The 72089-nt window shown below is 27.8% G+C and overlaps 5 protein-coding genes and 1 long non-coding RNA gene across 8 annotated transcripts in view; 4 read left to right on the forward strand and 2 right to left on the reverse strand.

Moving 5' to 3' along the window:
- LOC101509103 (methyltransferase FGSG_00040) overlaps positions 1–551 on the forward strand; it is a 1983-nt gene extending 1432 nt beyond the window's left edge. The window contains exon 1 of the mRNA XM_004505353.4: positions 1–551. This exon is cut by the window's left edge and continues 1432 nt beyond it. Coding sequence (XP_004505410.1) covers positions 1–387 — 387 coding nt within the window. The 3' untranslated portion in view covers positions 388–551.
- A 2866-nt stretch (positions 552–3417) lies between these two features.
- Positions 3418–5107, forward strand: NAC52 (NAC domain-containing protein). Its single transcript, XM_012717156.3, has 3 exons — positions 3418–3766; positions 4025–4305; positions 4556–5107. The coding sequence occupies exons 1-3, from the start codon at positions 3601–3603 to the stop codon at positions 4877–4879; spliced, it is 771 nt and encodes a 256-aa protein (XP_012572610.1). The 5' UTR covers positions 3418–3600; the 3' UTR covers positions 4880–5107.
- Positions 5108–30661: 25554 nt separating this feature from the next.
- Positions 30662–31238, forward strand: LOC140920865 (uncharacterized). The gene is made up of 2 exons (XR_012163434.1): positions 30662–30778; positions 30870–31238. It is a non-coding gene; the product is annotated as an uncharacterized lncRNA (long non-coding RNA).
- A 10876-nt stretch (positions 31239–42114) lies between these two features.
- Positions 42115–43922, forward strand: CA-EXPA4 (alpha-expansin 4). 2 transcript variants are annotated; one of them, XM_073369400.1, is made up of 4 exons: positions 42115–42261; positions 42392–42521; positions 42648–42960; positions 43068–43922. In XM_073369400.1, the coding sequence occupies exons 1-4, from the start codon at positions 42130–42132 to the stop codon at positions 43372–43374; spliced, it is 882 nt and encodes a 293-aa protein (XP_073225501.1). In that variant the 5' UTR covers positions 42115–42129; the 3' UTR covers positions 43375–43922. The 2 variants fall into 2 exon arrangements, with proteins under 2 accessions (XP_073225501.1, NP_001266033.1); NM_001279104.1 differs by having other exon boundaries at positions 42224–42261; positions 42385–42521; positions 43068–43829.
- A 538-nt stretch (positions 43923–44460) lies between these two features.
- LOC101510075 (agamous-like MADS-box protein AGL30) lies at positions 44461–49456 on the reverse strand. 2 transcript variants are annotated; one of them, XM_004505356.4, is made up of 12 exons: positions 49271–49456; positions 48693–48877; positions 47524–47583; positions 47420–47438; positions 47256–47320; positions 47137–47152; positions 46987–47048; positions 46791–46887; positions 46448–46495; positions 46226–46350; positions 45353–45716; positions 44461–45008 (listed from the first exon to the last, which is right to left on the reverse strand). In XM_004505356.4, exons 1-12 carry the CDS (start codon positions 49307–49309, stop codon positions 44997–44999), a joined length of 1092 nt encoding a protein of 363 aa, XP_004505413.1. In that variant the 5' UTR covers positions 49310–49456; the 3' UTR covers positions 44461–44996. The 2 variants fall into 2 exon arrangements, with proteins under 2 accessions (XP_004505413.1, XP_073226532.1); XM_073370431.1 differs by having other exon boundaries at positions 49260–49427.
- Positions 49457–50539: 1083 nt separating this feature from the next.
- LOC101510402 (transcription factor bHLH95-like) lies at positions 50540–56091 on the reverse strand. Its single transcript, XM_004505357.4, has 3 exons — positions 55815–56091; positions 51534–51962; positions 50540–50832 (listed from the first exon to the last, which is right to left on the reverse strand). The coding sequence occupies exons 1-3, from the start codon at positions 56049–56051 to the stop codon at positions 50737–50739; spliced, it is 762 nt and encodes a 253-aa protein (XP_004505414.1). The 5' UTR covers positions 56052–56091; the 3' UTR covers positions 50540–50736.
- Between the last annotated feature and the right edge of the window lie 15998 nt (positions 56092–72089).

The following is a 72089-nucleotide window of genomic DNA, read 5'->3' on the forward strand; positions in this document are numbered from 1 at the left end:
ATTGAAAGAGGGACGGATGTAGGTGGATTGGTGTATAAACTTGAGGAAATGATGAAGAGATGGAAGATTAGGGGGAAAGAGAAGGGATACTTGAGGGCTTCGTTTTGGTCAGTATATTCAGAGGCTTACGGTTCGGAGAGGTGTATGAAAAGATGGGGAAGGCGAATTCCGGCATTAGATGCAGTGGCTGATAGTATCACAGATGTAGTTGGAGGTGATCTTAGGGTACTTAAGATCTTAATGGAAGAATTGAAGAGAAAAGGTGGTGGCAATAGTAGTGGACTCGTTGAGATGGAGAAAGTTTTCACGTTAGCAAGAGAGGTTTATGGGAAGGTAGTGAAAAAACAAGCAATGAGGACATTGCTTGAGCTTTGCATTGCTGATTGATTGTTTGATTTTCTTTTATTTCCCTTCATTTGATGTCATGTTTACTGACTGTAAGCAAGAGTTTGATGCCATGATCAACTCAAATTATCATGGTAACCAACAATGCAGTGAAATTCAATTGTATCAATAGATATTCTCAATTAAAATAAATTGTATTCAGCTTCTCTTTATGAGTTAATTTCATATATTCTCTTTTTTTTTTTAGCCAGAAATTTGTTCTTGACTGATATATTTTAAAATTTTGAATTAATGAATATTGTTTAATTTTTCTAAAAAGTTAATAGGTTATGCAGCCAAAAATAATGTTATAGGCTAACCTTTTGGGAGTGGACACACGTCATGCATAACTGTGGATGCAGTGATGATAACTATCACTAACGGATTGATAGGAATTCAATACGACGTTGCATTGAAGTGGTCAATTCAGTCCATGACATGGAAACCAAGAGCAGCCACAGTTAAGTTTATCCATTCACTATAAAATAAAATAAAAACCTCCTTCCTACCTCTTGTGTGATTAATAAGGAAGATAAAGAAAAGAAAATGAATGAAGATATCATTAGTTAGATTAATCAGTTCAAGACTTCAAGGGACTCTTGAGCATGAAAGGAAAAGAACCAATGAGGTAGAAAGACATTTTTTCAAATTGACAGATTTCACAATAGTTAAATAAAATGAACACTAGGTAAAACCTCTTTACATTGCAAGTTTGCAACTCTCTAATAAGATTTTGTTACCAAGATGTCCAACTCCTTCACAAAATTCAACAAAGATGCTCAAGAGATTTTTAGTAATTAATGTATGACACATAAAACATCATGTAGATTGAGTGACTATTATTTTGTGGAATTATTAACAACAATTTTTAACTTGTCATTCTCATATTACAAAGTTCTTGCTTACTATTATGGTCAACCAAATCTTGGAACTTGTGTTACATTGGGTGATGTGATTATTGCTTGCATCTTTATCAAAATACCAATCATAATTTTCTACTTCCAGTGAGTGGCCCATGTGGAACTTATCATAAGGGCACTACTGCTACAGACTTGTCAATTTAGCAGTGGAGGCTATGTTTAATGGATCATTTGCTTTCAAGGATTATTACAAGCTTTCATACCAATTTGAAAATGTGTGGAATCAATCTTCCATTCATAAGAATATATTGATTAAATATATAATAACTACAAGGCTTTGTAACAACCTCGAAATAGATTCATAGAGCTATGGATAGTATCCGATATACACATGGAAACTCTATGAGAAACTTTAACCTTATCACAACTACATTCATAACTCTATTCTAACAATTGTGGGTATATCTACGTGAGTAAGAGTCATATTGGATTTTAGATGAAAAAAAAATATATTAAAACTAAACTCATATAGTCAATATCTTATAAGATTTTGGGTGCTTAAAAATTTTTAAGTAAAAATGTGTAAGTGCGAGAACTTATATAAATAATATTTTAATTTTTACACACGATAATTTGTCAATACTTTTAATTTTAGACGCGTCTAATATTTTAACACTCGTTCAATTACTTTTTATTTTCTCTTTTCTTATCACATCATTAATATATCACATGTATTAGTCACTTTCTATTTTAATTTTTTTCTCTTTTAAAGTGTGGGATGAAAGTATAGGTGTTAGTATATATTTTTCTTACATTTAAGAGCATCTTCAACAAAAATTATTTATAAGGTTTTAAAACTTTAGAACTTTTCTTATAAAATATTATTGTAGCAAGTTTAGTTGACACCCACATATATTACCTGTTCTTATATTATGAATAATTGATTCTTAACATTCAAATGTATATTTCTCTACAAAAAGTTTGACCAAAAATAAAAATCAATAACAGAAATATATAAAGATGGGTTGAAGTTAATATGAACATGGTACGTAAGACCTTATAACAAAATATTTATATTCGACATGTGCACTTTTTTTCTTTCTATTCTCATACGAGTTTAATGGATGTATGTATATTGTCATTATAAATTAGTTTATTTTAACGGTGGGTAATCTATTTTCTTTTTCAACTATATTATATAAAAAGAAATATATTGTTATTATAAATTAATTTTACATCCACAGTAGATAGTAACGGTTGATTTTATTGTCTCGCTGTACAGTTATAATTTTTATCATATAATAACTATTTAATTAATGATTTGTATTTATTATCGATGTAAAAAGATTATGTATGGTGATTAGCCTCAGTTATATATGGTTTTAAAAAAGCTTCACGAGGGGACCTCTTTTTTGGAGCTGCCAAACTAGTCTTAAGAACTTGGGGTGAACGTGTAACCTGTTCTAACTTCTCCATCATTGTTTTGAAACTGAATATAGATCATTACATCATTGCTGAACTCATCTATTTAATCACCCCAGATACAACCTATATTATACTACTTTTTAGCATCCAAGTTATGGGGATGATTAGAATGAGTACAACTTTTAACAACAAAATTGTCATTTCAAGTCTTAATGTAAACCAAAAATAATTTCATAGTGCAAAAAGTGACATTTATTAAAATATTAGGCACTTCAAATCACACGTCTCCACCCAAAATAAGAAAGAGAAAGAAAAAAAAACAGTTCTTTACTCTTTCTTCTTTGAAGATTTATTATTCCATATATATATGGACCAAAAAATGTGTATTAGTTTGGTCAAAACATTCTAATAACAAGTAAAAGGGTCCAACCTTTTAGAAATTGGCTTCTGACTAAACCCATACTCGTGTGTGAAACTAATTAGATCTTCCAATATGCCAATAATATTCCCATGAAATTGAATGTTACCCAACCAAATCTGGATATAGACACCCAAGTATTGATTCAAAGAATCATGTACAAAAGTCAGTATAACAGATATATATGTGAAAAATTAAATATATATATATATATATGAAATGAAATAATAGTGGTCCCAATTGGAGCATGGTAATTGTATGACGCATGTATACTACTAGGAATAAGAAAATTATTACTTATTTATTATTATCCTATCAATATCATCCAATGAAGACATTGCAACTACACAATAAACGACAAGAATCTTCAACAATAAAAGAGGCACTTATCTCCTTTCAAACATTTCAAACACCTTGATTTCTCTAGAACCCTCTACAATTTCCTATCCCTTCTCATGTGTTGTCACATTATCACAAAAATCATCTGTCTATACTTGTAATATTTTTTATTCAATGGAGAGCAATACAAGCTCTGAACTCCCTCCTGGCTTTAGATTTCATCCAACAGATGAAGAATTAATTGTTTATTACCTTGGTAATCAAGCTACATCAAAGCCATGCCCTGCATCTATCATTCCAGAAGTTGATATCTATAAATTTGATCCTTGGGAATTGCCTGGTATGTTTATATTGTAACATCATTTCACACACTTTTATTATGCTTAAATTTGTATGACTAGTATTGAAAACTCACAGGGAGAAAATTGTCAAAAAAATATATGTTAGTTACAATTTATAATTTGTTGTGTTCAGATAATTGAGCATAACATATCATATTAGACATACATCACTGTTACATGTGTAATTTATAAAGTTAAACATAACATCAAAACACATGATGCAACTTTATTAGGTAGTAACCAATTATACAATGCAGATAAATCTGAATTTGAAGAGAATGAATGGTATTTCTTTAGTCCAAGAGAAAGAAAGTACCCAAATGGAGTGAGGCCTAATAGAGCAACTTTGTCTGGATATTGGAAGGCTACTGGCACAGACAAACCAATCAATAGTGGATCAAAGCATATTGGGGTGAAGAAATCTTTGGTCTTTTACAAGGGTAGACCACCAAAGGGTATCAAAACTAATTGGATTATGCACGAGTACAGATTGGTTGGATCACAAAAACAAACTAGCAAGCATATTGGATCCATGAGGGTAAAGCCCTTTTAACATTGGCCTAATTGTTATTTGTTTGTCAGCTCAACTTTTTTCACCCCCAAAGTCACTTTTAAAGTAAATATTTAGAAAAAGTAAACTTAGTCTTTATGTGGACTTATTTAATCCTGTGTGGTTTTTTAGAAGCATGGTGTGGAAAAAGTTGAGCCCTTGTTTGTTTTGCTATGTTTAATTTATTGATTTGTGGCTTTATGATTAAACTTTCCTTTGTGCTTGGATGTGTCATCAGCTAGATGACTGGGTTTTGTGTAGAATCTATAAGAAGAAGCACATGGGAAAAACATTGCAGCAAAATGAGGACTATCCAACACTTCAATTTACTGATTCTACAATAGTATCAAATAATGATGGGGAACAAGAAACCATGAACCTTCCAAGGACTTGTTCACTTACTTATCTTTTGGATATGAATTACTTTGGTCCAATCTTATCTGATGGCTCAACCTTTGATTTTCAAATCAACAATTCAAATATTGGAATAGACCCTTTTGTAAAACCTCAACCGGTGGAAATGACTAACCATTTTTATGAAGCAGATTCAAGGAAGTACTAAGTGAAACAGAGTAGCATCACCAATCATAAGAATTTAGATTGTCTAGATATGTCGATAAGGGTCATGCATTAAATAATCTTGAAGATTATTTATGGAACTATGTCAAAAAATTATGTTATACCATAAAATGGATTTTTGTTTTCGATGCCTTGTTGACAATTTTTATACAAATTGTACAAAAGAACAAATTTATTAGGTCTAAATAAAATTTCACACATATGGAATCACCTAGTTCAATGTTCAAAGCATATGCTAGAGATTATGCTTTGGAAGCATTTGAAGTTAGATTGGACCACTTATTGTACATATTACAATGATAATTAATTTTAACCAAGGATATATTTGGCAAAGTTCTAAGTCAATAATTTTATCCAAAGAGGTTTTCAAAGTTAATATGTTACTTTATTTGTACCTAGCCTTATCTAAATGATGACGGCAGTGTTGAATCAAAGTTAACTTTGGCATTCTTAGCAATGTTAGGTTTATGACACGAAGCAGATGAGATTAAGCACTTTGTTTAGACTAATAAATTGATAAGAACCTAATGATTGTGATGTGAGAAATAAAATATATATTATAGATCAGATTAACATCAGCAGCCTCGTGTTGCATAACTAATATAATAAACTGATTAATGAAGCATTTATTCTCTTAGAAATTTGATTACTTTATTCAACCTTACATGTAAAACACAAACTCTAGATAACTCTCCATTTTTTGCAACATTTTAATGTAAAAGTAAAATGAATAATAACAATTAAGTTGATACATTAATTTCTGATTGACACTTGTTCGGCAGTGGTAGTGGTCTACCTGCAACTGTGTGAAACTCAGTCTAGACATAAAATAGTTAATGAGTAGAAAAATAAGAGATATCTTGATAAGGGCATGCTGTGCTCTTTAGTTTATATAGGAATTCAGAGGCTCCTTCACGGATCTTATGTCTTTGGGTCACATATTCATTCGGTCCTAACATAACATTCTCTCACCAAGACCCCATTATCATGTACGTGTATGCTTTTGGTCATACCAGTTACATAAAACAAATGTAATTTAATGTATTCATATTCACAACCGTGATAAATGTTCCATATATAAAAGTACTAATTTGTTTATTTATATAAAAGTACTGATTTGTTTATTTAATGTTTTATGATTTTTGAATGATATGTAATGTCAAAGTATTTTATAGATCTTAAGCATTTTCCGTTGTTACTCTTCTTTATATTCACTCCATTATATCTAATTAGTATGAACTCTTCAATATTAAATCATGCATGTTTAAAATGTTCTAAAAAAAAAGAATGTTTTTCACAAAAATTTATAATTATTTAACAAATAATGAATTAAATATATTTTTTAAAGTTTTTAACGCTTAAAAATTCATACTTAATTCATCTTTTGTTAAAAAGTTCTAAATTTTTGTAAGAGCGATTATTATAATGGTCTAAACATGCTTGTAAAAAATTATTCAAAAACTCAAATAATACACATGAGTTGACTTAAAACATCCATCAAAATTATAAATAGAAAACACTCGAGAGACTATTATGTAAAAAAAATTATGAGACTAAAATTGAAATTTGGTAAATTTATTAGGAACAAAAACTTATTTAACCATTAGAAAAATACGGGTTGATCAATATGAACAGAGGTAAATTTAGCAAAATAATAATTTTGGGGCTTCTGAGAATAAATAAGGTGGTATGTATTTGAAAAGGCTGTTGGCCCATATATCGAACAATGCATAATCAGGTTTGAGTTCCCAACCATAGGGCCTTAAGTTGTCTTTTTTTTATCATTTGGGCCTTAAAGTGTCTTCTTTTTTTGTATCAAATTTGGCGTTAAATGGTCTTACATTAAATAGATAGAGGCTACTCAGCTTACCTCATTGAGGTGGGTTTGCATACAGAACCTATATTTGGGTTACAGTATTTTTTATCCCCCCTATTTTTATTCACATGGTATTAAATATATTAACAACACATCACACATTTAAGAATTAAATGAAATATGAATACAAAGTACGGATGTTGATCTGATGTGGTACTGATCCAGAGGCAGTTACAACACATAGACTTCTCTCACTCACACTCCAGTACAACCACACTCTTACAAAGCAAATATTAAAACTAAGTCAGATACAAGTTTAAAGTGCTATTGCTGACTGGTGCATTTGAAAACAAATGACCAAAACCCAATATATAGCTTTGGCTTTCTCCTTATTCTCACACACTAAAGGATGTGGGACTTGCAATCAACCCCAACAGATATCAACAAAAATATCATTAAAAAAATTAATTTTTATTAAATTTATCCATTCAATATAACTAACAATTTAAAAAACTTATGATATTATTTTCACTCATTATATATTGAAGCTCACTTATGTCATGTTCTATAGAGTTATTAACTTATTATTTAATGGAGTGCATGCAAGTGAGATACATGCGATGTCTCAATGCAATAATTGCGTAGACGTCAATAACGAAAGCCACTTTAGCTTAAACACGTTCGCGGTTAAATGTTGTGATTGTTCAACAATGCAATAATTAAGCTGTCTCTATGGCAAGCAACGAAATTTTTCTTATAATTATGGCTAGGATCGTGATGCCTCAAAAGTTTAGACTTAACAAATGAAAAAATAGTGAGGTTCAGCTTTTAGTAGTACTGATCTACTATGTTGTGTCTTTCATTCCCTCTTGGGTCCTTATTAATATTTATTGGCACATTGGTTGTTGTTTTGCCTTGTTAGTGTCTCATACTGTTGTGTTGTATCCAGTTAATTATGAAAAAGGGTGTCTTCCTGTCTCAATTGGCATGTCGCATGCCTTATCTATCTTTTGTCTCACTCTCTTTCTCTTTGTGTTAGTGTCGTAGCACTTGCTCATGTTGACGTATGATTCCATTCCTTATATGGTCAAGCTACGATTTGACTTTTTCATGAAATATCGTTTCTTTATATTTGTGTGACATCAAATATTAATATTAATGCTATACGTAACAAACATTTCGATGTAGCTAAAATTTCACTTATCATCCATAATTAATAATAAAAATTTGAAAACTTAGTTGCAAAATCATTGTATACCATCATTAAAACGTCATTATGTTAAAATAAACTAAAGTGTACTATATATATAAAAGAGGTATAATTTGTTCATAAAGATACATAAATAAATATATTCATAAAAGAGGATGTAAAGATACATATATTGAAAAAGAAATCCGTATTATAATAAGAGTGCAATAAGTAAAAAAAGTTACATACATGTCGCTTTTTCTCTTTATAATAATAACGGTATTAGTATATAGTAATAAATATGCAAGGAACATATGGGCCTACAAGTGGTTGGCATAGTTGTACTAGTACAACGGAACATGGGATTCAATATCACCCACGACCCGGTGAAAAAGACAAAATTATGCAAAAGGTTGAATTCTTGGGCTTTGTCTCATGTATTGTTAGATGGACATGGACTTTGTAAACGGGGAGGAATAGATGCAGGGTTGATGATGCTAACTTTTAACATTCATATATCATATCGACCTTGATATTACCTAAATATGTAGATCTATATTTTACTCGATGTGTCTTTTGTTTTGACAAACTAGCTATAGTAATATAAAAAATATTTTACTCCTAAATTTATCCATTAAAAATCAACAAGACAATTGTAATAGTATTTCAGTAAGAGGATATACCCAAACAAAATTCACAGTATGAATTACACGTAAATTGGATCGCATCCTATACCTAAATGTTTAGAGTGGTATTTTATAAATTAATATAAGAAAGTGGTGTGATATAAATTATAATTAAATGTATGTATAAAAAAATTATGTGGACCATTAGAGCTGTTAATTTCTGTCTAGTCTAATTGAATTCAATTTTTGTATAATCGGATTGAGTGCGTATTTTTAATATGTTGCGCTTTTTAACTATATGTCTCTAAAATAATTTTCTATTTTAGCTCAAGCTAAATTGGACCCATATTGTATGCAATCCAATAAGAAGAAAATTTCCGACTCAACTTAAGAAACATTAGACACTTTATTTGATTAAAAAAAAATGAGACTAAACTATACTACACATACATAACCTAATTTGACAATACTTACTAATAATTTATCTGTTTTTACCGTCTATGTATTCCATCAAATCATATCCGCCTACACTATACTTCAATGGAATGATGACATTAAAAATAGACAATTCTTCATTAATAATATTCACACAGCCACTGTCTGTCCATTGCACTTTATTATGAACCAAAAAATTTAGTATTAGAGGAAATAATTTCCCACTAAATACTGTCTAGTGAATCTTGCTTCGTGATCGGTTTTCCTAATTACAAATAAAGTATTAAAAAGACGAGTTTTTGATGGAGTAAGTGAGATTTGTAAGCCATTTTGATTGATCCGATATATTGATGTTAAACCATTAATCAATATATTAAAAAAAGTAAAGTGCTAAATTTGCGCGACTTCTCCGAATCATTTTTTGGATTTGAAATTGGAAAGATCCATAAGTAAAGGAAACCAGAGGTACGATGGATACTTGAGAAGTGTCGGCAATAACACATAGCTTCTTGATTACTTTTATGTTTGAGTATTTGAAATTTTGAAGAGTGTTTAATAATTAACCACAAAATAGTCATAATCATGGGTGAACAATAATTAATTACGATTCCATATCATACTTTACTCTTTCCAGATTGTGGAATTAATGAGTCACTTGTGTGCAACTCAACGTTATGCTTTCGTAATTTTTCAACACTAGGTACCAAACCTAGCTATTTAAAGTTTTCGTCATAATTACTTGCTCTAAGCCTCTTACACAGACCAAACCAACTCAAAAAGACTTATCCGTGAGCAATATAAATGTATGAATCTATGATGCAAATACCAAGTAATTGTTGTAAAAAAATCAGAGATAATTAGCGATAATTATTGCAGAATATTTTTCTTTCGTCTGTGCAGATAAATAGCCAAACAGAAAATACAATTTCAAATAAAAAATAATTGGCAGAAAATTAAACAAACGCAATAGAAAACTTCCCTCAATAACAACCTTATAATAACCTTCCACTACTAAAGTGGGTATGCCAAAGTTACTCTCAGAGAAGATAAAACTACTCAAACTGATACCGGAACCAAACCCTTATTTTTCTTCTCTGACCGTCGTTGTCTTTCGTTCTTCTAATTCTTAGGATTTCTAAATCCCTTTTATTTCCTTCACGTGGGCCTAGCCCAATAATACATTTTTTTTTCTTTCTTTTATTTCAATAATAATAATACTAATACTAATACTAATAAAACTAATGGGTTCCACTTGGGGAGTGAACTCACCCAACAAATCCCCCCCTCACGACTCAAGTGGGAAGGTACTGCCCAACCATGTCAGCTTTCTTTCTACAGCATATCATCTTCGACACAGGCAAAGTCTTTGTCATCATAAATGAACCATTCTCATCAGTATGAATCTTCTCAATTAAAAATGACTTCATTTCCAGTGCATCTCGTATCCAATGATACCGCACTTCAATATGCTTCGACTTAGCATGAATAGTCGAATTCTTGCTGAGATGGATCGCACTCTGACTGTCACGAAATAACACAAACTTATCTTGCTTGAGGCCTAACTCATGTAGGAATTTCTTCATCCACAAGAGTTCTTTGGAAGCTTCAGTTACTGCAATGTACTCAGTTTCAGTTGCTGAATGAGATGATTTATTATATCATGTAACTACGTCTCAAAATCGAATTCAATAATAAGAATACAACAATATTAATATTTAACAAACTGGAAGAATTAGTTTATGCACTCCATCGCAGTAGATAACATATGTAAATAAGATATCAAATAAGATGATGTATTGCAATGAGACATGAGATAAATAAATTTTAATCGTTAGTAAAATCATGAAAGAATAAATTAATATAAAAAATTATGTGACATTTACTGGCCAGCTAAAAATTACGATTAAAAATTTTAGTCTTTTTTATTCACTTCTAGTATATTTTTATTTTATATGAAATTTTTTTATGAACTAAAAATATCATTTTAAAATAAAAATCAAAATCAACAGTAAATAAAAAATTCAAATTCTTTTTATAAAAACTAAATTTTTTATTTTTTTTAATTATTAAAATAGTACAGTCTTTTTAGTAGGACCTTAAATTTTTAAATTAGAATAAAACTTGTAAAATATTTAAGACAAATTAGATATTTAAATTAATTTCAATAACGATCGTCCATATTTGATTGTAGTTCGGATTTAGTTATATCATCATTTGTTATCAGGTTTTATTATCATTAAAACCTTTACCTAAATACCAGTACCTAATTACATTCATAATCAAAAAGTTTTCCACCAAATATTGTAGCTCGGGTGCTACGGTACTATAATTAATTTTTAATAAATTGATTTCACAAAATTCAATTTAGTTAGAGGATGGTTATTTTTTACGAATAATTTGACAAATAAAACACAAAAATATGGAAGTGTTATTCTCCAATAGTAGTATTCATAATTTTCTTCTATCTGTAAATTTGTAATATATAAAAGCATTAGTATTACCAAAAAAATACTAGTAGTATTTTTTTTATTAAATATATTTGTAGTCTCTACAAACAAAATTATGATCTTTTAATTTTAATTTTAAAAAATATTATTCTTTTTTAGTTTTTATTTTTATTTCATAGGAATTAAAAGTATCAAATTTTATATAAAATAAAATAGAGGCTAAAATCGATTAAGAACTAAAATGTTGAGAATTTTTCATTGAAATTAAAAATATTTTTATTTTATTTTATTTTATTTTATTTTATAGAAACTAAAAACTTATTTAATATTTTTTAATAAAAAAGTCAACAATTAGACATGTGAATTTAAAGGTAGTGCACTCATAATATAAAATAGCTTTAAATGGTGTACAATTATAATTATTTAATCTGTTACAATTTTTAGATCAAACGTATCTAATATTTTGTTGATGTAACGAATTATCATTAGCTGTAGCGAGTGTAACATAATTATATCAACTAACGAAAGTTTGTTCCGTTGTTAAGGTGTTGGTTCATATCTACAAAGCCGTTAGTTCAATTCTAACAATTGATGTGAGAATCTCTTTAATGAGTGATCTTTAAGTATCTTTGTCAATGTTCTTTCAACCTTGACATATGCTCTAACTCTGATGGTCCACGAACTAAACTCATCTAAACTATTTTTTATAAAACATATAAAATAAAATAAAAATTTATTAGTCGAACAACTTAAATCCTTAACACAATACAAGAGCAGTAGTGTTGGGTGAAAGAGCCTCTTACAAATTTTTGTTGATTTCATTTAATTATATTTTCTAAAAATCAATTTTTTTTCTTTTAATTAAGATTAAGTGTAACATAAATAATTTATGTTTAAATATATTTGAAAATAAATTGAATAAAAAAATAATAATATAAAAACTATATTTAAATTTAAAAATTTCAAATGATAACTTGAAGCTAGAATCTATTCCACAAACAAAATTAACTTTGATTTCTTCAAAGTGAAACCAAACATGTTGGTAGTAGTATGGTAGTTGGAGTATGGGACAATGCGTTGCTGCATCATGACTTATCATTTTTTTAAAGCACGTTACTAACTAGAAAAGCAACAATAAAAATTAGAGAATTAGTTAGGTACAGTTGAGTTGTAGGAGTAATTAGTTAGGTTAGGTTAGTAAGTGAAAAACAGTTAGTAACAGAGAATCTACGAACTATGCCAATTCCTGTTTTGACCGTATATTATGGCCACATATTCACGTATTATACTCTGTTTCAATTCCTAGTTTCTACAAAAGAGAATCATATAACTCCCAGTTGTACAAGTTTGTGTTTTGGCTATGTTGCATGTGAGTGCCTTTTTGTGACTTGCGTGGAGGGGTAATTTGGTAAAGCTATTCTTTCATAAATAATTGTTTCAAAATTTTGTCCCTTTATGTGAACCTGAAAATTCCGGTCAGAGACTTGTGTTTGTGGAGTGTACCCACTCAGTGGGATGTTGCGTGGTGTGGTTATTATTCTTTAATTTGAATTTGAATGTTTAAAGCACGGGGTCAAGGTTGGGAAAAACAAATTTTGAAACCTTTTGGTCGTTTTAGTGTTCTAGAATCGTCACAAGATATGATTATGTGATTATCACTTTAAGCGACATCCCACATGGGATCGGAAAAACCGGGTTTTCTTGGGATTGAAATATATTTAGTTAAAACTTTTATTTACACGTTTCATTTTATATATCTTATTTGTTTTATTTATGGTATATTAATTCGTTAAATTTATCTATTAAATATAATTAATAATATATTTGAGTAAATAAAATTTATTTTATCATTAAAATCAATAAAATTAATCAAATATAGATTACGGTTCACTAATAACTTATATTTAAAACTTTAACTATGGCATGTGTTATTTTTTTAATTGTAGACGTTAATTATTATTTTCATTTTTATGAGTAAGATATTGACTTAAATAATATCGATTCAATAAAATAAAAGATAATAAACGTGTATTTCGTATTAAATTGACATCATTTAAGTCATTATTTTATCCATCAAAACAAAAAAAATTACGAACTATTTCTTCTGAAAAAATATATATTCATTAAAATTTTCGTTCATTTTTAAGTATTTATCTTTAAGAGATAACTTATTAAGGTGGATCACATAATAACTCATTTATACAATACTTACAGTACGATGCAAGTGATATTGGAATGTGAGATTGATCAAATCAACATGGAACCAAACATTAACATATTAATTCATTTGTCTCACAATGAGTGGTGTGTAAGATTTTTGCATATGTATTATGAAATATAATAATTAAAAGAAAAAGAGAATAAATTTTATCAAACTATTTATTTTAATTATGGGTAAGTTTTTCACTATTATCAATATAAAGTACAATAACACTTTATAAGTTGTGTATATAATAATTATTTTAATTATGGGTAAGTTTTTCACTATTATCAATATAAAGTACAATAACACTTTATAAGTTGTGTATATAATAATTATTTTAATTATGGGTAAGTTTTTCACTATTATCAATATAAAGTACAATAACACTTTATAAGTTGTGTTTATAAAAATAATAATTCAGGCTGTATTAAAAATTGAGAATGAAAATCAATTTAAGACAACTTTTTTTTTTGCTAAACTCGCAATTGTTGTGAGACTCATAGTGGTCAATTATACACATATACACCTAATTTTTCTACACTTATTCAATATCTTATTTTATCTATATATCTCTTTCTATCATATTATTAATTTATTTCTATATATATATATATATTTCTAGAAATTTAGTTTCAATTTCTAAAATTTACGTTGTTAAATGCCTCATTTAGATTCCTTTCTACGTGAATTTTGTTTTACTATTTTGGAAAAAAAAACTAAAATCACTTTGAATCTTGAAATTTTAATTTTTCAATCTAATTTTCAATTCTTAATTTAATTTTTAGTTTATTTAAATATAAATTTCTCTATCCTATCTCGTTTTAAATTCACTAAATATTTTAAAAAAATTAACTCACAAAAAATAGTTAAATATTAAAATAATACTAAGTTTTAATTATTTTAAAACAATTTAAATATTATAATATTATAGTTTGTTTATATTTTAATTTTTTTGTCTTAGAGAATATAAATATCATTATAATTATTTCATACAACCGTGAATATGTGATGTTTAAGATTCGAATTCAAAATAAAACGTTCAACTTAACAATATTAATATTTGTCAAATGAACTATAATTAAAATCAAACTATAGTTTATTTAATGATAAAAACTTAGTAACAAGTAAAATATAACTATAGTGACTAGAATATATGATAATTCACATGTCATATATTAATAAAATCAAAATTATCATAAAAATAAAATAATAAAAAATACAGATAATTACAAAAAAAAAATGGCAATGGAAATACTTTATATAGAAATCGTTAATAACTTTAACAATTCACACAATTTATTTTCATTGAACTATTGTATTGTGATTTAAGAACTAACAAGTATTAATTTGATATGAATTAATTTGTTTTGCGTGTTTGTTTATTTAAAGAACAAAATGTCTCAAATTTTATTCAAAAGGGTTGGATGGAAGAGTACGGAATCTGCGTTCAGATTAGGTGTGTTTATGGAAAATTGGTGAGAAACAGCAAATGAGACAACAAAGAAAAGCTGTCGTATAGCAGGAAGTTATGGTCGTTAGTATTCACTCATTTTCTCGTTAACCTCGCTGGTCAACAACCTATCACTAAGGCACTACCTATTACCGAGAGACTAGTTTTTTTATTATTTAATTTAACTTATATATAAGTAATGTAAAAAAAATTATACAATCAATTATAACAATTAATAATATTTAATTTTTAATATAATTATATATTAAATTATTTTATAATAAATCAAAAAATCGACTGTAAACTTTTTTGATTAACTATAAATGAAAATTGAATTCCTTCTTATTTATTGCAACTATTAACCACTTCAATAATTCTACGCATGTTAAAAAAATTTAACAGCATATTAATTTTTGCTAATTTGTTTGAGTCAATCTTTTGTAATTTTACATATTTAATTTATATACTAGTCTATTTATTTGTATTCTAAGAAGATAATTAATTGAATTATTTTTTCGTAAAAAATAATTGATGACGTTAGTAATTTGTAAACGCACTTACAAATAAAAATATGTTTATTTTTCAAATGAAACCTATATGTTTTATACTATTGACAAATTAGGGAATCAACTGTTTGGTGTGGCTTATTTTATGATTATTTTGATCTTTAAATTTTTTTTTAAAATTATTTAATTATGTGTTTTATTTTTATAACTTTCACAAAGTTTATAAACACAGTTTATAGCAATAAAACAAACAATTATAGGGACACATAAATGCTCATTTAAACATTAATTTAAAAAGAAAGATAATACTCCATAAACCCAATGATACATTTTTCTTGATTCAAAAACAAGTGTCAATTTACGTGTTAGATATACAATATCAATTTAACATAAATGTTTCTTTTCTTATTCCACTATTTACAAAGGACAAATTCATATTTTATTTATTTATTTAAAATATAAGCAAAAATTCACATTTAAATATATGCAATCAAATGAGAAACCAAGGTTTTAAAAACTAAAAAATCAAGCTAGTAATGCCTCTATGTCATCATTCAATTAGTTTAACTACAATTGAATTGAATCGGATGAAAAATTAAAATTATTTAAAAAACTGAATTATTTGAATTAAACATTGAATTATAAATTAAATTTTTTAATTTATCATCCTTAATATTTTAGGCATTTTGTGCAAATTATAAATTCAATGTTCTATATTTTTTACCAGACATATACTGCATATGTTGAATATCCTTTATTTTGAATTTATGATAGTAATAAAGAGATCAATAGTTGATAAAATAATTTCTGAAAATTATTATTATTTTTAATTTTAGTTATAGTCATTCTTAACATGAATGTGAAATGATCCAAAATAATATTATTAATCTAAATCATACTTACTTTTTTGCTTAAGCTAAAATTTAAATAATTATTAACTATATCATATTTATATTTTGGTGGAACTCTTGAAAATGAGTAGGTTAAAATAATTTATCATAAATGTGTTTTCTTTTAAAAGTTACTATAAAATATGTGTTTCGTTGAATAATCGATATTTTAAAATATAACTTTGTATGGTTGAAATACTTACTTGAAATTGTCAATTATGAACTCTTGTTTATATTATTATTAGGATAAATTACATTTGTGGTCCTTTAATTTAATTTCAGGTAACGTTTTAGTCATTTATCTTTTTTTTTTCTTTCTGATTTAGTCCTTTATTCCTAAAAATATCAAATAAAGTATGAAAATATGAGTTTATTTGAAGATTTGCGTTACGAATTTGATGAAATTTGTTTTATATTGAAAAATATAATTAATTTTATGAGTTTTGATTGATTTTTTTTTTTGAATTTTTGTATAAAAAAGGATATCATTGTTGAAATTTTAAAACATAAAATATCAAATTGTCACTTAAAATTAAAATAAAGGACCAAGTCGGAAAAAAAAAAGATAAACGACTAAAACGTTACATGAAATTAAGTTAAAGGACCACAAATGTAATTTAGCCTTATTATTATTATTATTATTATTATTATTAAGATTAACATAAAATTAAGATTACGGAGTTTTTGCTGAAAAGGTTAAAGGAATGAGAGAAGAAAGTTACCTATCACAAAGATATAACAAGTCGCTTGTGATTTGATTTCCCTTTAATCTGCCTGAAACAGAATATCTGATTTGGTTTTTGAATTTCCCTCAATTCGTCTGTTTATGTGATTTTCCTCTGGACATTGCGGTGTCCCCTTAATGGTTTAATCAGTCTGCCCCCACAAGAAAATAATCTCAAAATGGAAAATCATATTGCAATTTCAAAATTATTCAACTAGCTAAGAAAAAACCAAACCAGTTGCACTGCATCTGTTACCTTGGCGCCGTAAAACGATTCATAAAACACTTTCAACAAGAAAAAAAAGAGACTATGTTTTGTTACAACTACTACACATGTCATTTGTTTTTTTGGTACATACACGTCATATATTTTTTGTTTGATTATGTCTACTATGACAAAATTATTATTTTTTTGTAATTTTTAAAATTGATTTTTTACCATAAGTATGTTGAAGATAAATGGAGTATAATTATATTTATTTAAAAATAAATTGAAAGATAAATCTATGACTAAAATTTATTTAAAAAATATATATATAAATTATAAATTATAATTTTAAATTAGAATAAATTTTAGAAATAGAATCAATTTATCTTGATAACAGCAAAATAGATCAAAATAAATTCTAAATCTTAAAGTCAATAATTTTACTTACTTCAAAAATAAAACTAATGATACCATTATTCCGTCTTAGAATGAGCAATCTATTTGAATGTTTTATATAGTATTACAAATTGTTGATATCAGAAAGATAATATTTTAAAGAACAACTCTTTTTAAATATACTCATAGATTAACTATAACTATGGGTACAAAGTGAAAGATATTAATTTAAAAGTGATATAGTATGAGTATAATTCAAAGAAAAATAATTACATTGCAATTAAATTTGAGAAGATAATATTTATTTTTGAAAAAAACTTTTTTTTACTGATAATCATTGTAGGATGGATATACTACTTAATGGTAATAATATTTTTGTTTTATAATGAATTCACTTTAACAAAAATAAGTTATCATAAAATAATATCATTTATAATTCTCAATGCAATTTTAATTTTTTTCTTCGTATAATACACCTCAATTATTACAATATACACAATTTATAAGATATTATTATATTTTGTATTGATAATAATAAAAAATCAATTAATAATTAAAATAAATAATTTAATAAAATAAAATTCTCTCTTTTTATTATTATATTTCTTAATAAATGATAAAAAAAAAATGTAAATTACACTATTGTGAAATGGAGGAAGTAAATCACTTACATGGGTTTCATAAAATAAATAAAAAATAAAAAAACCACTCCATGGGTTTGAATGTTTATCACAGACATAGACATTAAATTTTCTCTCCGTTGACCATTCTTTTAATGACAATATTGTTTGTCTATTGTGTTTTTATATTTTAAATCAATAAATTGTGTACTTCCCCATTTAAAAATATAAACAAAAATAAATTCAAGAAAATTAATTAATGTAACTTAAATATTAAACAAAATATATTTTATTTTTTAATTAATTTTCATTTATATTTTAAGACACAGGAAGTAACTAATAACGAATATGTGCAAATTTGAGAAAGAAAAATATAGAATAAATAATATTAACTTGTGTACTAAGTACCTTATAATATGTACGAATTTCTATCATATTTCCTCTCACAATAGTATAATTATTTAAAATATATATTTGTTCTAAAATATTTCACACTTAAATTTTTTTAAGTTGATATTAATTATTAATTATCATTTTTACTCTTTAACAAATACCACATGCACCACTTACAATTGAATATACATGTGATAATAGTAAATATATCAATACTTAATAATAATAATAATAATAATAATAATAATAATAATAATAATAATAATAATAATAATAATACTTATTAACCCTATTGTAACAAAAAGTAAAATAACAAATTATATAACTCTCAGTTCGAGCACATACTAATATCAGTCTTCCTTGATTTCAGTTAGATAACTTCCAGAGTAAATTGACTTGGAGTTGTCAAAGTACTATGTGCGATATAATATCTGAACATAAATAAGTTATAATCAAATATGTAGGTAGTTTATATATGAAAATTAAATTTAATGAAAATAACATACCATTTATGGAATTAATACTTTGATTCATAACAATAATCTCCTTCATGAACCGCAAAATATAGTACCCGAAGTTTATGTTGTTATCTTTGTGATGGAACTATAATATAAAATATGTACGTCAGTATATAGTTATGCATTGATTGTAAATGAAATTTTAAAGACATGTAATTAAGTTCTATAACAAAAACTTAAAAAGTATATAAGTAAAACATATTTATTATTTCAAACATTTATTAGAATCCATGTGATGTTGTTTGACTTATGTTTCGACATTGTAGCACCCATTTGAGCGTGAAAAATTTGTAAAACACTATCAAATAAATATGATTATTTTGCAATGATCAAACACATTATTTATATATAAAAAAATAAATAAATATTACTTACGTATCTAAGATATTCTTTATTTTTTTAGTAATTATTATAATGACTATGCGGTGGATCCAGATAATATATAATTTATGAGGTGACATTTATGACAAACGACACCTAATGTTGCCTACAACAACAAAAATTTGGTTGACAAAATTGTCTACAACTGATAAAGTATCATAAATTAAATAAGATATAGATAAGGAATATCTAAGTACACTTAATTATATGACGCAAGAAACAACTTATCATTTTCTTTATTTTTCAACGATAGATCAAAAATATATTTTTCTACTCTAATTGGATCAAGTAGAAATATGGATAATTTATGGGGAGATAAGAACAAAAATTTATCTATCAATTGGCACATATGCACCAACTTTTCATACAAATACCTTCAATGAAAATATAAAAGTTAGATTAATTACTAATAAATGTGGCAGTGAAATTTTTATCTTAAATTAATAAAGTATTTTACATTATATATGTTGATGACAGTAGTACCCAACTCATCATGATTCAGAAGTTCATATATGTACTATTTATTAAGTAATTCTTCATAATAAAATCCGAAAATACATTTTTCCATTTTTATGATACGTGTAATTCTGCTTTTCATGTACGTTTTTGCTATTACGTCAAGACATTAACCAAATCGAGAAATGTTTGGATGACTAATTTCAAGAGAAGCAACTGATTTTCCACAGACCAATTTTTGTAGGGCAAATTTATTTTTAGGCTCAACTTTCTTAACTTTTTCTATAGCTTTTGCTTGAATCTAAAAAAATGTAGTTCAATTTGTTAAAATTTGTAGGAATCTAAAACATTTGAAACTAAATAAATTAGTGATTGAAAAATATTTTACCACGGAACTGCATTTGCGATGCGATAAATTTATTTTTTGACTCAACTTTCTTAACATTTTGTAGCTTTTTAACCTGATCCTAATTGATATATTAATGATAAATAAATAAAAACATATTTATTAGACGAATTGCGTTTCTTATTTTTTTATTTGATGATAGGCATTAAAAGTATTAAAGGGAACATTTTTTTAGGGAAGATATTATAAAATAATCAAAATATAGTTCTTGAAAATTTGGTGTAGTGTAAATTTATTTTATTTTATTTTTACTTAAAAGGAATGATATGTTAGATATGATCAATAAACATTCATGAATGAGATTTACAGTGGAATTTTATGATATATAGCCTTAAAACGTCTAAACATATTATTTTAAAGATCCTGACACTACGACAACTTGTTTTAAGGAATGATATGTTATTTGTAAATATTTTGACCCTATGACAATGTTTTTTATTTTTTTGTTTTTTTTTATTTTTTATTAATAAAAGTGTTGTCATAAGCCTTATTATTATATATAACTATGGGTACATTTGACAACACTTTTCAAAAAAAACGTTTTTTTAACCTCAGTATATTTTTAATATATATTACAACAACGTTTTTAGTTAAAAAAAAATACTATTAAATATGCGTTATAATATCTATATTTTGGTGTATTGACTACTTTAAAGTATTAATTTATTTTGTATTTATAATTGCGAAGTACATATATACCAACAATTAAGAAAAATAATTTGGTAAAATATATTTTTTTAATTCATGAAAAAAAATGCAACTCATTATAAAACTAGTGGAGTATAAGATACATAAACCATCAAATCAATCATTCTATTTAACTATTTACTATCAATTTGATTCTTAATAAAGGCAAGAGTCACCAATAAAGTTTTGTTACATTAGTTATTTAATTAATCAATTGATTAAGCCATCAACACTCATTCTTTTTGGATTCTATTTCACTTGTTTTCATGGATCTAAAGGAATGCATATCTTGATGCATTTTTATTATCACTACGCCAGAAATGACATTTTACAGCGCCCATTTTACAGCGCTTTCTAAACACAAGCGCTGTTGTAATTATATTTTAAAAATAACGGAACCTATTACAGCGCTTTTTATGTAAAGCGCTGTAAAACAAGCGCTGTAGTAGGTCATATAACGTTTGCGCATCACGTTATAAGGATTTTACAGCGCTTGTCAAAAAAGCGCTGTAAACGGAAGCGCTCTCGCGAATCAGTTACAGCGCTTTTTTCACAAGCGCTGTAAAACACATGCGCTTTCATTGAATTTAACTACCTATTACAGCGCTTTTTTCACAAGCGCTGTAAAATACATGCGCTTTCATTGAATTTAACTACCTATTACAGCGCTTTTTTCACAAGCGCTGTAAAACACATGCGCTTTCATTGAATTTAACTACCTATTATAGCGCTTTTTTCACAAGCGCTGTAAAACACATGCGCTTTCATTGAATTTAACTACCTATTACAGCGCTTTTTTCACAAGCGCTGTAAAACACATGCGCTTTCATTGAATTTAACTACCTATTACAGCGCTTTTTTCACAAGCGCTGTAAAACACATGCGCTTTCATTGAATTTAACTACCTATTACAGCGCGTTTTTCACAAGCGCTGTAAAATACATCTTTAAAATAATTATATACGTTGGAAACCCTCATATCCTCTACATCTTTCAAATAATTATATACGTTGCGAACCCTAATATCCTCTACGTACTGTGCGGCCATCTACGTTGTCTAAGGTATTTTTTACACATGATCTGTTATGTTTTGAAATTGTCAAAAATTGTCAAAAACTCATACCACATGATCTGTTCTGTTTTGAAATTGTTAGTTGATATTGGTTTCTTTTTGAAACTTGTTGATATGTTTTGAAAGCTTATTATTTTTGTTACTGCATTTATATAGGTGGTATAATATGGATAGGAAATGGATTTCAGCCAATCGATTGTCAAAAGAGTATGAAATTGGAGTGAAGGAGTTTGTTGAGTTTGCAGTGAAGAATGCAAAAGATCCAAATAGAGTAGTTTGTCCTTGTTTAAAATGTTGTTTTGGAAAACGTGTTAGAGAAGATGAATTAGAAGGACATCTAGTATGTAATGGAATTGATCAAAGCTACACATGTTGGATAAGACATGGTGAGAAAAAAAAAGGAAACATTAATTTTGAGAATAGTTCTACATATGCTTCAACTGATTTCGATACAGATACATATGAGCCGGACCGAGTTGATGAGATTGCAAAAGCAGTTGAAGAAGATCTTCGAGATTGTCCTAAAATGTTTGAAAGTTTGTTGAGTGATGCAGAGAAAGAATTATATAATGGTTGTACTAAATTCACAAGACTGTCAGCGATATTAAAGTTGTACAACTTAAAAGCGAGTAATGGATGGTCTGATAAAAGCTTTACGGAATTATTAACACTCATAAAAGATATGTTGCCAGATGATAATGAACTTCCCAGTCGAACCTACGAGGCTAAACGGATTTTGTGTTCTATTGGAATGAGTTACGAAAGGATTCATGCGTGTCCTAACGATTGCATTTTATTTCGAAACGAATATGAACTACTTAAGGCGTGTCCGAAATGCAATGTCTCTCGATATAAGAAGAAAGAATCTACTCCAGCAAAAGTCGTGTGGTATTTTCCTATAATACCAAGATTTAGGCGCATGTATCGCAGTGAAGAAGATTCAAAACACTTGACATGGCATGCAGATGAAAGAATTAGAGATGGAATGTTTCGACACCCTGCAGATTCCCCACAATGGGCAAAAATTGATCACGAGTATCCTGAATTCGGGATAGAGTCAAGAAATCTAAGACTTGCACTTTCTACTGATGGAATGAATCCACATGGTCTTCAAAGCATCTCACATAGCACGTGGCCTGTGATTTTGGTAATATATAACCTACCTCCATGGTTATGTATGAAGCGTAAGTTTATGATGTTGTCTCTGTTAATTTCTGGACCCAAACAACCGGGGAATGATATCGACGTATACTTGACTCCTCTAATCGAAAATTTAAAAAGTATGTGGGAGACAGGTGTGGAAGTTTATGATGGGTATAAGAAAGAATGTTTCAATTTAAGGGTTATGTTGTTCGGCATAATTAATGATTTTCCAGCATATGGTAATTTATCAGGATATAGCATTAAAGGTCAGTGTGCATGTCCTATATGTGAAGAGAGTACAAATTGGATGCGGTTGAAACATTGTAAGAAGAATGTGTTTCTTGGACATCGTAGATTTTTACCTTATAGTCATCAGTATCGTGGGTGGAGAAATGCATTCAATGGAAAATCAGAGGAAGGTAAAGCTCCTTTAGCACCGACTGGATATCAAATACTTGAAAAAGTACAAGGTTTGACCAATAAATTTGGCAAACCTTTTGCGGGAGAGCTGGTGAAAACTGGGTGGAAGAAAAAGTCAATTTTCTTTGAATTGCCATATTGGAAGTCATTGTATGTAAGACATTTCCTCGATGTGATGCATATTGAAAAAAATGTATTTGAAAGTGTTATTGGTACGTTACTCAATGTTCCAGGAAAGTCTAAAGATGGCGTCAATGCAAGATTGGACTTGGTCGATATGGGAATAAGAAATGAACTGGCTCCAGTAAAGAAAGGAAATCGCACATATCTACCTCCAGCCGCTCATACTCTATCTAGAAAGGAAAAAATTGTTTTATGTAAATTTCTACACGAAGTTAAAGTTCCAGAAGGATACTCTTCGAACATTAAAAATTTGGTTTGTATGAAAGACCTCAAGTTAAAAGGTTTGAAGACCCATGATTGTCATATTATAATGGAGCATTTGCTACCAATAGGTATACGTTCCATTTTACCTGAAAAAGTTCGACTAGCCTTAACTAGATTATGTTTCTTCTTCAGGGAAATTTGTAGTAAAGTGATCGACCCTCAGAAATTACCGACATTGCAGAGGGAAATTGTTGTTACTTTGTGTGAGCTTGAAATGTATTTCCCACCATCGTTTTTTGATATAATGGTTCACCTTACTGTTCATCTGGTTAAGGAGACACAACTTTGTGGGCCAGCTTATATGAGATGGATGTATCCGATAGAACGATATATGAAAATATTAAAAGGGTACGTAAAAAGTAGAAGTCGACCAGAAGGTTGTATTGCTGAACGATACATTGTTGAAGAGGCTGCTGAATTTTGTACTGAATATCTGTCCAATGTTGAATCCATAGGGCTTCCCATGTCTCGTCATTCGGGAAGACTATCAGGAGAAGGGATAACTGGAAGGAGACTACTGACTATATCAAGGACAGAATGGGAGCAGGCACAATTGTATGTTCTGCACAATGATGATGAGGTTCAACCGTATGTTACAATACACATTGATCAGTTATCTCGTTTGAACATGAATAGGAATCAAAATTGGATAACTCGAGAGCACAATCGAAGTTTTGTAACATGGTTAAAAAATCACATAATGTCAAAATTTGATATAGACCCCGGATCAATTTCAAATAGATTGAGGTGGCTAGCAAATGGTCCGAGCTTACATGTCTTTTCTTACACTGGTTATGTTATTAACGGCTACACATTTTATACCAAAGAACAAGATGATCAGACCACTATGCAAAATAGTGGAGTCACTCTCGTAGCTGAAGCGATGCATGTCTCAAGTGCAAAAGACAAAAACCCAATATATGCAAATCTATCATATTTTGGGGTTATCGAGCGCATATGGGAGTTAGACTACACAATGTTTCGTGTTCCCATATTTGGTTGCAAGTGGGTCGATAATAATAATGGCGTTCGGATTGATGAGTCAGGATTCTTGCTTGTCGATTTTAATAGGGTGGGATACAAAGACGAGCCTTTTATTTTAGCGTCGCAAGCTCAACAAGTGTTTTATGTCACTGATCCTTCTAATGATAAATGGTCTGTTGTCCTATCGACCAATAAAATAAGTGATGATAACAATAATGATGAAGATGTTGGTAATGATCTTTTATTTGCAACATCACAACAACCACATGAAATTGATTCAACTGATGATGGTTTATATCTTAGAGATGATCATGATGAGGGAATTTGGATTAATCCATCGTTTCGTATTGTAAATGGACAAACAAATGTGAATGTCACCAGGAAAAGAAGAAGGGCATCTTAATGTATATATATGTTTAATTGTTTTATATAAGCTATGCATGTAATCTGAACTGTGTTATTGTAAATATGCATGTAATCTGAATTGAGTGTTTTATACTAAGTTCTGATTAATTTATTTTCTGATTAATTTATTTTCTGCTTATATTTAGCTTGATTTGAGTGTTTTATACCAAGTTCATGTAACAATGAGTGTTTTATATTTAGCTTGATTTACATGAACTGAACTGAATATAAATTAGTAATTTACATGAACTGAACTGAACTGAATAGAGAGATTCTCTTTTGCTCAGTGCATATATATATATAGATTCTTCAGAATACTCATTTCTAATAATTCATCATCTCCTAAAGTATTGTGATAAAGACAATGATAACAATATTTTTAATCCAATAAACAATGATAAAAATGTTTTTAATGTCATCCCAACCCAAATAAACCAAACACAAAAATAAAATAAAGAGACATTTTACAGCGCTTATCTTAAAAAGCGCTGTAAAAGATCCTTTTAAAAATAAAATAATGAGTGTTTTATACCTTTTACAGCGCTTTTCACACAAAGCGCTGTAAACGACTCTTTTGAAAGTGAGTAAAAAAGACATTTTACAGCGCTTATTTGACAAAGCGCTGTAAAAAAGCTTTAAAAATAATATTCATCAGACACCTAATTTCTTCAAACACCTTGTACGCATCATGGGAATCCAAAAAACATCAGACACAAACCCATTTCTTCAAACACCTTGTACGCATCATGGGAATCCAAAAAACATCAGACACAAACCCATTTCTTCAAACACCTTGTACGCATCATGGGAATCCCCAAAAACACCAGACACAAACCCATTTTTCGCAACATGGCAATGATCCTGAATACCAATTAAGTTTCGATTTAAGAAGGAAAGAGAATGTAAAGAGATAAAAAGGGTGTTGAGGTGGAGATTGAATTGTGAAAGAGTAAGCTTTGATGTTTGTGAAGAAGATGCATAAAAGGAGAAGAGTTTGGTGAAGAGGAAGGGATTTTTGTGGTGACCAGTTACTACTATGTGGGTTTTGCATGCATGTTGAGCTTGTTTAAAAAATAACATAACATAACAAAACACAAAAACAATAAGGCCTTTTACAGCGCTTATTTGGAAAAAGCGCTGTAAAAGAGCCTTTTAAAATTAACATAAAGAGACATTTTAGAGCGCTTATGTGGAAAAGCGCTGTAAAAGGCTTTAAAAAACATTCATATAACATAATAACACACGGAGGTCTTTTACAGCGCTTATTTGGGAAAAGCGCTGTAAAAGAGCCTCTTAAAATTAACATAAAGAGACATTTTAGAGCGCTTATGTGTAAAAGCGCTGTAAAAGGCATTCAAATAACATAATAACACACGGAGGTCTTTTACAGCGCTTATTTGAAAAAAGCGCTGTAAAAGAGCCTTTTAAAAATTTAACTAAAGAAGCCTTTTAGAGCGCTTATGTGTGAAAGCGCTGTAAAAGGCATTCATATAACATAATAACACACGGAGGTCTTTTACAGCGCTTATTTGAAAAAAGCGCTGTAAAAGAGCCTTTTAAAAATTTAACTAAAGAAGCCTTTTAGAGCGCTTATGTGTGAAAGCGCTGTAAAAGGCATTCATATAACATAATAACACACGGAGGTCTTTTACAGCGCTTATTTGAAAAAAGCGCTGTAAAAGGCATTCAAATAACATAATAACACACGGAGGTCTTTTACAGCGCTTATTTGAAAAAAGCGCTGTAAAAGGCATTCAAATAACATAATAACACACGGAGGTCTTTTACAGCGCTTATTTGAAAAAAGCGCTGTAAAAGAGCCTTTTAAAAATTTAACTAAAGAAGCCTTTTAGAGCGCTTTACAAAATAAGCGCTGTAAAAGGCTTATAAAAAGCGCTGTAAAAGTGTTACGTATATATAACAGTTACCTCTTCAGTTTCCTCTTCATTACGTAACCTTCATCTCAACCTTCATTTCTTCTCTTCTTTTGCAAACCCTATCATCCCGTCCTTTACGAACCTTATTTCCACGATCATCTCCTTCATTTCGAACCTTATTTCCATCCAAGATCATCTCTCCCATTTCACACAATATATTTTCATTGAAATACGTAACCCTCATTACGTATTTCTTCAAACCGTATTTCTGTGAACCATATTTCTGTGAACTTTCTGCAAACCCTCTTTTCTTTGCATTTCGTCTTTCTTCGAACCATCATTATTCAGGTATTGATGTTATTAAATTTTTGTAATCATTAGAATGCATGTTGAGCTTTTTTAAGATATACTGATACATGTTGAGTTTGTTTATAATAATGCATGATCCATGTTGAGCTTGTTGATGTTATACTAAAGTGCATGTTGAACTTGTTGTAGTTAAATGGATACAAACAAAGATTTAGAAGTTCAAAATGAAGAAGTTGGCACCTCTAAGACTTACGAAAAAGAAGTCAAACGTGGTGCAACTATCATGCAAAGGGTGATTAAAGCACGGAGCAGTGGCATTAAATTTGAGGTATACTATATATACTCTGTTTGCTGTGTGTTTTTTTATCTTTTTTTAGGGTTTAGGGCATGTACTTACTATATGAGTTTATTAGGTTGGCTGGAACGAGAGTGGTCAGCCAGTTGACCCCAACAGCTCCATGTTTGTAAGCTACATTGGGGCTGTTGTTCGTCAAAATGTCCCAATAACAATAGACAACTGGAGAGATAAGGCGTTGAAGGATGCCAAAGATATCATCTGGAATGACATTCAAGTAAATATTTTGATCTACTCTTTTGTCATTTATAATTTTTTTTCTGTAAAATACATTACTTATAATTGTTTTCATTGCAGACCACTTTTGTTCTTGATGAGGAACGAAAGTCATATGTTTTGAGAGTTGCTGGGAAAATCCATCGTGGATTTAGATCCCATCTCTCAAATTTCTATCTAAAAGATAGAGAAGGAAACACAAATGCTGAACCTCCAAAGATATATCAACATTATATATCAAAGGATGAATGGAGTGCATTTGTTTCCAAACGTTCTGACCCGGCGTTTGTCGTAAGTGATTAATTTATTAGCATTTGTGTTTTATTATTCATATTCGTAGCGTATTTTAAATTTTTACACAATTGCTATTTTTTTTTTATATAGAATATTAGTAAGGCAAATCGCGAACGGGCAAGCAACCCAAAACACCCATACAAGAAATCACGTATGGGATATGCACGCCTTGAACAAAAAATTGTAAGTAATTAAACATCACTTGTAATTTGTATTATAAACTATAGTGTGTAACTAATTTGTATTATTTTGTTTATGATTTTAACGAATAGAGAAAAGACACCCAAGCCGATCAACCCTTGGGTCGTCATATCTTATGGAAGGAAGCGCGTGTTAACAAAGAAGGAGTGGTTGATAATGAAAATGTCAAGAAAGTTGTAGAACTTTGTGTAAGTATATTATCACTTTAATATTTTTTAATATTGTATTTTAAAAATGCTATTGAACTTATCTTTTTAATGTTACATGTATTTTAGGAAACTATTGAACAAAGTTCTGAAACTCAAGAGGGCAACAAGGATACGTGCAGGGACATTCTTGGGAAAGTGTTTAATGTCCCTGAGTATTCCGGTCGAGTGAGGGGGAAAGGATTTGGCGTAACTCCCAAAAGCTTTTTTCCTCAAGAGAAGCGCCAAAAACCTTCCAACGAGGAAGTATTAGAGAAGCTCAGAATCTTATCGGAGCAAGTGGCACTCTTGGTGAATACGAATAAAGACAAGCAACTTCCGGTTCAGCTCCAACCTGAAATACAAATGGAGAGTGAAACCGGGAGTTGCAACGTCGGTTTGAAGAGTATTCCCGAGGTAATTAATTACTTACTACTTACTTGCTTATGTAATTACTTATGTATTAAACAAACTTATATATTAACTGTACTTATGTTTTAACTATTGATGTAGGGTGTCACTACATGTGTCCTATACTTGTCCTCGCCGACTCAATTTTTTTAAAAAGCGTTGTCTTTTATCTTTGTGCCCAAAATTATTTTTGATCCAAAATCACTTCACAATCAGTGCACACAACAACAAAACATATTCAAATACCATAAGCAGTTCACACAATCAGTAGAACATAAATCAGAACTCTGTAACTTTTTTAACATATATGTAACTCTGTAATTTACAACCTAAGTAACTACATTCAGATACATATATACAACCTAATTTACAACCTAATTACCTACATTCAGATACGTATATATATATAACCTAATTTACAACCTAAACTACATTCAGATCCATATGCATGTTCATATATTGTGTCCTATGATCATTTACATATAATAACTAACAGAATATACATTATATGCACTAGCTACCATATAATATTCAGATCCCTTGCCCAGCAGCAAGCTATTTCCCAGAAAATCAAATAATTTTCATGTCAAGCACGTACTGACACCATTCTTCCTTTAATTCCATCAGATCTTCCTCAGAATATGATGGACTGGAATTGGCAAAGTACTGCAATATAAAAATTGAACATATTATATTAAGTTAGTATCAAATATATAGATAATTTATATATGAAAATCATATAATGCAAATACCGTACCGTTTCTGGGATAATAGTTTTATTCTTCTCAACAATCTCCTTCATGAATCTCAATATGTAGTACCCACAGTCGATGTTATTTGTTTGACGAGGGCACTTTATTGAGATCCATGTAATGTTATTAGACTTCTGCTTCGACACTTTAGCACCTCTTTGAGCTCGATAAACTTTTAAGGCACTATCGAATGAATAAATGTGATTATTAGAGCATGAATATTTATATATATATATATATATAAATATTCATGCTCTAATAATCACATTTATTCATTCGATAGTGCCTTAAAAGTTTATCGAGCTCAAAGAGGTGCTAAAGTGTCGAAGCAGAAGTCTAATAACATTACATGGATCTCAATAAAGTGCCCTCGTCAAACAAATAACATCGACTGTGGGTACTACATATTGAGATTCATGAAGGAGATTGTTGAGAAGAATAAAACTATTATCCCAGAAACGGTACGGTATTTGCATTATATGATTTTCATATATAAATTATCTATATATTTGATACTAACTTAATATAATATGTTCAATTTTTATATTGCAGTACTTTGCCAATTCCAGTCCATCATATTCTGAGGAAGATCTGATGGAATTAAAGGAAGAATGGTGTCAGTACGTGCTTGACATGAAAATTATTTGATTTTCTGGGAAATAGCTTGTGCTGGGCAAGGGATCTGAATATTATATGGTAGCTAGTGCATATAATGTATATTCTGTTAGTTATTATATGTAAATGATCATAGGACACAATATATGCATATAATGGATCTGTTAGTTATTATATAATGGATCTGAATGTAGGTAATTAGGTTGTAAATTAGGTTGTATATATGTATCTGAATGTAGTTACTTAGGTTGTAAATTACAGAGTTACATATATGTTAAAAAAGTTACAGAGTTCTGATTTATGTTCTATTGATTGTGTGAACTGATTGTCTATAATATGTTCTGTTCTACTGATTGTCTGTAATATGTTCTGTTCTACTGATTGTGAAGTGATTTTGGATCAAAAATAATTTTGGGTACAAAGATAAAAGACAACGCTTTTTAAAAAAAGTGCCATAAAAAGCTAAAAAGCATTTTTCATTTCAAATAATTAATTTACAGTGTTTAAAAAAAAAATAAAAATAACACATTTTACAGCGCTTTTTTTGAAAAGCGCTGTAAAATGTTGTTCTAAAGCGCTTTAATGGTGCACCTTCTACAGCGCTTTCGTGAGAAAGCGCTGTAATATGTACAAGAAAAGCGCTGTAAAATGCAGACCCATAATATGAAATTATGGGTAGGCATTTTACAGCGCTTTTTCGAGAAAGCGCTGTAAAATGCAGACCCATAATATGAAATTATGGGTAGGCATTTTACAGCGCTTTTTCGAGAAAGCGCTGTAAAATGCAGACCCATAATATGAAATTATGGGTAGGCATTTTACAGCGCTTTTTCGAGAAAGCGCTGTAAAATGCAGACCCATAATATGAAATTATGGGTAGGCATTTTACAGCGCTTTTTCGAGAAAGCGCTGTAATATGCACACCCATATATGAAATTATGGGTGGGCATATTACAGCGCTTTTGTGAGAAAGCGATGTAATATGCACACCCATAACTCATATGACGGGGTGCATATTACAGCGCTTTTTGTGAATAAGCGCTGTAAAATGTGCATAACAAGCGCGCGTTGTATTTACATGTTTTATAGCGCTTTTATAAAAGCGCTGTTGTATCATTTACAGCGCTCGTTTCCACAGCGCTTATTTTTTTGAAAAAGCGCTGTAAATAGCTTAAAAAAAGCGCTGTAAAAGCCGTTTTTTCGCGTAGTGTATGTAAATATGTTATAACTTGCAGTTATCTAACATTGTTAAAATTTCATCAAGTTTGCCAAAACGATTTATGTGAGTATTATTTAACTAAGTCAATAACCTATTTGAAATATTTAAAATGTTAACCACTTATTTGAGAGTACATTAAAAAGTTAAACACAAATTTAGTAAATTACTTGATAAATTATTATAAAATGAATGGAGTAACAAATTTGACTTATAAGTAAAGGGAATTGACATTCTAAATTCTAGTGCATAAAAAACAAATTCTTAAATAAATTTTAGAAAAAGTCTTCAAATAAAGGCCAACCTACTATACACATAAGAGAAGTAGACCAAAGTGGTAAATCTAGAATTTTAAATTTGCGAAAAGCTTATTCAAATTAAATTGTGTTTATCAAATTATTCACTACATCAAACATATCGAGTTGTCACATTAAGTGATATTTGTCACATTAAGTGATATTGTAATTTATCCACGTGTAAGTCACGTCACATGAAATATTTTTACATTTAATAGCTATAATTTTGAATACTCTTATTTATCTTCTTCAAAAGTTTAAATATCTAAATCTTTAAATTTGAAGCTTCAAAAAAATCTAAAAAATATAGTCTATTCGTCCCATAAATTTCTATTCATTATTCTCTCAGGCCTCCATTCCCAAATTCGTAAATCAATAAAGTGATTGTAGTGATACTTCATTCCATTTACAAAAGGTAAACAAAGCATCACAACAAAAAGTTGATTTGAAAGCTCTAATGTAAATGATAATCAAAATACGAAATATTTAAAGACACAATGCTCCTAAAATTTACAATACTTAGACAAAGCTTTCTATCGATTTCTATCCATGTCAATTCATATTCTTCGTATACTTGTATTCGTTGGTTGTGGGTATGAAATAATCCCATAAAGTTAAATCTTTGAGTTTGGGATAGTTGTTGCTCTTTAGTAAGACCATATTATGGCACATGGATATCTGTTTGAGGTTCATGTTTTGATCACCGTTGACATTAGAGTTTTTACAATAAATTCGGGAATTATAATTTTTTTTGGAGGTGAAGAGATTGTAGTTTTGGATTTTAAGATTTTAAATTTTAAATTTTTTAATTTTTTATTTTATACTTCAAGGAAGATGATAAATAGAAATGTTAAAAGTTATAGGTAATGAAGTAAAAATATTTCTTTGTGGTGTGACTTACACATCAACAAAATAGTGTATCATTAAGAGAGATCAATATTTATCTCATGTGATTTCATTTGGTAGTTTTTTTTATTAATGTCTAAATTTGATATCCCAAATTGCACCGCAAGTAGTTAAAAGACATGACACCAAAGACATTAGGTGTCATGTTAAAAGATAAATGATTTTCAACACAAATTTTGACATTAAACATTGTATAAATATCTAATTTAAATTTTTTTATTAATATTTTCTCTCTACTCAGATGATGATGATTCAAGATATATTTTATACGATTCAATTTTGTGTCCAAATAATTTATATGATGTTAAAAATGAAATACTTTCACAACTCATTTACTCTAAAAAAAATAATTGAAATTAAAATGCTATAATTTTTTTTCTCTTAAAATAAATGATTTAAATAAAATATATTATCAGTATAAATTTGTTTTATACTTACAATTAATACATGTCGATAAAATATTCAATAATTAATTTTGATTTAAAAACTATGTAATATATATATATATATATATATATATATAATTTTATATTGTTTGTGCACAAACATTAAACTCTAAAATCATTTTATATTATTTGTTTTATACGGTTTATCGTTTTTTTTTTCCAGTTAATTTAACATTTTTAAAAGTTTGATCTGATCTAAAATCTTATTCATATTAAAATATTTAAATGTTATATTTTACATTTTTTTTAAAATAGGCAAAATTATGTCTTTATATATAAAAAATTAATAAAATTACAATCAAATATAATAAAATAATAACTAACAAGACTGCATTACAACAATCTTTTAAGTAAACAAAAAACAAAATGAATTCATAATTAATCCCTATAAACATATCAAGCTACATGTAATATCCATACCAATTTATATGATATTCTACTCATACCACATAATGCTATTCACATACCAATACCAATGTATATATTTATATATATTAAACAAAACTGATTTTTTTAACAAAATAATTTTTAAAAAATCTGAAATAAATCTAAAATAAACACACTCTTTAAACCCTAAGAAATGATTTTTAGTTTCAAAGAAAATATTTTTTCGTGAAACAAACACATCAATTATTACCTATTAAACAAATATGGAACGCCTATTGAGTGATTGCTTAATTGAACAACTACCGAATATCAAATGACTATCGAATATAGAATCGTTGTTGAATATAGAACGACTACTGAATAATTGCCTAATTGATAGACTTTAAAATAGGAAATAATATTATTAATAAATAATAATAAAAAATAAAATATATATAGATCAGTATCTGAGTTCTAATAGACTTTTTTATAAGTTTAAGTATGATCTATTTAAATAAATAAACTTTAAAATTAATTTGTGTCTAGTCTTTTACTAAATAAGTCATATTAGACCCGACCATAAGTAGATCATACCATATATCACTGATCGACGGTATAACCTATTTTCATTCTTATTTACGTATAATCAAATTCCAATTGGCAAAATATTATACTACTCTGTCTCGATTTAAATATTTCATTAGATGTGTGCATAATTTTATTAATTGACATTAATAAAGAAGTAAAATAAACAATGTAATAAATAAATAATTTATTTTAAGACGGAGAGATAGAATAAACCCGACGATATAGAAATGGGCATAAATAATTTTGGTAGGGTGTTTCATAAATGCAGAGAAGATCTTCTCTGATTTTAGATAGCTCTTTTGAATGCAAAAGAGAATGAGAAATTAATGAAAGAATATGTACTTGAAAGAAATAAAAAGGGAAGCAATAAATTCAAAGGAAATGGGTTTGATACATACAAGTGGCTCAAAAAAATGTCATAAAGCATGTGCTGGGTAGCGTATGTTGCATTAACTTCTCTGCTGTAAAGAGTAGTTGACAGTAACAAGACATATCAGACTCTAATCAGTCATCAATACATAGAAGAGACCGGCAACGGCAACACTGTGGTTGGGGACATTCTGTTTAATAGCCGCGAACCTACCGGCTATCATGTTTAAATCTTTGACTCTATTTCTAGTGTATAATTGATAAAAATATTCGGTCCTATTTACGAAATAAAATATTGAAATTAATATATTAATTCATTGTTATAACTTTATATATATATATTTAAAATTATGATAATACATTCACTAATAATTTAAAAGATAGATATTTTAAATAAGAATATAAAAATAATTTAAATAGTAAATACACCTTAAAAATTATAATTTTTTTATATATAAAACCAAAAAATTATTCAAAAATTTTCTTACATACAAAATCGAGAGTACCCTGTTTTTAAAATTTATTCTAATTTTAAGATATATTACTTTTGTTATTAATTATTAGTTATTTAATAAAAAAAGTTGTAATATAAGCATCGTTTTAATTTATTATGTCTATTATTATATTTTTTTAAACATTCCTTTTATTAAAATTATTAATTTTTTAAAAAATATAAATAAAAATCAAATTTAACACGATTAAATAGAAATATTATTTTAAAAATATTAATATATTAACTATTTTATCAACTTTTTTTAATAAAAAAATATCAATGTTTATAATAAATGACTTAGGTATATTAAAATTTGTAGCTTTTAAATTTTTTTATTTATTTTTTACATTAATGTGGCATGGCTTAGGAACTCATGGATCCTGTAAATTACTCCACGTGTTGATTTTTACTTACATTGATTTGATTTTATTTGTGTCTTAAAACATTGAACCATCCAAACGTGAAATCAATGAAGAATATTTGTTTCTTGATACAAATTTTAATTTGATAATTCGCCAACTAGATTGTGTCCAATCGTGAAATTCTTGAAAGACACTTTTTTTTTACAACAAAGAGCAAAAGTTCAATATGAAAAATGACTACAAAATTAGTTTGATATTATTTGACATATAAGTCTTTAAAATATCATTAAAAATAATCTTACGAAGATCACTCCAAAGATTTTTTACAATAAAATAAATACAAGAGTCTAACGAAAAATTAAATATAATAAAAAAATTTGCACATTTGTTGCATTCTTTTCATGTATAAAAACATAGACCTCTCAATCACAATACAAAAGTTTGTGAATGTGTTGCACCATGACGAGAACATTTCCACTAAAATTGCACTTGTGTGTAACTGTGTGATATTTGTGTTAGAATCACTCTTAGAGATCAATACTTTTTCATTGGTTATTATCTATATCATAACACTTGCTATTATCTATATAGTAATATGATAAATTGTAATTTATTAAGTGGATTTATTTAAAATATAATAGTCATTAGAATTATTAGTTTGTTTAATGGAACATTAAGTGTGACTTAATTGTGAGATTCTACTGAGCAAAATGACATTATTTTTATATTTTTTGTAGTAAAATTTTATTGTTAAACGGGACAACAATAATGCATAGAGACTATTATGTTAGTAGACTAATGACACATCTCATGTGTCATAAATATGAAATATTAAGTTTTCGCATAGGTATAAATATTAATATTTGTATTAGATTGATCCGCTATGAGAACGTTACATAATAGTTATCCAAATGTCATTAACAATTGTTATGTGACCATATGGAGTAGTCATTTGACTTAAAGTCACTATGATCCCTACTTAGAGAATTATATATTTTGATGATATCAAATATTATATGTAATAGAACAATCATAACGAGGGTTATTAGGTCTACAATAAATCATATAGAAGGATGTGAGTGATGTAGATAATATTAATCCCTCTTGCATAATATGAGTTGTGTCTTGGGTCTCTCGATAGAGTGGTATATGAAATGTGTGTAACCACATTAGTGATTGCACATATACTTGAGAATCGATAAACAAATTACTACACCTAACAAGGGCGACACTTTTTATGTTTTATTTTCAATTAAGACATTTGGATGAATCAACAATTATTGCACAATAAAGTTAAAATTGTATCACCGATTTTCTCATTAAATGGATAGCAATGATGCATTGCAATATATCATTCATTGTTTACAATATTTAATATTAATTCAATATTTTATATTATTTTCAATTAAGTGTGAGCGTATAGGATCACATGATATAACGGTTATAAATAATAATTTAATTGATTAATGTTTTAATAAAATAAAATAAATTGAGGTTGTAGCATACAAGGTCCCCTATGACAATAAAATAGAAATGAGTACTATGTATATGATATATTGTGTCTCCCATTGACAGAAACCTAGAATCATTCTTAATGTAGTCGTCAATTAGCACCAACGCATTCTGATACAACTATTTACTTAGACTTGAATAGAAACATTACTATATTATGGTGTTGATGATTTGTCTTTCTTGACTTTTTCAAAGATCAACACATAAACCTATTTGAAGTATTGTGCGTGTGCGATCTATGATAATGAGTAATTTTCATACTTGATAGTTATTTTAAAATATATCTATTGAATTTCCAACAATTTGTTTCGTCCAAGACAATTTTAGCCCAATGTACATGCCCCACATTTCAGCTTGAAGATTGTTGCAAACTCCAACTTTCATACTATATCCCTTGATCAATCTCTTTGCTGAAATTACAAAGAAGACCACCACAACCTAACATCGTTCCTCTTGCTCGAACCATCTTAATTATAGTTTTAGTTTACTATTTTTATCAATTCACAAAATCGATACTATTTTTTTATGACGTGACAATTTTAGTCATTCATTTCGATTTTTTAACTAAAAATAAAGATGCGACATGTATTAAATAAAATGTCATATGATAGAATAATGTAAAATGATTAATACCGATGAAAGTACAATAAAATCATATAAAACCCTAAGTTTTAACTTTAATTTTTGTTCATTTATGTAATTTAATTAATGACATTTAAATAATTAATAAATCTGATTATATCTCATGAAATTGTATGGTACATAATTTAAAATATGTCAAATTATTATTATTTTTAGTTCAAAAGTCTAAACGAGGAAAAAAAATTATTGACTTTAAAATAGAAATATCAATTTTCTAAATTGGTAAAAATAAAAGAATCAAAATTACAATTAATTCAAAAATTTATATGTCATAATTTTCCACATCATTAAGTAAACACTACTAAAATAAGTGTCACGCCACCAAATTAAAATTAAAATTAAAAAGAAGATCAAATGTCAATAACTTATAAAATCAAAGAATCAAAATTGTAAAAAATCAAAATTACATCCTTAGTAAAATTAGAAAATTAAAATTACAGATTTAGTAAAATCGAATTACCAAAACTTATTTCTTATCAAAATTGAAAGCTAAAAACTAAAATAAAAAGATTTTTTCTTAAAAAGTGACTTCAGTGATTTTCCTACATAAATAAAGTTGTTTCTTTACATAACATTGCAAACAAATTATTGGTAATAATACTATATTTTAATATCTAAATGACTCGTGCATCATACCGACGTTTAATTTTGTTTAGTATTTTCTTTCTTTTAAAAGAAAATATCAATCTACCTTGTTTTTCAAATTAATAAACAATCTAACCTACTTTTTGAGGCAAGAAGTAGCCCCATGCGGTCCATATGATATGTCCATGCGTCCTGAAGGATTTTTTTTTGTTTTTAAATTTTAGTACTAGAACTCTAGAAATGAAAATGTAATGGTTATAATTTTTTAAATATATTTAATATTAACAAATAGATTATATATTAATAAACAAAAGTAATACATAAAAATAATTTTAAAAAATATATAAAATTATTATTTTTTATGAATTATAGTGTTCATAAGTGTCATCTAATCACTAATCAAGAAGAATGTGTTCATGGAAAAGAACTTGCACTTGTTAAGTTTCTAATTATTCACTATCTCTATCATCAACTGTAGAAGTATTCATGGTTTAAAAATTGATCTGAATTAAATTACATTAATTATTTAATTTAATTCTTAAAAACTACTTTTATAAAAAAATGATGTTGGGCATCAGATATTGTAGACATAAACCATATTATCCCACCTTATATAAATCTATCAACAATGGCAACCACTTTGAATGTACTTTGTTGTTTAATTTGTGTCGGCATCAAAATGCCACTGCTCGTACTTAATATGTATGTTTGACAATGTAAAGTATAGAAAAATGGATGCACCACCATAACTAACCTTAAAATTTTAAAGATTCAATTTTTTATTTTTTAAAGAAAATTACTATTTTTGATTCTATTATAAATGTAATAAGGCAAATAGGTACCATCATTTATATATTAGGAATCCGTAAAAAGAAAACGAAGGAGTTGAAAAGGGAAATCTATAGTAGGAGTATAAAATGAATCCCTAAACACACATTTGACACAATTATGTGTACCGTTAATACTATTCATCGTATTTATATCGTGAAGAATATTATTTTTAGAATATTTATTTTTAAAATTATTTTTAATGAGTTATAATTTTAATTTCTCTGCTTTTACCAATTTATAAAATTAATTTTATATCTTAAAATTTGACAATTCTGGTCTCTCATTCAGATTTTTAATTAAAAAAAAAAGATTATTTGATATATTTTAAATGATGTAGCATACGATTTCATGATATATAATAATCTATATGTATTAATGATTCATTTGTCATTTATGATATATTACAAAAATAAAAAAAATTAAAAATTGAAAATTAAAATTTTAGATAGTTTTATTGTGATTTCATTAATGTTGTTCATTCTATATTATATTATCATATGTCATGTTATTTAAAACATATTATATAGTTATTTTTAGTTAAAAAATCATAATAAAAAACTAAATTATTTAAGTTTAAAATAGGGTAATTGATTTCGTGAATTGATAAAAATAGAAAAACTAAAACTACAATTAAATTTTATTTTTATTTATAAATTGAGACATTTTTTGTGATACTCGCACACAAATTTCTATCATTAATTATTTTGAATATTTTATTAATTATTAAAATATAAATCATTAATTATTTATTTAACATCAATCTTATTAACTACTAAAATATAAAACATTAACAACTAAAATATAAAATATTAACGGTATAATTTAAATTTAATGGTTAAATAAATATTCTAAAATATTAATATTATATATTTTAATAGTTAATAAAATATATATTTAAAAACTAATTAGTGACAGATATATATATTTTTAAATAACAGTGTATCATATACATTAATCATTGCATGTGCCCAAGTGCCTATGGAAGGTTGCTAACCGTGAAAGCCAAAACCTGTGTGTCCCACATGATTTTGGAGATTTTCCCGCTCCATCCCATGTACTGAATCACACATCTCCTGCCACAAGACAAATATTTTTGCAACCTCCAAATACACCGGTCTTCAAGGAATTAGATTCACATGTCAAGCAATTAAAATATTATATATTTGGGTTTAATATACCACTTCCATTAAGGTGATTTTCAAACTTTAAAAGAATTAAATATACAATTTTTAAGATGATGTTTCTATATTTAATTTACTAACATTTATTGTTACCACATTTATTAACATTTCTTTTTAGTTTAAAATGGTTAGATTAAATCTCCTTCTCTAAATGCATTAATTTAATTATCGATAAATTCTTAGCTTATAATATATTCATTAAATTTTGAGATACGACTTTTTTATATTTAAAGTTTAACGCAAAAGTGTGTTGATTTTTATGTCTTTTTATTTTTATTTTTTCAATATGTTCAAGTTGTAGACATAAACACATACTATATCACATAGTATGTATATCATCTTTCGATGCTCAAATAACATAATTAGTAGATAACACATCCTAAGGACGTATATGAGAATTTGGACATACTCATAAAAATATTAAACTTGGATTCTATTATTTTATATAGATTCTTTATTCTGTTTATAAGTTATATAATGAAAGTGAATTTTATTGTATTTGATGTGCTATTAATCAATCATCATGTTTTTTAATCTATTAATCAATTTATTTTTAATCTTATGATTAAAATAATATAATAAATTTTATTATGTTTGATGTCATCGAAATATTTTTATTTGACAAATGTCAATCAACAATTATCTCAATAAGAGATAATTTTTTTTTTAAAATGAAAGCACAGACAAACAATCACAATTGTTAGTAAAGTGGATTCATGTGAAAATTTATATGATTTTTTTGTTTGTTTTTTTTTTCTCACAAACTTTAGTCGTCAAATTATTAAGAGTAAAATAATTAAAAAATACAACTTTTTCATTCTTTAAGATTTTAATTTTAATATAAAGGTAATAAAAATCTATAATTTTTGAATATATTGATATATAAGGGATGAACAACTTATAAATTTAGAATTTTAAACTTGGAGTCAAATAAAATAAAGAAAAATATTGAAGCAATCAAATTATAAGATTCATTTACTATATAATTTTTTTTTTGTTGTCCCTAAAAATTTAGAGCTCTGTGCGTTCACCCTAAACATACTTAGACTTACACCAAACACATTTATTAAATTTTGCAATCTTTTTAATATGTGTTTCAAAGATAATACTACTATTTTTATTATCTTTATCAATTATTGATGTATTCAATATTATTATTAATATAATATAAAAGTTAATGATTTTATTGTATTAGACATTTTTTTTTATTGTAGAACATTATGGTTGCTTTAAAAATTAAAGCGGGAAATTTTGATAAATTAACATAAAGAGGGAGTACCAATTTATAATGATGTAAATCCAATTATTTTAAAAGCATTAATAAGCCACTTCTACAGTAACCCGAATTTGGTCCAAAGTCCAAACAGTTGAAAATAGTTAGTTAAAATTGTGAGTGTGGTCCCAATGATATTTGCCCCAAACTCCTCAGCCTCAAGGTCTATAAATTATGTGCCACTCCCACCAACTCTCTTCACTCATCTAACTAATTGCTTTCTCTCTGCCTACCTATTGTTTCTCCTTCCTTTGACTACCAAAGTAATTTCCCTTTTCATATCTACTCCTTCATTTGAAACTTAAAGTGCACATCTTTACCTTAATTAATGTTCTATGATGTGTTTCAAGGAAATGTCTGATTATTTTGTTTTTGTTCATGTTTAGGAAACAGGAAATGGCTCTCATTGGCTTGCTCTTGGTGTCTTTTCTCACAATGTTCTCCTCTGCTTTTGCCTATGGTGAAGGATGGACCAATGCTCATGCTACCTTCTATGGAGGGAGTGATGCATCAGGAACAATGGGTATGTACTATACTCCTATTTAAACTCACTTCTTCAAAAAAGTTTGCTTTTTTATTTTGTCTTGCCAAATACATTCAGATCCTGAAGCATGTTGGAGTAACCCATTTGACTGATTTTGTTGTGTAGGTGGGGCTTGTGGATATGGAAACCTCTACAGCCAAGGGTATGGAACAAACACTGCTGCTTTAAGCACATCCCTTTTCAACAATGGGTTAAGCTGTGGCTCTTGCTATGAAATTAGGTGTGCTAATGACCATAAATGGTGCCTTCCTGGTTCCATTGTCGTCACTGCCACCAATTTCTGTCCACCGAACAATGCCTTACCTAACAATGAAGGTGGTTGGTGTAACCCTCCTCTCCACCATTTTGATCTTGCTCAACCTGTTTTTCTACGTATTGCTCAATACAAAGCTGGAATTGTTCCTGTAGACTATAGAAGGTATGTTGCTGTTCCCAAGAATATATTATATTTTTCATTAAAATCGAAACTTTAATGTATTTGGTTTTGGTATTAACTAATTGTTTTTATTTTTATTTTTTATGTAGGGTTTCCTGCAGGAGAAGGGGAGGTATAAGGTTCACAGTCAATGGTCATTCTTACTTCAACCTTGTTCTTATTACAAACGTTGGTGGAGCTGGTGATGTTCATGCTGCTTCCATCAAAGGGTCAAAAACTGGTTGGATATCTATGTCAAGGAACTGGGGTCAGAACTGGCAGAGCAACAACTATCTCAATGGTCAAAGCTTGTCTTTCAAGGTTACAACCAGCGATGGCCGTACTATTGTTGCCAACAATGTTGCTCCAGCTGGATGGTCTTTTGGTCAAACTTACACTGGTGCTCAATTTCGCTAGAGCATGATCAAGCTCCAATCACATGTCTAAAATTAGTATACTTAATATTAGGAAGAGTCTTGTAGCTAAATATTAGTAGTTTAGTACCACTTAATAGTGTACTAGGATATTAGATAGTATGCTGCTTGGTAAGAGGGGGTCTGTTTTTGGAGGACAATGAAGGGCATATTTTAAAATGGCTCTTCATTTTTAATTTGTTGGTGTGTTCTTAGATGGGACCTATCTTTAGGGTTCTTTTGGTTGTTGCGGTGTTTTGGTTTTTGTACTTTTGAGAAGCTTTTTGACCATTCTGCTGCTAAATAGTAGAAGTTAGCAGAGGGGGACTTTTTATTTTTTTGAGGTTGAAGTACTAAATTGGAAGAGGTGGACTATGATACCACCCGCCATATTAGTATAAGGGTATATCCTTTTTTTCATATTGGAAGTGTTATAAGCATTATTTGCTTGCTAATCCCTGTAATCAGCCTTGTTTTGAGTATGTCTTTGATTGTTTTGAGAGTGAAAGTATAAAGTTTCTTAATGGAGAATGCAGTAATTTACTAGTATTACTACCCCTTGTTTGTGCCTTAATGTATAAATTAAAAGTGATATTTACTCTTATCATCACCATCTATATTCTTTGGTGAAAAAATAAGATGTTTGTTTTTTAGACTGATTGAAAAACGAAGCTTTGAAATATGGGCTAACAGAATGATTCTTAAGATTTAGGTAGTCGGGCCACATGTAAAGTTGAAAAGCATTTTTGGACATACATTTTGGATCTGGTAGTTTTTGGGGGATCAAATTACAGGCCTTGTTGGATGAAGTTTCTTTTAAGTTTTCTCAATCATTCAAGACAAGCTGAGTTAAGCACACACTTTGAAAGTATTAATATATTTTAGAGAGGGTAAATCACACTAATGTTGGAGTGAGTGTATTGTTTGGGGAATCTAAGAAGTCCATTATTTGTGTCCCGTTTTACAATGCATGGAGTATAGATCCAAGAAAGGAATAACTTCTCTCTTTAGTCTTAAGTAAACACTCATGTTATCTTCTGATTTAATTCAACAATCTGTAAAATGCTGGATAGGAAAAAAGTTATTATGTCAAAAAAAGAAGTAAAGTATGTATTGTACTAAAGCACTCACAATGTGCAACAATATTACAATATAGTATTACACAATGGACAAATAAACTAGCACCCCTTGTTTACATTAAGAATATACAGAATGAGTATTCAACAGAAAGAAAAAACAAATCAATTCAACTGATTGAAACACTAATTTGTGGTTATGTGATTTTATATACAACTATTAATTAACCATGACGGAAGAAGAAACTTGATATTAGTAACCTTCACACCCAAGACAAGGTGGAAGCAGAAAAAACCAATTGGAACCTATAATTGGTAATTAACTAATAGGATCTAATATAACATTCCTTGACTCAGCTCAATCAGTGAATGAATGGCATCAAGGTAGACTTTGTTGTTGTACAGAAGCCACATCTAAAATTGGCTGGTTACTTTTTCTATATCTGTATCTAAAACAAATCCACTGTGGTAAACTCCTTCGAAGATGTTAGTGTGATCAAAGTTCTTCAGCAACATCATTAGTGCATAGATGTCGAAAAACTGTAGTGAATTAGTTGGGTTGCTGCACTCAGAAAATTGAAAGTTTATAAGAAAATTAAGTATCAAGTGCCAAAGGCACAAACAAAGGATATGTAAATCTATGTAGCATTGACACTTCAGATTAAAGACGCATCAAGTCTGACGTTGACACGTTGATACATTTAATTACTTCATTTTTCTCAAATTATTAGCAATTAATGTGTTTATGTTGTGTTGGGTGTCCGTGTTGGTGTTTCATAAATGTTAATAAACCATTTTCAAGGGTCTAGGAGAAACAATTCACAAGAAAGTTGTGCAACAGAAATGCCATAAAAAAGCAAACAAATAAATAAACTGAAAAGAATGGTGTTGTTTAGTGAAACTTGCCTGAGCATACAAATGCTCATCAAACATAGTAACAGCACATGGCCCAGATGTGGAGGCCCATCCATGGTTGTTAGATTCATAACCTTGTCTAGGAGCTTCAAAGCTTCCATTCACATGATAATCAGCAGGGTTCTCATGTGGATTAATCTCTGCAGCTGGTTGGAACTTCAAATTATTCAATAAATTAAAATTGTATGGCATGTATGGAAATTGCCCATTCAATTGTTGCCTCAGTGGAGCATTGCTGCTCATATCACTGAGGACACAACTTTCTGGCCCAGAGTTAGATATCTCAGTTTTGCCACTTGACCCAAGATAACTAGCATAACTCCCAAAAGATGAACTTGCTGATCCCTCAACTTCTCTGAAAAATAGGCAAGTAAGTCAAGTTACAAATACTTAACCCAAAAGACCAATTCAATATTTATAATGAGTTTAAGTGATATGCATTGTTAAGTGATATGCACTTTCAGTGTAATGTAAAAAAGTACTACACATAGATATAATCACATCTCATCACATAGATATTTGAGGAACTTATAAAACAATCACATCTCATCACATAGATATTTAAGGAACTTATAAAACAAAGTGACATAATAGTGATATACTTATGATTGAATGTTTGTACAACTTTTATACAATGTCAATCTAGTTGATTTAAATTCATTTATATAGAATAGATGATAACATGTTATTAATCATGTCAATTTAAACATTGTTCCAGTTAAACAATTTGAGTTTGATACCACAATATATTAATTGCATCCTTGCAGTGATAAATATTATTCACAAATACTATGTGGGCAAACTCTAATATTATCGAAGAACAAGCGAAACATTGAACTTAAATATTTTAAAAAAACAACTCACTTATGGAGAAACAAGTTTGAGTCCTCAGGTAAAACTATGTTTTGGTTGTCACCATTAGCAATCCATGATAAAGGTTGGAGATGCTGGTCTGTGTTCATTCGGAAGGGAATATTCATTTCATTGAACTGGAAGATAAAGATATTTTAGTCATGTATCTTGTGTCTACACTATGAAAAACAGTTCTAGACAAGAAAATCAATTACCACATAAACAACTCTTTACCTGGTTATTGCATTGTAGTGACACAATTTGTTGGTTTTTCATTGTTTCCTGCCATATCATGCAGAACTGTTAGAGATTAATTAAAATCAACAGCAGTTTATATAATGAAATTTTGAGAATAGAATCATTGTTGTGTTTTGAGTATAAACATGATGTACATTGATAGAGTATCAGATAATATTCTGGTTAAGTCTGAATTATTAACTTGGAAAAGCAAAAGTCAAATGAAAAACCAATTTATCATTTAAAAAATTATCAGCTACCTTTACAACTTGATGGGGAAATTGAATCATAAAACTATCATTTTTCAAACAGCTTGAGTACAGATTTAAAATGTTTATACCTTTCGGGTTTGAATTTGATTAAGTGATTGTCTGAGTGAATTTTCCATCTGTCCCAATTGTTCCACACTGCTTATTTTATCACACTCTGTCCATTGACTGTATAGTCCAACAATAAATAAAACTTGTAAGCATTTCTTGCAGCTACAAAACTAACAAAAGTCTATGAAAATGTAGCTAAAGTAAACAAAGATCCACCTTACTCTCTCATGGATTTCAGAAATTTGAATCTGTAATAGCTTGGCATGATTACTTAGATCCTGCAAAAAGCCAATTAGTGATGATTTGTAACAATACCAGAACAGATTAATGAACAATGTAATTGAGATAGTTTAACTGCGCCGGTACCTCAATAGTTTGACTACTGCAACAAAAAACAAAGAATGTTTTAGTTAGTGACATAATTTATAAATGATTAAACCCATCAAAGGAAGATGGAATAATTAATTTGAACCTGCAAAGCATACCTTGCACCCATAAATTCTTGTATGTTTACATTGTGATCTAACTTCTTAAATGTTTTCCTCAGTCCCTAAACTCTCAAATGAAAAATATTCATTAATAAGACTCATGGTAATTTGGTTAATCAATGCATATGGATTATGGAAAATGAGTTGTAGGAAAGGCTTACTTCAAGACTCTCCAACTTCCTGTTGCAATCCATTGTAAAACATTTGGTTACATTATTGCATTACTAGAAAATGAATGCAACACATGTGAAGAATTAAAAATCACCTTTTCGCCCTTTCTTGGGGAGTTAGTTGAGCAAACTTTGCAATAACCTCCTCGAAGTTACTGCACATACACCACAGAGAGTAAATTAGGAACATTCACAAATAGACACATACATAACCAACCACATTAATCAACTTTGTGTCTTTTGCAAATATGCACTGTGAAGTGTGAACTTTCACTTTTTCCAATTAATGCTTAAATTCTTACCATTGTTGCAATATAACATTTGCTTAACTTGAGGTTAAGTTGCTAACCATGAACAGATCTGAATCTTTCAATTATTTTTGGGAGAATATCATAAACTCAGTCTTTTGCAAATAGGTGCATTGAACTTTCAATTCATCCCAATCAATCTTCAAAACTTCTACTATTTTATTATTTGACTCTTATATTCACCATCATCAGCTAAACTCCTAGTTATCAAATGGGTTATTTGTGACAATAGTTGTAGATTATTAAGGATTAATTAAAACAGAGTAAAAGTTCTAGTACTTATTTGCAACAAAAGGTTCAGGGTTTTTAGGGTGATTGTATACATACTTTGTTCTGTATAGACTTAAATATATACATCATCTTACCTATATAGTAAAAAAGAAATTCAAAATAATTTATTTGTTACATATGGGTGGGAAAAAAGCTTGCAGTATAATATTGCTAACATGCAGATGATCATGATACATACAACATTCCTAAAATCCGGACCACACCAAATGCTATTCATCATGATTAACATTGATTTATCCAGTCAATAGTTCTCATCCATGACTCCTTTGTTTTTTATAGACAAATGATAGTATGTTAGTAAATTAATGGATTATGTTAGTTTTCAAGGGTTGAACCTTTAATCTTGTGGTTAGTACTCATTCGGTGTCCCTTATATCACCAACAGAATGACCTGCTTGGGACCCATGGCCGCTTATGGTGTGTATTTTTTGGGTTTTAAAGAGCCTAGAGACAAAATTCTCACAAACTAAGTACAGAGAAGATGAATATTGCAGATTCAAACGTGAAAACAAACATATCAAATGTGTCTGCAAATTTTGACCACTATCCCAAGATATATTATGTGTATTTATTTAACCAATTTGAATACTAGATTATATAATAAGCTGATTTGAAATTGAAAATAAACACACATACAGTCACAAATGAAGCAAAGAAACAGTTACCCGCGTCTCCCCCTGCATAAGGAAGGTTTTCCACCAGGAGAGAACATGAGAAGTATAATATCTATATCACAGAGTATAGATAGCTCAGTAGCTTTTTTCATTATTCCATTCTTCCTTTTAGCATATGTTGCCTGTCGGCCATTGGTGTTCTCCAACTTCTTTATCTTTAGCTTTACCCTCCCCATCTGCAATGACCTTCAATTATCTTAACACTTGCATTCAACATTATTGTTAAGTTACATTATATTATTTGGAATCAATTTGCTACGCGGTGAGTTTGACAGAATCATTGTGTGCTATGGTGATTTTGGCAACATTTTGCTAAATTTACCTTTAATTTATACATGCACGAGAATTTTAACAAAAAAGAAGGGAAGAAATCATCCAACAATAGTAAAATGCATTAGCAACATTTATATACCTTTTTATTATCCAATTATGATGTTAGCAAGAGAAAAAGGAAAATAAGAGGGAAGAATGGAAACTATAACGAAATGATAATAGTAAAACGTTTGACAACCAAAAAGGGTAGAATGTGGGAATGAGAGAGAGAGAGAGAGAGATTACATATAACTTACGTTAACGTGATCGGGTGACCAGCAAGCAAAATCGGCCATTTAGGTTTGCGGAAGAATCGGAAGCTGATAAGCGTTAAAGATTTCATTTCAATTCTTACAGAACAAAACTTATCAATTGTGTTTTACCCTCTCAACTACATTTCATCACTTTCCAACCCATGTAAATAAAACGCTCAATTGTTTACAATAATAAAAAACTGCACAAATTAAGTTTTATTATTCGGGACCTTGTCTCTCAATTTCCGGGGTCCGTCTAAAATAACTTTTCATGAGATTATCATTTTTTTATATCATATTTCATTTGTAATTGGTTGATATCATTTTTGTTGAAAATCGAGATCAACTGTTTATATAAATTTTAATATTATTTTAGAATTTAATTTATATATTCAGATAATGTTAACAGTGTTTAAGTTCACAATTGCATTAAGTTCACAATTGCATTAAATCATTCGTAATTATTGATTTTTATTATAATTACTTATAAAATCAGATTAATTATGCTTTATTAGATATGTAAATTTTTTTAATGGCATATAAATTAAATTCTTTATTTTATGAGTTTAATAATACCTACATTGTCAGTATAAATTATTTTACATTAACAACAAATAAAATTAATTAATTATGTAATTATTTTATTGTGACAGTTATAATCGTACCATGAAATGAATAATTTTTTTTTACTGTCTATTGGTATAAAATTGAATTGGATTAGTATGAAATATTGAATTTATTTTTTTATTACTTAATAGTATTAATTGATTGAATATGGTAATATTTTTGTTGTTGCTATTTTATATTATCTAAAACTTCAAAAAATGTTATAGGATTTCACTTATTTTGTAATATTAATTTTTGTATATGATTATATATGTCAATGGTATTTAATTATAAAGTATATTTTGATATAATATAAATATGTTTTATCAATATATGTATATACATCAATGAAGGAGCTAAAGACACCACCATAAAAAAGATGCCAAGTGAGAGAGGGCAACAACATCGTATAAAGGTTATCAAAATTATAAGAGCCAATTTAATAATCATCTTGAAATTTCAAATTAGAGTTGCTAATGTGGAACTTATTTTCGAATAAATCAAGATGTAACCATTTAGCATACCATAAAGAAATTTCACCCCTACCTACATGAAATATAAAAACTAGTTGAAGGATATGAATGCCTTCCAAAATTCTTTTCCTTTTTAAAACATTACCAAAAGCCACGTTGTTGAAAATGGTGGACTTATTTAAAGGACAAAAAATGAATACCAAAAACATTACTCTTTCATCATATTCAGAAAAGTCTGTACACAAATTTAAACACCAAAATAATGAAAGATTATACCCGTTCGCTCAAAGAACCATCCAAGTTTGACCACAAAAGGCTTTCTAATTAATTGGTTTTTTTTCTAAGGAAATATAACAGTATAGCATTACACAAGATGAGAAGACAATTTTTTTAAGAGATCAACTTCTTAATTTCTTCTGCCGCTTGCTTGTAAGTTTCCTCCGCTAAGATAATTGCATCTTGAAATTCATGTGAAACTCGTTTCACCTACAACATTAAAACTCGTTTATTACATTTTATAACAAAATTATTATTTTTTAAATAATTTTTTTTGAAAAATAAAAAATCTGAAAGAAAAAAAATTTAAATCAGCTTAGAATAAGAAGTTGTTTTAGTGCCTTCTAAAAGAACCATTTTTCATAATCTTTTTTAAAAATATGCTTCTCATACAACTTCTGATTTTTTTTTTTAATCTCAAAAAGATAATCTTTAGATTATTTAATATCAAAGACACTTTTTTTCTTTCTAATCTGTAACACGGGCCCTAACAAAAAATTAATTGAGTTATTTACATTCAAAATGCATATGAAAGCCTTAAAAATAATTTGACATTCAATTCGTCTTATTAAATTGACAAATGATTTAAAATCCTGGTTAGTTATCCTAAAAAATATCTTATTAAGTTGATAATCATGGTATGCGTATGAGTTTGTCCCATATCTACATATTTTTGGTCAAAACAAATATGAGCATGTGTCATATATGTAGGAGTCCAATTAAATCTGCTAAAGAAATTTGAACTACATATATAAATCTATATGCTAAAGTCATGGATGTTAACATTAATAAGAAGTCCAACTACCTTGAATTTTGCACAAATTATTCATCATTGTTAGAAACATAATCCTTAAATATAATGAAAGAAAAATAAAATGCATGATAAAGTGGGGATGGAGTTTGAAACTTACATGGGCTTGAATCATGTATCCAATACCATTGCAAAAAATGTTGGCATAAATGAGAGCAATACTATGTTTCTCCATCACAAAAGCAACTGTGGTCAAGAGTCCTGGCTTCCTAGTTGCACATATGCAAAATTGTGCTTCATCTCCACAAATGTTCAACACAACATTTGAAGAATACCACGATTGAAAAGCTACCGTTGGTCGAGGTGTTGAAAATGCATTAACCGAGTTAGAACTCGAAGATCCTTCACCGGATATGAATACCTCCCTTGATTTGTAGGGATGCCTCTGCGAGTTAATCGTAGAGGACTCACACCTAAATTGATATATAGATTTGAGCTTTTCTTGTTTTTGTTTCTCTAGTTTTTTCAGAGTTTGCTGTAGATTTTGTATTTGCTTCACTGCTTCATCCAAAATGGTTGACGAATCTGCCTGTAAAAGATATCAAAATCAAACCATCTTACTAAATAGATAAAGGAAAATTCTAAGTAATTAAATATAAAAATTTTATATTATAAATGTACAGTAAGTTATGTTTTTAAGATTTTTTTGATAGTTTTAAATTTGTCGATTTGAGTACGAACTTTTTAACAAATTTGCTGCCTACATTCCTCACTTTACTATCTACACCTTTATTTTTTTTTTAATATAATACTCAAATTGCCCTTGCATATTTATAATATTCTTTAACTTCATTTGTTCTTTTATCACCATTCTTAACCACTCAAAACTCACATATCACAAAATCATCATAACTCGCCCATCATATTTATTGTTTTGTTTTTGAGTTCGTAAATTTTTTCAAAATCTAGGAACATTACGTGAACTGAATTCACGTACGTTGTAAAATTGTAAAAATCTCATATAGTACGTGAATTAAGTTCACGTAAACGTACGTGATTTAAGATTGTGTAATTAATGAAGTTTGAGACTCATTGGTGGTACGTGAACTGAGTTCACGTACATTGAAAAATGGTAAAAATCTCATAAAGTACGTGAACCGAATTCACGTAAACGTACTTGAACTGAGTTCACGTACATTTTAAAATTGTAAAAATTTCAGGTTCTACGTGAACTGAGTTCATGTACATTGTAAAATTGTAAAAATCTCATATTGTACGTGAATTGAGTTCACGTAAACGTACTTGAACTGAGTAAACGTACTTTTAAAATAACCAAAATGAAGGTTAGGATTTTGAGGATATGGATGAAGATGTTGATGAAGAAGAAAGTTAAGGTTTTGAAGATGTTGATGAAGATGAAAATTATGGTTTTGAAGATGAAGATGTAGACAATAGGAAAGGGCATTTTGGGTAATCTATTTTTTTTTTAAAAAGAAGGGTGCGGGTAGTAAAGTGAGAGGTGTAAGTTACTTTTTAATTTTTTTTTTTAATGTTTGTTAGTTGGCCGCATTGATAAATGTGACGGGGCACAAGTAGTTCGGACGGACTAACACTTACGGAGGTATGCCACAAATTTTAATATAAGAATATATAATTTTCTTTTTAAACATTTTAAAATTATTTATTAAATTAATGTAATTGATTTTGTATAATTTTATTTTAATTTATAATAAAGTTAATTGATTTAAATTAATGCAACTGATTTTATGTAAATATTTATAAATATTTAAGTCAATTGGTAAAATCAAAATTATTTAAATAATAATAAAATAAAATTTTATATTTAAAAAAGAAAAACTTAAAATATATAAATATATTGAATAAAATTAATGAATATATATGTACAAAAGAGAAACAAATAAACAAATTTATTAGCAACACGGGATTCGGGTGGAGTAAGTATCAACTTCTTCATTCATAGAGAATTGTTTCTTAGAAATTTTCTCTAAAAAAGTATTATATTAAGTTACACCCAAACTCTCTCTCGTGTCATTGATTTGTTTTTTTTCTCCATCAATGGTATATACTCTACATGTTATAAGAGTTACTACTATCTTGGAGGATTTAAGATACATTAATTAAGGGTTATCTCGTCTAAATAATAAATTTTCATACACATGAATCGAAGATCAACCACTAATCACATACTTAAGAGATATGGCCAGCTTACCACTTACCACACCGGTTTAATTTATTGATTTGTTAGGTAAGAGCAACAATAATAACACCAACAATATTCAATAATAATCATAACAATAATACCATGATTATTAAATACCACCTTAAGCCACGTGGATTAGCCAATTCTGTGTGCCTGTCTGGTACATCCTACTAAACAGTTTATTTTTAAAGAAAATATTATATATATCAAAATTTCAAACTTTCTATAATATAATTTTATTGCGCTTTTAAGCAAAGATTTATATCAGATACAAAAAACTTCAATATAATTTTGAGAATAAAAAACTTTAGGGCTTGTTTAATTTAGTTCTCAAAAATTGTTTTTTAATTTCTTAAATCAAAAAAATTAAAAATTTATTTGAATATATAATTTTGCAAAACTGTCTCTAGAAATTATTTTCTATTTTACTTTTTTTAAAATGAAAAAATCAAAACACTTTAAATATGTTTTGGTTTTCAATTTTTATTATTCACTTTTTGAACTCCAAATAAAAGATACTAAAATAGAGGCGAAAATCGTGTCATGTTCATTAATAACATATTGTAAAGTCTATTTGTATATTTTTTCAACTCAGTAAATTGTACACTTTAGTTGCATTTACATTTCACGTGTACACCTTCAATTATAATAGATACAAATGCTCTCAAACATGGAATAATAATGGGATTTGGTTCCATTTGTTTCTTTTTTCTTTTAAAAATCCCATTTGCTCTTTAATTATTAAAATATTTTCAAATATTTATTATTATAATTAGCAAGTATACAATTTTCAACAAAATAGTAAAAGTATTGAATCTACAATAGTTGTAATTTATTAGTCAATTAATTTAAAATAAATTAAATTAAAAAAAAAAGAGTTTAGTTAATTTTAATTAAATTATAAAAACCTTATGTTGTAGTGCATTTGCAATGTTTAAACACTTTTTTTCTTTCAATGAATCAATTGTGTATTAGTTGAATTATTATGTTTTTAAAAATATATCATTTTTTTACTTTTTATTGTTAAATATAAAAAGTTAGATTCAAATTAGTTTTTTTTTTATTATGAACTTTAAAATTATTTAAAAAGAATTAAATTGTCAAACCACTTTTATATATTTCTCTTTCTAAAATAATTTTCGAAAATTAGATAATCTTACGGATTTTATTTTTATAATCGTTTTAAAAGCTGATTTGTAAAGTGATTTTCAAAAACAAAAAAGGAAAAGTGTTTCAAATAAAATGAAAAAAAAGAAGTGTTTCAAACAAAATGATTTTCAAAAACTAACAATGAGAAGTGTTTTAAACAGATCTTTAGGACTTGTTTGATTCACATCTCAAAAATTCTATTTTAGATTTTGAAAATTTAAAAATTAAAAAACTTGTTTGGGTTACTTGTGTTTTAAAAAACTGTTTTGTAAAACTATTTTTAATATTATATTTTTTAAAACTAAAAAAGCAAAACAGTTAAACGTATTTTACTTTTTATTTTTCAGTTTTTTTAACTCTATAGTCAAAAACTATTTTAAAAATTAGAGTTGGCAAACAATTTTTTTTAAAATTTTCTTTTTAAAAACAATTTTTTAAAATTTATTTATAAAATAATTTTCAAAAATTAAAAAGTAAAACACAATTAAACAGTTTTCTGGCTGCTACTCAATTTTTAGACTAATCTAAATATTGAAATTTATCTGTTACATCTAATTGCACCTCAATTGTTTTAAGTGATTAGTCTAACAATCCATTTGTGGTTGACGAGATTTCATATTAAAAAAAAGTCCATAATTGTATCCATGTAAGGTCCTTATGAGCCAAAATAACAACCAACAATAATAACAATAAGAAGAAGATTTACTCCGAGCGTTTGTATCATTATTAAAACACAAAATTTAAAATACAATAAAAAAATAAATAAAGTTGTATTTTATTTTTTATAAAATGTCTAAAATTATTGTAATAACATTAATTAATTTGTATATATGGCATGAAAGTGAATATTTTATTGTGCCCTCTAAGAATCCAAGACGGGATTTTAAGGGTCATGCGAGAGTAATTTTTAATTTCTATATTGTCTAACTGTTGAGGTTGGGAATTAGGTGTCACAAAGGTAAGAAATCTAATATAAAATTCAATCGAAAATGATAAAAACTATTAGGCAGATCTTGTATGAGAAATAAAAAGAATCAATTAAATTAAATGCAGAAAACATGAAAATTTTACCTTAGAAGGAAGGTGAGGAAGCAAAGAATGAAGGATATCGTACATGTTCCTCATTTTCTTTCTCCTTTCTCTCTCAATCCATAAATGATTAGAATCTGTAACATTTTTACTCGCAACCTCTTCTCGACTTCGCTTCTTATTCACTTCTTCTCTCCTCGTCTCATCTGAATTAGACGGACTCCATGATTCATTTTCCTGCATGAAAACTGCCACATCATCATCATCATCTACATTCATCACCGTATTGTATGTAAGAAATAGATACTAGTAAAAACAAGAAGAGGGAAAATGATACATTTATATAAAGGTCACACACAGCGTTTAGTTGAAGCTACTCACAAAATAAATAAATAAATAATAAAAATAGAAATCATCAGGTCCGTCAAGAAGCACCCAAAATATATCGTAAGCTGAAAACCGTTACTCTAATCCTAACAAATGCATCAAAACTAATCATCGCGTATAACAAATAGGTCCCACTCTTATAATTTATTTCCTTTTCACAAAATAGTCGCCACATATTAGAATTTTTTTCTATATATATTTTTTCTTATCAAAATACCTTAGTTTAAAGTCAAATTCCGAAGATGCATTCATGTATTAATTTAGTTTTTTTTTGAATAATTGAAAATATAATAAAATAATACATTAACGATTAATACCTTACTTTAAAGTCAAATTTCGAATATGCAATAATTGAATAACTTAGTTTTGTTGAATTTTATTAATAAAATTCAACAAAACACGTTAAATGTAAAATAAAAAACTTCAAAATAAGAAGACTATTAATTTTTAGTTAACAAATTCTACTTAATTGTCATCAGTCTCATATCTAATAGATCGCCGAATTCGTCTAATTCTTTGAATAATCCAAAATCTGATCACTTTGAAATTAATATACAAAAATGTCATACTTTTTTTAGACATTCAAGAGGTTGCGAGACCATATGAAAAATGAAATTTGTTCATCTTTTTTTTTAGCGAATAAAAAATATATTAAAATTAATATATAATAATAAAAAATTAATTTATATTCATAAAATACAATCTATCTATGTCTACCTAAATGCCCTCGGTTCCCCATCTAGACGGTCACATTTATAAGTATTTTATTTTATTTACATTATATTATTTTTATGTCAATGTTTTATGTTTGTTATATATTATATATTTTAAATGTAAATGACAAATTGAAATTTCATAATCACGTTAATAAAAAATCAAATAAAATCATATTATTATATTTACAAGAGGCCGAATTTGGTGAAGTGACCAAACTCGAACGGTATATAATAAATTTTGGTTTAATTACTGTTATGGTTGAGGGACGGAGATTAACAATTTATACGTTTCATCTCCTAACAAATAATAATTTTATTAAATTAAAATATCTTAATTAAAGAAATATTTGACGGTATTGATGAAAATCCATCAGTAAACGAATTAGGATATTACCTAAATGTAGAACTAAAGACATTTAAGTAAACATGATTAATTAAAATTTAATATATTTTTTCTATTCGATATATTCTATTAGATTTTATTAACATAAATTATTTTTTTATTATATTTTCTATAGTAATTTAATATATTTTTTTATTTATAAAAAAAAAAAATACCTAAATGATGGCATCTCAATAAGAGAAAAAAATATTCATTTTTCATCGATCGAATCGCTCGATCTCCTCCTTACTGCCTATTGATAATACAAAAAGGTATAATATTTTTGTATATTAGTTATAAAGTTAATTATTTTGAATTTCTTTTCAAAAGATAATATATTGCGAAATAGAAAAATCTATATCTTCACCCCATTTTCCTCGCAACAATTAAAAGTGAATGATGTTTTTACAAAATGAAAGTGGGACATTTTACAAAGTAAAATAGAGCTTATAATAAACAGATAATAATAGTTTATGTCTTTTATTTATTTTTACAGAATATCCACATCGTTATTAATAAGAAGCTGAAAATAAGAAAGTTAATGTTTATTTAACACCTTATGTTTGTAAAGTTTTATCCAATTTTAAGTTTCAATAATATAAAATATATTATAAAATTATAATTTTTAATAGTGTATCAAGGTCGAGTTGGCAAAATCGGAAGTCGGATGTGCATTTTCCAAATAAGAATATATATTGGGGTTGGGTTTATAGCTGCAACCAGTTAGAAGCCCAGGCCTGTTTTTCAAAAATATACTTAGTATATTATATCCATGAACTCAAGCATTTTGATTAATTCAATAATATTTTTAGTATATTTTATTTTTATCTTTATAGAGATTTATTTTTTATTTTTGTGTCTAAAAATTGTATTCGAATTTTAGTTTTAACAATATTTGTTATTATTCGTTTTAATATCTATTGTTAAGTATATCCGTGTGTATCATTTTATTAGTTGTTTTAATATATGTTGTTAAATATATTCATGTGAACACTTTGAATTTTTGAAAAAATATTTAGAACATTATAAATATCACTTATCACAAAAAGTAAAAAATTAATTTATCATTGATTAATTAAACATAAATTTATATAAGTGAAGTTTAAGAAATCAACATATAACATAAATTTGGATTTAAAAATTTATTTTTTGTAGACACTTATTTATCATGATATAATGTGTATCTATAAAATTTGATAGCATTTTAATAAAGACTTAATTTTTTTTTTTAATTTTATAGGGATTAAAACAATTGACAAAAAAGTATTATAAAGATTAAAAGTGAATAATATTTTTATTAGAACTAAAAATTAAAATTTTAAATTTTATGAAAACTAGAGACATATTTAACTTTTTATTCATAATAACCAATTCTATTGCATGACTATGTCAAATAGTAGTGGTTTTATCATGATTGTCTATAATACAATAAATATAGCAATGTTCAAATGTCATATATAAAGTTAACGACCTTTCTAATTTTTAAAAGTAGAATGATGATATTGTTTCAAATGATGATATCGTTTCAATGAATTGAACTTTAATATATATATATATATATATATATATTATCTAATGACATCGAGCAAATATTTATTTTTAACCGTAAAGATGATAAAAGTCTGAGACAAAGTCACTTACTTGGGTGTGTGGACAATGGCCTACACTAATTTTGAAATAAAATATGAATACTTAATTTACTAAAAGAGATATTTAAAGATGTCTTTGTAATTTTGATAAATTTAAATATTATAGTAACAATAAATCACATAATTATAGACCAAAATAATTATTTATTATTTATTTTAAAATTCTACATATTACAACTTTTGAAAGAGATATATATTATCTCTTCAATTTAAACTTTATACATTTGTCATTGATAAGAGTCTTGTCGTCAATCATTATAAGAATTTTAAATTATTTGTAAGTATTAGTGCAAAATGGACCATAAGAGACAATTGTGTGATGATAATTTGAAGCCTATGGTGGGAATTCTTACATATGATGCTATGTTTGAATAAGGAAAACCTCAAAGTTTACACAAAATGGTTCCGTATAGAATGAAACCATTAAAAAATTAATCCATTTTGAACCAATTTTGTTGCAACCATCGATTTAATAGTAAAATAACGAGATGGTGGAGGTCATGTGTGAGAGAATAGAAAATTTGTGCTTTTAGCTATCAGTTTTGTTCTAATTAATTTTGGAAAGCTGACTTTTTTACCCTCTCAATTAATTTTATACCTCCTCAAATTGTTAAAAACTTAAAATTGTTCTTAAATTTTCATTTATTGAATGGTAAAAAAAAATTACTTTAAAATTTTACTCCGTCAACCAAATTTCCGGTACTTAAAACTTTTCCATTAAAATCCAGTACACAAATATTCACTACAGGAAATTTCGTATTTCAAATTTTCGGTAGTACAATTATGTTACCGGAAATTTCGCCAACAAACAAATTTCCGATAAAGTATGTATAATACCACAAATTTTAGCCATTAAATTTCCGGTAGTTATTTTACTATTAAAATACTATTAATAAAATAAAATATATTAAAAAAATACATCAAAATGGTTGACTAAATGTGCCAAAATAAATAATTGTCTCTAATATTTTGCCGATAAAATAACAACATATTGTCTTAACAACTCTCTCATATCTTTAATGCGAATATTTTATAAAATAATGACTTATTTTCTTAACAACTCCCTCCTATTTTTATTCCTCCTATTTTTATTCCGATCTAATAAATAAAAAAAAATTAAATAATAATAAAATATTGTTAATGTAATTAAAAAATAATAATAAAAGTATTTAAAAAATATAAATTTTTAATAATATAATTTACTTTATTATTATTAATATAATTTAATTTATTCTATAATTTATTAATAATATTTTGTTTTATTAAATAAATAATTTTGTAATTGTAAAAAATGAGAAGAAAAAATATTTATAAATTTAATACATGGTCGCATCCTCGGGAAATTTCAAATGAATGAAATTTCCAATGAACATCTCGGAAATTTCAAATTTCCGGGTGATACTCCTAGAAATTTCAAAAAATGAAATTTCCGGTATTGATTTATAACTACCGGAAATTTCATTCATTCTGAAATTTCCGATAAAAAATAAGAATTTCAACAACACTCACTTTTCCGAAAAACACAACTTGTGGGTACTGTTGTGCCTGCGCACTTGATTTGTGCATTTTTTTATTAGTCGTTAATTATTTTTAATGCTCTGAGCATTGATTTTTTATTCAACAAAAACAAAAAATCTCTGTTTAAAATGAGTGACATTTTTGTATATCTAGTAAAAAAAAGTTATTTTTAGAAAAAAATTATTTTATCAAATTATCCTTATTAATTAATTGTATATTTTCCATTATGTAAAATAAAATTAATATTTTACAATTAGTGTATAAAACAATAATTGAAAGGACAATTGAAAAAAAATGTTAGATAGTCGAAGCTAGAATTATTGAGTCGTAGTTGTTACATTTAGGTTAGATTGTGCGTTGGATCTTCAACATTTTGATTTGTAAGTCATACTTAGTCTATTTAAGTTAGAATGGACGATAGGATCGTTGAAATAAAGTTTTTAAATCACAGTTAATCTATTAATGTTAGATTGAATGGTTTGATCTTCGATATTAATATTCATTAGTTGTAGTTGGTCTATTTAGGTTATAATTGATGCTCAAATCGTCAAAATTAGGATTGTAAGTCGTAGTTAGTCTATTTAGGTTAGATTGAACTCTTGGACCGCCAAAGTTAAAATTCTTAAATTATAGTTAGTTCATTTAGGTTATATTGTACGGTTGGATCTTTGAAATTAGAATTCGTACGTCATAGTTAATGTATTTAGGTTATAATCTATCGTTGAGTTGTCGAAATTAGAATTCATAAGTCATAGTTGGTCTAGTTATGTTAGATTGAATGAATTGTTAAAATTAAGATTCATTAGTTGCAGGTATTTTATTTATGTCAGAATTGGATGTCGATTAGTTGAATTTAGGATCCTTAAGTCGTAGTTAGTCTATTTATGTTAGATTGAACTGTTGAATAGTTGAAATTATGCTACCTAAGTCATAGTTAGTTAAATTAGATTATATTGAACCGTTGGATTTTTGAAATTAAGATTTGTAAGTCATAGTTGGTCTATGTAGGTTAGAATTGAAGGTTGGATCTTTGAAATTGTTTTTAAATATAAGGTGTTTAATTGTGGTTCTTAACAATTCAACTTAAGATTGTTGGCATGAGTATCATTGATATAGGATCAGGTGGATGACAACCAATGACATTCGGTCTCTAAAAAGCTTTTTACTGTTCTCAGTGACTAACATATGACATATAATGGTGCATATATTTATAAAGTTGAACGAGTAGTCATTGACATTGTTTATTATCTATTACCTAATCTTTTCAGTTGAACGAGTAGTTGGTGTATCGATAAAGTTGAGCGAATAACAAATCATTACCTATTAGTGGTCTTTTCATTATCTATTACCTAGTCTTTTCGCATTATGTGTGATATAATAATTTTTATTTATTACCTAGTCTTTTTAGCATTATATGTGATATAAGAATTTTTTAAATGAGAGTTAGAATTTTTAAAATAGAACGACTATAATATAGCAATTTTTAAAATAGAATTTTTAATATTTGTAATAATTTTTCTTTCAATGAAAAAATCTATTAATACATAAAAATTAGGAATTTATTTGATGAAGAAAATCCATAAAATAAATAGGAATTTATTTAATGAGTGATGCTCTAATCAAATGCTACACTATTGTTTTTAATATAATTTTTATTTAGTTAACTTTTTCAAGCTACAGCACAAAATGTATAATAAAAGTAGTGAGCTTTATACTTTTAGCGTGCAATATTTTTTTAAATGTTTGGTTTGATAATAAAAAAACAAATATTAGATTTGACATTAAGCTCGATCTCTGTTAGTGTCATTAGAGAAAGACAAATGTAAATTATCTTGTATGTGTTCAATGATCCTTAAGATAATCTCTACCTTTAACTGACACATTATTTCTTGATTTTACATTTTTTTAATGATAAAAAAACATTATATAGTGTGGGACCAACCTTAGAAGTCAACTATACGAATTCACGTAAACGATATTTGCATTTCAGCATTGCACAAAGTCACAAGATAGTTTTGCACATAACACTAGACACTAGTATACTAATAATAACAATATATTGTTAATAAAACAAAATACAGTAACTTTCCCACTCTTGTATAGGGACAACTTAAAGTTAGGTATATCTATTTTACAAATAAAATTTTCACTCTAACACTGAACTTGCTACCGAGAAAAAAAAGTTATATTGATCGTCCACTACGGGGAAAAATGAAGTTGCACCTCCGAAATCACAAATGAAGGAAACTAGTGTTGTTACAGCATAAGTTCTTTTACTTGCAAATTATATATATATATATATATATATATATATATATATATATAATATTTATTTTCCGTTCATATAATTTACATTATGATTAATGTGTTGTTGTCATATTTGTAGAGAATCAAATTTTGTCCATGAAGAAACCTCCATCAGAAACTGTATGACACTAATAAACATTGTTCATGCTCTACACCAACTCATTTCCTCCGTCAACACTACTTTAAGCAACATTGCTCTGAGTTTCAATATAGAAATGCTTTTTTAATGTTTTTATTTTTTTTATAAATATTGTTGTAATAACTCATAAAAATATCATACTTAAAATAAACCTTTTGATCATATTTCCAGGAACTCAAAACTTATATTGTTGACCATTGTGCTAAGCAATTTGATGAATTGAAAAAAAAAATGATTTTCGAGCAATAAGAATCAATAGATTTCATTCGTGGTTTCATTAAGATGATAGAGGTTGTAATGTGTTCAAGTGATATTAGTACCAAAATTATGAATTCAAATCATGTTCAGAAGACCTGTGAAGATGTTGAGGATATGGTCATTGCTAAAGAGTTTATCATTGAACTTCTGGAACATGGTGATATGAAGGAGAAATGCAAATGCAATAACAATGAGGGGAAAAACATGTTGAACAATGTCGAAGAGCTTGATAATATTAACATTTATTTCACATTTTCCGATGACAGCGACGATGACAATATGAACAAATATTTTAGATTTAATCAACTCTAACTTAGTGTTTATAGATCTAGAGAAGAACAAGATAACAATTACATTTTAGATTTAACCAACTCCAAGTTGACTCAACCTGGGTGTCACTGACATCAGGGTTTTGACTTTGAAGATGACAAGATTTTATGTTATGCCCTTCACCCCTACATAAGCCACAAGCTTGTGGTTTCCTTTTATGTCGCTTATTTTTTGTTTGTGTAGAAGATCATGTCGCACCACATCCTTTTGTTCTAAAATGAGTTCAGTTGAGTATTGTTTCATTAAAAAAAGTTTGATTGTATACATAAGCAAAACCATCGTTAATGCAAGCATCTTCTAATACATTTGTTTGTGCATTAATTAAGCCAATAACACTATACATGAGTTCAGACTTTCCCCATTTAATAGCTGCCACAACCATCCTCTAACAATGTTCAATGACATTAAAAAATTGGCTAATCAATGAAGGTTCATTTGAATACCTGCTCTTCCAAGTACAAACAAAAATCGAGTCTTTTGCATTCTTAGTCCATCTCTTTAACACAATACTTTTTGGTATAGTGACAATGTTCATAAACATTAACACAACAACCAAATGTTCACAAAATTAAGCCTCTTACATGAGCACTTGAATTTGAATGTAGTAGGAGAAAAATACACTTGCTACTGAACATATTCTTTTGGATACTTAACAACACAATAAAAATAAAAAGATGTCATTTGCCTAGAATCTATAATAGTGCATGCTCTGCAAAACACAAGTTGAATTAAAAGAAATGTATCTCTAGTGTATATCTCTCCAACAATCCTCTCAATTAGGGGCAATGGGGTTTCCAAAACAGGTTCTCCATAAATGGACCCAAAATCTGCCTTAAGTTCAGTAAAACATGTAATTTAAACATAAAAAAAATTGACGCAAAAACTGAAGCAAATTATTTTGGTAGTTAACATACCTCTCAAATTGCGCATGTAGTCCTTCACATCGATAAATTATTATAAATCCATCAAATTATTTACCTCGTATATGGGTAGTGGCCCACATGTACCTTTTTTCATACATTTCTCGAACCTATTTGTGATATTGTAGTCCAAAATCAATTACCATTTTATCCCATTTTCGCTTGAACTTTCCGACATCATAATCACCTAACGTACATTGTTTGAGTTTATTCATAAATTGAGTGAAACTCGTGAAAAACTCTTCTTATTGCACTCTTCATAGATAAATCACCATTGGTAATAACTGATGTTCGACTTTTGTCTCCTATTGTAGAAAAAAATTGTTCTAACAACCAAACATATGTTGATTATGTTTCATCGCACACAATTGTACCGTTGAATACAATGTGTTGGTTGTGGTTGTTCACACTAGAAAATACAACCAGTGGACACGTATACTTGTTCCTTTTATTAGTGGCATCAAATGCTAATACATCCCCAAAAACCGTATAATCCCTCTAAGATGCACCGTCACACCAAAATAAATGTGAAAGTCTTCCTTTATTATCAACTTTGTGACTCCAAAATATAGATTCATCAGTTGCATGCATGCTATCAAGATATTCACATGCAGTTTTTACATCAATTGATGAAGTTAAGTGTTGTCTCTTTTGTTCATTGTACATGTTTCGCCCTATAAAATCCAACTCTTTCAAATCCATCAGCTTGATTTGCAAATAATCCAAAAGTATGGGTAGTCTTCATCCCAACTTGTCGCATGTTGCACATCCGTCAATTATCATAATTTGTCATCTTTCTATGTGCTAGTAACATACCCATAAATTGTTCATCCAACAACTTATGATTATGTGTATCGTGCAAAAATTTCATTTACTGACATCCACTTTTTGCATCAATGTGGACATGACATTTTACTTCACAACCACATCTTACGCGACTTTTTGGTACACACTTTCTACTTGTAGACAAAATAGTTTTTTCTTCTTTTTGACCTTGTCTGTAACAAGCAAAGGTCTGCTGTGTTATTTCACCATTTTTGTTTATCATAACTTTGCTTTTTCTTGCAGCCAAATTGTGGAAACTAGCATACCAATTGTAAAATTTGAACGTCACACCAACATCCAAAAAGCGGTGTATCATTAAATCTTATGAAGTTATTTATTGGAAAATTAGGGCTGAAATGTCTTCCAAACAATTCACAACAGTTGGCTTGTTAAAACAACATCCATCTACACTTTCATTTGTACTTTCCTATGTACCTTCATCTATGATAGGGTTTTCACTATCATATCCAACATCATCTTGTTTAAACTCATCATATGATCAACCTAATATCTAACATAATAAACACAATAGCAAACACAATTTTGTCAAATCGGATTTATCCGCAATTGATCCGGACTGAACATTCACCATTTTTTGGGTTTTTGGGACTTATAACTCCTTCACTTCAAACTAGTTTCATAGAATCATTCAATTACTCAATTTTTTTTTTATATAATTAAGAATTTATTAGAAAATGTCCAGAATGGACAGAGCACCAGACATCATTTTAATACAATCAAAAAGTCACATGAAGCTCCTCCACACCAAAATATCTCAAGATTAACAAAAAATACCTAGATTAAATTTGTAGAGTTGCATGCTACAAGAATAGGGCAACTATGTACCAACACATAAATATCATGTTCATATCAATTATAATCAAGTCTTAAACCTACTATACATCATAGTCATGAACAATTGCACCATAGAATTTTCATTAGCATTAAATATGCTCTCATTCAATATTATTTCATCACTCATACCTTTCTTTTTCGATCTCTTCTCACGAGACTCAATTTGCGCTTGCGATTCAACACACTTAAAATGGGGAATTAGGTAAGTTTTTATAAAATAATTTTATAGCGTGATCCCTTCACTTGCAAAGCCTCTTCAATGAAAATCAATTTCAATGTAACTCAAATTTATCTTCAATTTACCAAAATAGTTTGTACATAAAATCTATTGCTATTCATTCTACTTGTTTTTTATAAACTCTAAGATGATTGAAAGAACCCACTATTTTTTTTGGAAAAAATAAACCAACCCTTACTAACTTCATAAATGACTTCCACCAATTCATTTTATTGTAACCCATTTTATTTTATTAAATTTATTGTGGGGGAATATATAAATAATGAGATAATTGAATAAAACCTTCAATAACATGTAAATTTAACGAGTCAATCATTAACCAAAAGATGTTAAGGTCCAAGCTAAATGAACCCTTAGAGAACACTAACATTACCAAAATATTTACATATACCAACGATATTTTTACCTAGCATAATGATGATAGTAGAATTCGAACAAGGTTATTCTGAAATTTTTAATTGAATTTCTAACGATTGAATCAACCTATTTTGCCTTGATGCAACTTGATACTAGCAAGTGGGAGGACAACCCTCTATTCCTCTTGGTCTCACCAATCATAAAACGAACTATCACATCATGCACTATAAACGAATAAACTCTTTTGGGGCCACAAGATTTTAAACATATAATTTGAACACGCTCATAAAAATAAAAATGTAGATACAAAAAAAATTAATGTGTATTTTTTTTAAAATTAAATAATATATTTTTATGTGATTCTAAATTTTGTGATCACTTAAGTTTTTTTTATCTATAAATGAAATAATATAATTATCATAAAAAATATTAACTTTTTGTGCAAACCATTTCTTTAAAGACATATTTCTTTTATACTGAGTAATGTTTAATTTGTGAAAAATATTAATTTTAATATCATACAGTCACAACTGCATGTAACTATGCAATCAACACAGTGAAAATCTTTCGATCTTAATCAAATAATTTAGAAATAGAGAAGATTTGTTATTATTATTATTATTATTAATTTTTATTTTTTTAAATTAAACATTTCAAGCTTTAATTGTAAACCGTTTGATTTTTATCGAAATAGTCTCCTATGTACTAACTTCACAACTGTATGTAGTGATGCAGTTGTCACTAGACGGCATCCAAATATGATACGATGAAGCAACTATACTGTTTCATTTGATGCAGCTGGAATCACAAGCTTTGCACGTACATCAATTGTTTGTTTCTGTTTTGTTTTGTTATGTTCCTATTATACAACTTTATATAGCAACATTTCTTAGGAGCATCCGTGTTGGACTCCTCAATTCTAAAGTACCGTAATATTTTTGTGAAATTGAACAAAGCTCAAATAGTGAGTCTCTTGTTACATTGCGCATGATAGAAATAGGATGCTTTAATACTGATAATTGAGATCCAAAAATAAAACGTGGAAAAGAAAACAGTACCCTAATGAAAACAAACCACTTCCCTTATATATGGCTAAAAAGGCCTTTTCAAAAGAAAAAAGAAATTATAGGTTGCCCAATGAAACTTTGTGAATAGGGATTCAAATATGTTAAAAGGTTGAGTTATACTTTGTAAAACTTTAGTTTATATCGAAAATGTTAAATTTGAGTTTGGTTTACCATTCGTCAAAAGCTCATTATTAAAGTTTGATATTTATCAAAGGCTAACAAAATCTAAAAGCATATTTGAATATTTTGTTATGAAAATATAAATTACTTACCGTTAGATTTCGGTAAATAGATGAAAAAATTAACATGTCAATAAACTTAAGTTCTATTTTAATATTTAATATGAAATTTTGAAGTATTTAATATTATATTATATCATATTTTAATTCTATTTTATAATATATTTTTAAAAATGTCAAATATTGACATAGATCAATATGTTTAAATTACAAAAAATATTAGCAGATTCATGATTTAACACAATTTTTTTAATATTATAACAATAATATTAATAAAAAATTTATTTTTATTTAATTAAATAAGTGGGCCTGGTAGGTCTAAAATTATTTTTTAATCGTTTTAGTCTAGGTTTTTTTTTAAAAAAAAAAATTAACTAGCAAGAATTCCACGGGTGGCGCGTCTTTGTCATTTTATAAGTGTTTCGTTTAAATTTTAAATAAAAAAATTTATTTTAAGTATCAATGAAAAATAATTATCTCGTATTTTTATATTTATCAACGAAAAATATTTATCTTGTGTTTTTATTTATCACAACGAAAATATTTATCTCATTGTTTTTAATATTTATCAGTTAAAAATATCTATCTCTTATTATTTTTTTTTTTGTATCAATAAAAAATATTTGTCTTATAATTTTCTATGTATATCACTTACGAAAAAATTTGTTTCGTGTTTTTTATATATTATTTATAAATATTTATCCTACATTTATTTTCATATTTATCAATGATAAATTTTTATGTGTTTTATATTTAATTAAATAAGCAGATTTAGTAGGTTTAAAATGATTTTTCAATAGTTTTAACCTAACTAAGATTAAAAAAAAAATTATTTTAATCTAATACTTTTAACTAAATATCTAACATATATTAAAAATAGATTGGTCTCGCTAGACCTGTTGATCGGTGTAGACTATTTTCACCTCTATATCAAATTCTTAAACAGTATGATAATGATAATAAGTGGTTATATGGCTCCTCTGATTCAATTCATATCTCACAAATATTTAAATTTGAATATCGTTACTCATGTGATAATGTTAGTGGGCTATAGGTAAACTATCAGTGTAAGCCCTCTTTGAGTCTTGGATTTTCTCTAGACGGCCTGATGAGCCACTGAGTCCAAATAAAATTAATTTTGTATATATAAGAAAAAAATAATAATAATAATAATAATAATAATTGAACACTCCTATGGTACGGTAATGCAGAAGGAGCTTGAACCGTTGGGCCTGCCTTTGTTTCTCTGAAACAGTACATTATGGGTCTTTGCACGTGGGCTGGTACAATTAGCTTGTTTTCTTCTCACAATAAAGAAAAATGCGACACAAAATACAAATACGATAGAATAAGGAAATAAACCACTCCTATTATGTAAAAACAAAAACAATACACTTTCTCACATTTCATTCATTTTTATGAGAACATATATATTTTACATAAAAAGAAACTAATAAATTTTTATTCTTTAAGTCAAAATTTTGCTGAATGATGCAAATAAGTCATAAATGCACCTTACAAAATGAATAGAGGGACACAGGCAATTCCTTTATGAGATTGTAATGCATTGTCTTATCCATAATGAATAAAAGAAAATCTCATACAAAATCAACAGTATCATGTCCTTTCTGTGCAGTTAATTAACTTCTCAATTCATACAATAAATAAATATTGTAGAAAAACAATGGTTCAAAGTCCCAACCACATTCATCTTATTACTGTGCTTCTCTGAAATTTCATTTGGTAGTTACAGAGTACTATTGAGTCAGAGATAAAAAATAAAATAAAAACAGATAATAGTCCAAATTATGAAAAGCACTTATATTGAGAATCAAACCTTTTTACTGTACTCTTAAAATAACCATTTGTTATGAGTTGTTAACATCGAAAAAATCATGGGAGGGAAAGTGTAAACAAACCAATCTAAATTTACAATGCATTTAATTTGCAATGAGGTCATCATATTCATGAGGGTTCCTTTCTGTCACAATCTTTATCTTTTTGATTTCATTATTCAGTTTGTTAGGACTTATGACAGTCTAAAACCCCCTAACTTTATTCTTATTATCTATTTATGGTATCATAAACCCTTTTTATATATCCATTCTAATTCTGGATAAATTTTCAGTTATTAATTCACACACAAGTCAGTAACATGCCGTGTAATAATAATATTCCACATACTTTTTTTTACGTAATTGTCAAAGACAGGAAGAAAGGAATATGTATATACTACAAACCAAATCTGAGCTGTAGAATTTCAAATTTTTGCTGTCAATTTTGAATGGACTATTTGTATTTTTAGATATGTTGTTTCGTGTTCGCATACATAAATCAACAAATGTGTGTATTCTTTTTACTCATTTTTTTACAGATAAATGTTATTATATTATGTTAGTTTTTCTCCTTTATCAATATTTAAACTCGATTTTTTTTAACTATTTGTCCCATTACTTTTAACCAGTTGAAATATTTCATTGTCAATGAATATTTTATAATATTAGTCGTATGATTATATTTTTATTTATTTTTCTTCATTTCCAAGACTCTAGCTTGCTTCCTTCATTGAAGTAAAACTTGGTGCACCCTTATAAGAAGTTCAACTGACAGTGCCATTTATAATATAATTTCATAAAAAACACTACTTATATAGATAGTATTAATTGTAAATGTATATTTCATTTGAAATAAAATAAGAATTAAAATAATTATTTTTTTATTTATATTTGATTTGAATGGAACTGTAATTTCATGTGGAAAATGCATTTGGTCAACAGCGAAAGCAGAGAGTTTGTTGAAAATGATTTTCTACTATGGAAACTAAGATAAGTTGGGCAGAGAAGTAGATTTTTGTTGTGGGGGATGGGAAAATGCATTAACACCCTGCACCTGCAGGTATTCATATCCCTCAACATTAAGACGTGGGTCTTCACCTCTACCTATATCCTACCTAGCTAGGCTTTATAGCATTGGACTCAAAATTTAACTTGTTTGACTAATCTAAACCTTTTTGTCCTTTGCTTTTTCTTGAGGCCTATCTTTCAAAATCTTATTGGATATCGACTCCATAAAGTCATAAATTTTATATATAGATTATAGATTGAATTGCTTAACTGAATTAAATTAAATCGGATGATTTAACGCTGTTTTGCTTCTTATTTTATTTATAAATTTTACATTGGCTGATATATTGAAAAAAAATAAATGTGAATTACTCCCTTGTCTCAATAGTGGAGATTCCAATCAATTTGTGAAAATCTCAAATTGGATTCTCTATAGTTATAGTTAACAAATTATGCATTTAATTACAGATCGTTACATCAATAAAGAGAAATCTATAGTCAACTGTACCGTAAAACCAACTATAAATCATTTGTTTTATCTTCAATTACGTAATAATAATTAATAATTTTGTATCTAAATACGCACGCATGAAATTTAGGATTTGAAATTACATTGCAAATCAAATAAATGTTCAATTGATACTAGATAAGTGGAAAATTTATTCTTAGAATTAGGAACATGATCAGTTGAGCATATATATGCAAATTTATGTAGAAAAGTCCCATTATAAATGTTCTCTGTCAATAAAAAATTACTGGAGGCAAAAGACCCACATATTAACTATTGAACAAAATAAAAAGGGAGAATTTAAAAAAACCACATGATGTGGGACACATTTGTGCTTGTTATTATTCTTATAAATCTAGACAAGCCTAACTGACTTCACATATGCCTGTGATAATTGATATCCAACAAGTCAATAAGAAATAGCAAAAAGACTGAGTGTTTTATTTCATGGACCTACTCATTCTATAATTTTCTATCACTATATGTATGTGTATATTTATTTATTTATTTATTATTTTAAAATACTATGTGAAATGTCTTTGGAAAATATTTAGTCTTAATTGATTTTCAAGTAGTTCGAAGGGAACAGCCCCAACAGAATCTTATGAATCTGCCGTACCATTGATATTGTGGGTCATTGATACCACCAATTTTTGAACTTTTTTCCTATTCATGCCCCTCTTGATTTTATGTGACATTGCCAACTATCTAACAATGTGCTTGGGTCATTCCAAAACATGTTTATGAATTGTGTTCACTTTAATAGACTCAAGCACATG

Source organism: Cicer arietinum, chromosome 6 (genome assembly GCF_000331145.2).
Source record: "Cicer arietinum cultivar CDC Frontier isolate Library 1 chromosome 6, Cicar.CDCFrontier_v2.0, whole genome shotgun sequence".
Lineage (NCBI taxonomy): Eukaryota > Viridiplantae > Streptophyta > Magnoliopsida > Fabales > Fabaceae > Cicer > Cicer arietinum.

Bases quoted from the DNA above. Each gene is read 5' to 3' on its own strand.
- NAC52 (XM_012717156.3), top strand. From the start codon at position 3,601: ATGGAGAGCAATACAAGCTCTGAACTCCCTCCTGGCTTTAGATTTCAT. The intron at 3,767-4,024 runs GTATGTTTATAT...TATACAATGCAG, and splicing joins TGATCCTTGGGAATTGCCTG to ATAAATCTGAATTTGAAGAG. The intron at 4,306-4,555 runs GTAAAGCCCTTT...ATGTGTCATCAG, and splicing joins AGCATATTGGATCCATGAGG to CTAGATGACTGGGTTTTGTG.
- CA-EXPA4 (XM_073369400.1), top strand. From the start codon at position 42,130: ATGATATTTGCCCCAAACTCCTCAGCCTCAAGGTCTATAAATTATGTG. The intron at 42,262-42,391 runs GTAATTTCCCTT...TTTAGGAAACAG, and splicing joins TCCTTCCTTTGACTACCAAA to GAAATGGCTCTCATTGGCTT. The intron at 42,961-43,067 runs GTATGTTGCTGT...TTTTTTATGTAG, and splicing joins GTTCCTGTAGACTATAGAAG to GGTTTCCTGCAGGAGAAGGG.
- LOC101510075 (XM_004505356.4), bottom strand. From the start codon at position 49,309: ATGGCCGATTTTGCTTGCTGGTCACCCGATCACGTTAAC. The intron at 47,584-48,692 runs GTAACTGTTTCT...GTGTATGTGCAG, and splicing joins TTATGCAGGGGGAGACGCGG to TAACTTCGAGGAGGTTATTG. The intron at 46,888-46,986 runs GTGGATCTTTGT...TGGACTATACAG, and splicing joins GAAATCCATGAGAGAGTAAG to TCAATGGACAGAGTGTGATA.
- LOC101510402 (XM_004505357.4), bottom strand. From the start codon at position 56,051: ATGAATGTAGATGATGATGATGATGTGGCAGTTTTCATGCAGGAAAAT. The intron at 51,963-55,814 runs GTAAAATTTTCA...TATCTTTTACAG, and splicing joins TTCCTCACCTTCCTTCTAAG to GCAGATTCGTCAACCATTTT. The intron at 50,833-51,533 runs GTAAGTTTCAAA...TTAATGTTGTAG, and splicing joins GATACATGATTCAAGCCCAT to GTGAAACGAGTTTCACATGA.